The following is a 60,948-nucleotide window of genomic DNA, read 5'->3' as shown; positions in this document are numbered from 1 at the left end:
CAAAATCTTTATTCTGCAGCCATCAGGCTTGGTGAGTTAAAGACATAATGACATAATTTATGATGTGGTTCAAGTAAGGCAATATGTTATGTCTAATTCTTCTTATTTGTGTTTCTAAACAAATCATTTATTTCTTGCATCATGTGACAAATCAATGCACCTTTACTCATAATATATGATTTGAAAAAGTTCATTTCCTCTCTGTAAGGGCTTGATATTTACAGAAGATTCCTGCAAACCTTATTCCCAAGTGTCACTGACTTGCGTTTTATAATGACTCAGATTTAATTTACCAATCTTAAGAATGGATCTAATTACTGCTTAAAGCGACTAAGCAGCACTGAGCGCTATCATCCTTCATTTCATTTATTAACTCCTCTTATCTTCCTTCACCTCTCTCTCTAGCACTCTGTCCTCCATCAGCACCGTCCCTGATGCTGCTGCTGCTGCTGCTGCAAGGCGTGCCGCCGCGGCGCACCGGAGCCCCATGTGATACCGAAAGGGAGGAGGTGTTGGAGGTGGAGAAGGGGGAGGAAGAGGAGGAGGAGGGGGGTGTCCTACAAGAGTTTGCCGGTCCTCACACTTCATCACTCCAGATTCAGGCCACCCCGGGGCGGAGCTGCACTGTTATTTAGAGCTGGACCCTTTGGATAACTCGCTTTCTTTTTCTAAGTCGTGCCATCCTGGTCGTGAATGTGCCGCGCGTTTTGCGGAGGGAAGCTGGTCCCGTTTTGATTCTGATCGCATAATAAGCCAAAGTCGAGAAGAGTTCAGTTCACCCTTCGTGATTTCGTGTGCGCCATGGGAGCAGAGAGCTCAGTGCAGCGGGACGGGAAGAGCCAGGAGGATGCCCCAGCTTCAGCCTCAGCCTCAGACTCAGTCTCAGCCTCAGCTTCAGCCTCGGAGGTGGTGAAGGTGCTCCAGGAGGAAGGCAGCGTCCTCGACAGCAAGGTACCGCCCTTACTGACGCCTGCTCGGCCCAGACAGAGCTCTGTGCACAGTGTATACGACGCACTGGGCACGGAGACAAACAAACAAAACAAAAAAAAGAAAACCTGTAACCGCAATATTATGTCACGTCACACAACAACCTTGCTGCAACATCCGCTTGTTATTGCAGAGGCGATTTATTTTCAGTTTACCTGTGTGTGTTTACCTGTCGTCACCCCTCACACGCACACACACACCTCCTCCCCTCCCCCTTTCACCCCCAGTCTAAATCTTGTGCGCCTCCCTTGGTGCGCATCAAGTGCCGCAGCGCTCAATACTCTGCCTCCATGTGCGCCTTAACACCGTTTTGGTTTTTGGTTTTTTGCTGAGTAATGGGTCGAGTTGTCTGCAGTCAGTGAATCCCCCGCGGTGATAAAAAAACTACAGCAGCTCAGCTTTACAGCCTCACAGGCACCTGCTGGCTCTCACTGTTCCTCAGCAACTCTCTGGATTAAGCGCAACCACATATAAATCTGGTTTTATTTTTGGACTTGGGCCAAGAGAAGAGAGCAGTGCAGTCGTGACGTGTGATTGAATTAGACTGTAACACACTCACAATAACAACAGGCTCATATAGCCAGGTCACTCTTGATTGCACTGCTTTATCATGCACTTGTTCCTGGTGCTTCCCCCCTCCAAATAAGCACACATTTACCATACATTTAACATAATACATACATAATTAAATAAATATATATATTTTTAAATTACCACTGAACATGGTGACTAAACTGGATACTAGTTCTTTTTTGGGGGGGTCATTCTACTTGTGCACATATAAAATACAAAACAAGAACAAAAACATGCGCAGAAATGGGAAAAAAGAGGAAAAAATAGAGAAAGAAATGGAATAATATATAAAAACACAAATATCGTTGTTGTAGAAGTCACAAAAAACTCATTGTTTAAAACCAACAGCTGAATTTAACCATCATGACCATAGTTTTTGTCTCATTCTGTGCAGATGTGCTGGTGTCAGAGGCCCAAAGTACAATTTTCTTTCAAATACAGCAGGAACAAACAGTTGTTTTATCTCCCATTAATCTGCTTTTTGCTTCATTTCTTCATCAAAACCAACAGTTTTCTATATTTCACTGAAACGAACACAGGCTCTAAAACGAATGTGTGCATCAGTCATCGTGCTCTTTTCATTTCGTCCACCGTGCAGCTATGTTGGGAACCAGGTGCCATCATCTGAGGCATGTTGCCGACTCCGCACTGTTGCCTTTGTGTAAATTGCTCAGCTCGGTGTGAATGAATATTTGGAAAGTGCCCACTAATGACTGTGTATGTTTCGCCACCTGCTCTGTTCACGCCTCGTATACACTATTGGATTTATTGACTTTTTTTTATAGGTGGGAGGTCGAGGGGTCAGATTTTGTGGCCTGTCCTTCTTCCTGAAAGGTCACCAGGAAGGTCAAATGACACCGAGGGAGAGGCAGGAGGCACAAAGGGCTTAACATCTGGTCGAGATTTGGATCATAGCTACATTTGTTCATTCTTGTTCACTCCACCGAGACGTGTGTCATTGGCTCGCTCGTGTTTTTAACACACTGGCGTGTTTGTGCGGTTGTTTTCCAGTGAACTGACATCATGTGTGGCAGTTGGGTGTTTTGTTAAGCCTTGAGCTGTTATCTCAGGTATCATCGTCCCGGTGGCTGTGTTTTCCCTCGTATTTTGCCAGTGACATTGGAATGTGCGATATGAAGAGTTTCAAGGCTGCGAGTCGTTTGACTTCAGTGCCACTATTGTGTTTTGTGATTCCAGCTGTGACAGAGGGAGATGGTATCGGGAGATAGATACGAGGTTTGTAACCATTTTTGACAAAATGTCTCTGCGTGCCAGCCAGTCTGTTGTCTGTTGTTCTCTCTCCAAATCAGTATAGGTTATCAGCAGCCAAAGCACTTGGATATCAAAGAGATAACCGACCATTTTACTCCATTTGTATAGAAATCTAAGAAATTCTCCAAGCCACGGAATACATTTATCAATCCACAGCTTTTATTATTGGTGTTATTGAAGTTAATTATGGATCTGTTTGGGAGATTCTTGTTGTAAAGTTCACAACCAGACTGATGAGACTGACCAGTGGGCAGAAGTGAAGATGACAGATGTTAGCTCTTGATGATTCTCTGTTGTTGAAGTAACACTGAGTGTGTGTTTGTTTCACATTGTTTGTAACACATCCACACTGCTGCGTATGATTTATGCACGCTTGAGTACCTCGTACAGCTGCTGTTTGAGCTGGGTGTAACAATCCAGAAAACTGATGAAAGGCAGGCTGTGGATAATAATCAATACCATTATCCACCAGTATAGCTTACCTATCATTATTTTTTGATTAACTGATTAATCTTTTTGTTTTGAGAGTGTCAGAAAAGACTGAAAATGGCACAACTCACAACTTCCTGAAGCCCATGGAGATGTTGCTTGTTTTGTCCAGAGCCCCTCTGGCATTTCGAAAACCACTTGAGTTTTTATTGATTGTGACAATGGATTCCCATTAATTCAGGCATCGATTAATCAGCTGATTCATTTAGGAAGCTGGCTGAGAGACATTTCTAGTGAACGGTGGATGCTCTGGCCTGCACACTTTGTTTTCGAGCACCGAGGAGGATCTTGACCTTGGCTGTAAAGCACAGGACGTTTTATTCCTGAACCATCTCAGAGAAAAGATTGAACAGCATCACGTCTTCTCTCCAAATGACACAAACTTATCCATGATTAAAACTGTGACTTTTGAAGTAATTTATTTGGGACTGGTGCCGCTCATGCTTGGTTGAAACAGATGCAGACATCCTGCTTGATACACGGTCGATAAATATCCTCTTCACTCCACAGAGGAATTTTAGCAATGCCTCTTTCTCTCTCCTACCACCACCACCGCTGCCGACCCGCCTTCCTCATACCTCCGTGTCTCCAGCAGCCTCAAGTGTTATCAAAATAATGACATTAAGATCCCAACACAAGTGGATGTTTACATGGTTTGCGGAAACACGAGTTCCCTGTCTGTTGCTCGTAATGGTGCCACCTATAGTACAGAAACATTGTGTTAATTATGTTGTTTTTAACTCATTTAAATATATTAGACTACTTCTTTATGACATATTTTGCCTTTAGGGCCAAAAATTAACAAATATCAAGCACCCGGATATGATTCTGTTAAATTATGGATTCAAAACAAAGATATAAATCATGCTCTAAGGTTTGATTGTGATTTTTATGCTTATTTTATGGTCTTAATCTGGTTAAGAGGCTTAAATGAGTTACAATCATCTCCAGACTGTTAGACTGGATTTATTAGATCATATGTAAACATACTGTAAACACAAACTCATTCAGCCTGTGTGAGTGAGTGTGTGTGTGTGTGTGTGTTTCATTTATTTCCCAAGTCTCCTCTCTCCCCTAATTTTTTGGCAAATTCTGTTACATAACAGTCAATGTAAGAAGTTACTGTGCTTGTAATGTATGGAGCGACAAACTGTTCACCACAACGTGCTGCTTATCTCTCGCTTAATCTACTCTTCAGCAGCTATTCTATTACTGCTAAAGTCTTTAGCGAGTCTGGAGTTACAGGTCTGCAAAGACACACAAACACAATCATCTCCGTGCATGAGTTGTGTGTAAAGAAGAATAATCAATCCTCCATATCCAATCAGAGCAAAATCAGTGTTCCTGTTGGCAGACGGAGCGCACGCACGACACAGACACTTAAATTTGTCTGGGCTCCAGAGGTTCAGCTTGGCAAGCCGAAGTGAAATGTAAATGTACCCTTTAAATTAAATTAAATTGCCCGTCTCCTGTGATTTGCTTGTGCACAATACGCTGAATAAAATCTGTCACACTGGCTTTACGGGAAGCACAAGAACACCGCCCTCTTTAGTTTCACAACAAAATGATGTGACAGTGTACTCATATACCTGGTGACATCACCACAGCAAACAGGGAAGTAGTTAAACCCTTAAGTTTCCAGCAGGTGTCACGTTGCTCTCTTCAAGCACATGAGGAAAATCTCACACTGGTGTTACCGGAACGTCTTTCAGGAAACTGTTTCACTGTCATTTTTTAGAAGATCTCTATAATAATAATTTTATTTATATAGCACCTTTCATATATGAAATGCATCTCAAGGTGCTTTAAACAAATCATCAAACAATTAAAAACAGTATTAATCAACAATCAGGTGGTAATAATACACAGTGACAATAAAACAATAGCAGTGATAAAACAATTTTAGGAAGATAAAAAAATAAAAAAGATAAAAAGATGCCAAACTCAGATCCCTAATTATATGGTCTATTAAAAAGAAATGTTTTAAGTCGATTTTTGAAAATAGAGAGGCTCCATGTTTGATTAAAAAGAGAAGTTTCCTGTACTGTACTTGTGTGCACACTCTTCGAATCTGCTTCCCTCTCTTGCACATCAGCTTTCTGTACACACAACTGTTACTGTTAAGACTACAGGAAACCACACAAACACACACCCACACACACATAGACAATCAATAGCAAACGCATCACAAATAACCACCTGAGCATGAGACCTGCATCACATGTCAGGTTCACAATAGCAGCAGCGGGTGACTCCAATGATCCAGCATCACGTTATGTAAGGCACTGTTCGCTGATTAAGGCTCGTACGTTCCTGTATAATGAGCTGCGGCTGATCAGACGTTGCCGTGGCTCTGATTATCCTGTTTAGCAGAGGGAGACAGAGAGAGTGGGGGGAGAGGGAGGGAGGGGGCGGAAGAGGGCGGACAGAGGATCCATTGAGGATGGGCCGGGGGACAGGGGGGGACAAGCCATGATGGGGCCCCCTGTGTGCAGCGGCCCAAAACAAGAGGAAGGAACCAGCATAGGGAGGAGCACCATTTTGGGTGGGCAGGGGAAAAGGGGGACGCGGGGGGGGGAGTCTAGAAACAGAGAGGGAGAGAGGAAAGATGAAGGAGGAGTGAGGGGGGAGTATGACACGAAGGCAGATGAATCAACCGATTGAGCTCAGGAATCACATCACAAATCTGTGGAGAGGGAGAAAAAAAAAAAGAGAGATTAGTTTTTCCACTCCGGCTAACTGCTTTGTTTACTTTCAGTCACTCAGTCACTCAAAAAAAACCCAAAAAAACGTGCTTTTCATCCACTCGTTCTGCTGAGTCAGCACTTTTCGCATTTACAAAAACAACAACCTAAACAGATCCAAGCAGAAACTGGGGCTTTGCCCAAACTAAGCTCTGTTTTTTTTTGGAGAAGATAAATAAAGTTAGTTTAGTAGATTAGAGATGAAAGCTGGAGGTGAGGTGATGCATCATGTTTTCTGAAAACAAGTTAAAGCCCCTCCCTTAAAACCAAACCTATGAATCTTAAATGTTGGCATTGAAGCAAACGGCTGAAAATGAGAGACACCTGCATTTCTTTTCCACTTTCAGTAAATGCCGTTTGGGCAAACACATCCTCCTGTTGGTCTGCATATTTTACATTTTGCAGTCGCATCTTTGAGACAGGAGTGAATTACTGCGCCGTGGGTTGAGCTCCGCCATAGACAACAACAACAAGAAGGAAGAATCAAAGTAATTCAATTAGAGGAGAGAGTCCATATGACAAAGCTTATTCTGTATGAGAAAAATAAATGAAGTGTATGGTATGAAAACAGATGAATGCAATTTAAGCTGCAGGAAGTTTTCCATGGGCAAATTCACAGACAAGCTAATCCCCGTGACTGTAACTCAACCGTGCACAGTGTTAACTTAAAGCAGAGATTGTTTATCAAAAGTCATGATAACAAAATAACAACCGCTTGATAACTCTCCATCGTGATTTCTTTTACCCCAAAAAGGAAATCAAATTAAATGTATAATTCTTATTTATTCTCAGTCATGTTGAGGAGAAACAGGAAGTGTGTCTCTGCTAATTCCCAGCTGCCTATCTCCCATCTCTCAGCGTCAGTGCCAGCTCTATTATAGTAGGGAAATAAACAGACGTGCGTTTGAGGACGTGAAAACCCAGCGCTCCTTTGTGCCTCTCTCCTCTCCGCCCCCTTCAAATTAGACCCAATAGTAGATCTAATAATGAGTCAGAGGGACAATATCAAAAGCCCAAAATGGCATCAACATCAAAATGTTACGTAATATTAAACAGGACGGCACTTCTTTGTGTCTACACTGCCTGTTGTTGTTGCTCAGTTATGCATTAAATGACTCTGCATGACCGTACAGTCCTCGACAGTGGTGATGTGATGCTGGAGGTGTGAGAGGGGGTTTTCCTTCCTGAGAATCGCTGTCTTGTGGTGATCATGTGTTATCGAATATCCCCGATCTGGCCAAATGGAGGCTTGGCTTCCTCCACTCTCTCCCAATGGGACTGTTACAGCTACTCAGTCCCGATCAATCATTATGATTGGGGAAGCCTCGCCACGTAAGCGCCCTAATTTACACACAGAGATTCATCTCCTCCATGTTTTTTCAAGGTGTTTGTTTCCTCAAATTAAAAATCTGGTTTGATATTTTTCCTTAAGAGGCAAAAGATTATTTTCACATGAATAGACGAGGATGCTTGTTATTGCATAATTAGATCTTCCTGATAACACAATAACTCCTTTGTTCATCTCTCAAGGAGACTGCTCAGAATAGTTAAAGCTACAAGCCGCTTCTAACTGACCCATCGTCTGTGCATGAAACAGTGGATTGTTGGATGATTTTGCGGCTTTCAGATAAAGTTATTTATTTCCCTTTTTGATGTCTGTAAGTTAACAACTGACGAGCCATGAGTTTCTCATCAGAGAAGAGGACTCTCTCGGTTTTTAGCATGTTCAATATTTCAAAAACAGTCACTGCCGGAGTCTGTGCTGGCTCCTCCACTGTGCCCAAAATAACATCTTACCTCCATTACATCACGAGCCTCTGTGGACTCACTCACCCATTTTGCATCTGCTGTTGTTTCACTCTCTTCTGTTTTTTTCTGTTTTTGATCCATGATTCATCTTCTAATCTTTCCTCAATGTACCTGTTAGCTTCTACTCTGGAAAAACTAAAGTGGAGTTGCAAAGCATCCATTTTGTCTGCACCAAAATGGCTCTCTACACCATAGTGCTCACAATATGTATATCTGTAACATTTACACAGAGCAGAACAAAACTTATGAAGATGTGTCTTCCAATAGGAAAACAAAAATCTGTAGCTTTCGAACTATCCATGTGTTTATGTTAGTTAGTTGTTAGTGGATAGATACACATATAGTACGTGGCTAAGTGTAAATGTCAGTGTAATAGATTTTTTTCAGAAGTGATTGTTAGTGGCATTGCTGCCTAAGTGGTTATCCTGGAGCGACATGGTGGTACAGTGGCTCTGGGTTTGATCCCCAGCCCTTGGGCCTTTATGGGTGGGGTTTCCATGTTTTCCATGGGTTCTCTCTCTGGGTGCTTCAACTTCCTCTCACAGTCCAAAAACATGCACAATAGGTTGTTTGGTGACTCTGAATTACCTATAGATGTGAATGTAAATGTGTATTAGCCCCAGTGATAGACCAGGTTGTAGCCCCCCCCCCCCTCGCCCTGCATGGGTCAGCTGGGATTGGCTCCAGCGATGCGAACCTGCACAGACGAGCCAATGGGCGGATTTGTTGTCCTGAGTAAGAACATAATTTTGTCAGGAAAAAGCACGAGTCATTTCAAGTATAAGAACAAACAACTAAACAATCTTTGTTGTCAGGAAAAGAACCACTTGGCATCAGAAAAGCTCCAGCCCCATATACTTAAAAAGATGAAAAAGAAAAACCTTGTTATTCAGAGTGTTCCTCGTCTCTTCGCCCAGCCCTTCTCTCATGAACCTGTTCACCCCTCTCCTCTCGCTGCCTTCCCTCTCTTTTTTGCACATCATCCATTTTTCATCAGCCCTGGTCCTGATGCAGCACTAAACTGCATCACTGCATCACAGTGGAGGATGTGTGAGGTCATGTATGTGTGTGTGTGTGTGTGTGGGCATGTGGGGGTGGGGTGTGTGTGTGTGTGTTTTATAACGGTGTGTCTTTGGTGCTGGTTGGAGTCGGATCATTTGAAGGACAAACAGTGAATCATAGCCGACTCATGCGTTGCACTGTAGTGGCTCCAATCTCCACAGCTGAGGTGTCAGATTTAATGTGCGGACCAAATACATGTCTCGTAAATAACAGAGCTCATCCAGTCGCAGTGAGAAACCGGGTGCTGCTGAAAGGTGACTCAGCACTGCTGGAAGGTGACTCGGCATATGAACTCAAGCTCTGCACCTCAGTTCAACATTCAGGGGTTTTACTTGAATATTTCCTTTTCATGCTGTAACTCCAACACACACACACACACACACACACACACACACACACACACACACACACACACACACACACACACAGACACACACACACACACACAGGAAAGATATTTTACATTTCCTCCATCAGAGACCTACTGATGGTGGTTACAATGGAGATTAAGACATACAAAAACAATGTAATTTATGTGACATTATAATAGCCGACATGAAATAAAAAAAAATGATGCCATCCTCAAGACAGGCTGTCATGGAACACTTTCTCCTCTTGTGCAGGAGAATAACAAAATATCTGAAACTTAGGGAGAGAAACTAAGAAAACAAAGGACAGAAATAACAACGTTATACTTGATTTATTTGATAAATACTACATGATTCTCTCTGCACAACTGTCCTGTGAAATTTCCATCATACATGGCTAATTTCCATGGTTTTCATACAGAACGTTTCTGCTAAACATTCACCAATAATTCACTTTACTTTATCTACATGAAAATGAAGGTCTGCTTCATGATTTAATAGTTACGTTCGGACACTCTTGTGATTAAATGATAAGAAAGTCAACACTGACTTGAACCACAGGATGTATCTTGGTCTCTCTGTATAAACATATTTTTTATGAGGCAGCATTTCCATCAGGAACATTTATTATGGTGCTAAATCTTCTGATCAGAAATGTTACAGCTGTTCCAACTTTTTTACATAATTCAATGTCTCTGTGTTTCTGTTAATTAAAGTCTAGAACAAATAAACAACTGGAGATTCAAAAACTGAATCCAAACTCACTCACCACTCCCTGCGTAGTCCACTAGACAGGGACTTCACTGATTTGTAGTGTTGTCAGAATGAGTGAGGATGATTATTCCCTATAGAGGACTCAGGAAAAACAGTATACAAGCAGTGGTCATTAAGATTTCAGATACAACCATGATTCCTGACTCATCCAGCACAGTTGTGATGGTGTTTCTGCAAAAGAAATCAAATGTTGTTTGTTCCATTTAGCACTTCACATCAAATCACACCAATCTTTATTTATAAAGCACTTTTCATACAGATTTGCAGCACAAAATGCTTCAGATAGTTAAAAGCAATGCCCTCCCCCCACCACCACCACCACCCAACACACACATACCCACTCATGCCCACACACACACACACACAGTAGCACAAACATGTGGCTGAGCGCGGAGGAACCAAATGCTAAATGATGAATAATCGGTAATTCTTCATTATGCATTTAAGTTTGGCGTCAAGGCTCCGACCTCATCACTCCCTGAGAATAGGATTTCATTAAAGTATATGGGAGTGATGAGAAATAGGATAGAGCTGTGTAATGCTGCCATCTTAAATAGACCGCCAAATTGGTAGGGTGTGTATGATTGCATGAGATATGTCATGTGACATCGGCTGCCTGAACTATAGTTCGCAGGCTTTGCTTAATTTCTGGCACCTGGAAGGAGGTGTTTAACTTTTTGTTTCTTTTTTTTTTTTAACTTTGTTTACTTCCTTCAGGAAAACTGAAAAGCCTTGTTTCCTGTGGAATGTAAATCTTTTTTGAGTACTAACCCTTACCTTTTACAATTTAAGATAATTTACTGCAGACATTTCAACAAAAAACAAAACAAAAATGAGGGTGTTTTGAACATCTCATGTGGCAGTGTACTCCTTCTGTATCTTTGTGTATCTGCCTCCAAATGTTATGTCACATTATGATTGCGAAACACTTCACAACATGCCCCTGCCACGTTTGACATAATCGTGTCGCCGCAACGTGTAAGCGCTTTCGTCACAACCCATACAGTACACGTCCACGTGTTTGGACTCTTTAAGTAGTGTCTTATGATGCCCACCGCTGTCTCAGGATAATTAGAAACATACAGCAAAGTCAATAAGGTGGTCACTGCTCACTCATTTTCGCTGAATGGAAATGTTGTTTTAAATGGCAAACAACTGCTCACTGCTTATACAGTGTATACTCACTGTCTGTGAATTTCCCTAATATTTCTAAGTTAACAGGACACTATTTCTTAATAATAATGCACATTTATGATAATATCTAACTCATATTCCAAGCTGTAGCAGAGATTTGTGCATGATTGAGGCAAGAATCCACCATGACTTGACATGTGCTTGTTTGTGATGAGGCCATTCACGTTCTTTTAGACTAGATAATCACATTAGCAGGCTAAAACCCATACTGTTCCTGCTCTGTTAAGCAGACCAATGAAAGTAATGAGACTTTTTTTTTTTTAAAGCTGATTTCTTTCACATGTCCTATTTAACTTGGTTAAAATTAAATGGCTCCCAGCAACATGTGAGAAACCCCTCTTTAAAAAGACATGACTAGGAACAAGATGCTGGCACAACTCTAAAGATCTGCAGGAAACACAAAACTTCCCCTACGAACAGCAGATAGGGGCTTATATAATTTGAGGTTCCATCAAACTGAAGATGAATTGGCCGAGATTTACCTCAACTGTCCTAACGTGTGCAAACACGCTACAGCTGTACATGTTTTAAATGCACATTATGGCCAGAAATATTCTCCTTTAACTCCTGTGGCAACGGTTCCTGGGCAACTATTGATCCACATCCTTTTCCTGCTATATTTGGCAGAAGATGTGAAGGCTGGCCATTAAACATGTATTATGTCGTGACCATGGCTTCTTTACCCGCCCAGAGTCGAATGCTTTTGAAGTGGAAGAGCTTGAAACCTCCGTCCCATGTCACATGGTGAAAGACATCATGTTTTATCTTTACTTGCAGAGGATAAAAGTCACACTGAGGGCAAACAAGGACACTAATGAGTTTATGTCATATCCCATTTGCTTTGATATCCCTACTTGCACACTAAGAGCATTCATATGAGGTGACAAAGGATTTGCAAGTATTTTTATGTTGTGTCATCTGGCAACCATGTTGAATTAGTGATTTTTTTATAGACTTTACCAGGAGTGGGGTTCGAACCCACGTGGACACATGTCCATTGGATCTTAAGTCCAACGCCTTAACCACTCGGCCATCCTGGTGTGTGTTTCTGCCTCGTCAACCAGCAAAATATCAGCATGGTCACAAACATGACTCCACTTTGCAATCGACTGCTCACACTTTTCCCCCACATGGTGATAATGATGTCAATGTTGTGTTTTGATCTTGTTCCCATTGCTCCAATCAGACAAAACAAAACAAAACAATTTTTAGTTGAATAAAGCTAGAAGACACATTTCTTTATTAATATACCCACGTATGTAAAAAGTATCACACTATATTGCAATTATACAATAAGGGCAAGAGATAAAGTATGATTATATTTGAACAGTTGAAGACAATGTAAAAGACAGCTTCAAATAGTCACACTAAGGTAAGATTTCCAACTGGTACAACACTTTCAGGAATGTATGCAACATAACAAAGTCTTTGTCATATGTGCTGATAGAAAATAAATGTTGTTTTGGGAGAAAGGTGCAGACTTTGGCTATAAGGATCTGCTGCTCAGTGACGCACACTCTCCAAAACTATGCAATGCTGTGTTTGTATAGCTTCGAGTTTAAGTGACACATTTAACCTTGAATGTGCCAAAACTTAGATCAAATGTGCAGACATTAGTGGGGTAATAATCTATGAGTAATTTGAGGCCTAAAGCCATAAAAAACAAAGTCTGGTTTAAGAGTCTCACTAATTAAAACCATGTTTATAGTGTCTGAATGCGTTCCAGCCCCCTCTCCTCCCTCCCCATCCCCGCCAGTCATCTTCTTTTCTCACATATGACTCTGGAGCTCAGATGCTTATTGAGGCTCAGAGATATTTAGAGATTCATGACAGGCGGGGTCAGCAATGGGGGTGGATTTGTTATTTCAGCCCAGTTCGAGAGTCGGCCCCCTGGGGGTCAAACACTGGCCAGCGTGGCCTGATTATGATCGTGTCCTGTGGGGTCTTTCCTGCAACAAGGCTGTTGTTGTTGTTTGGCTCCGTTTGCTGTTCAAGTGTAGCAGCCGCACAGATGAAGGGATCGGGGGGTGATGAAAAACAGACAAATTGTGGGAGGTATAGAGACTCGGGGTGAAAGGGTCAGAGATGCACTGATGTAGGTAGAGGAGGACGAGACTGTTTCATCTGTTGTCCCAGAGTGACAGGTGTGAGGACGCCGCAGCTTCAGGGTCGTTAGGTCTTTGTAGTTTGCATTTCAACCTTTCATAAACCAGCCACTCCTCTGGCACACACACACATAGAAGCGCAAACACTCACACAAATTCAAGTCTTGGCTGCTTAGACTATTTCAACCTTTTGGTTTGGTTTTATCCAACTCAGTGTCCCTCAGGTTCTCTTCTCACATTGTGTATTTGAACACAGCTGAAATCAAATACTGACCAATGTGGTCTCCAGTGCTGAGAGGTTGTGGACCACACATCATGGACTACCACTGATTTTTTAGTTTGGTATGTTTGTTTGTTTTGTTGCCAAAAAAAATCTCATTATTTTACAAAGACATGATCTAGAGCCCACAAATTTGTGAAGAAAATAAGCAAGGAAGTCTTGAAAGAAATATAATGCTTCCTGGATTCATTTTCAAAGCAAAGTAGCAACACTCACTCTCTCCTCTCTTCAAATACATTTTTTTAAGCTTGATTATGACAATTTCAAGGTTTAAACAACTAAAGTCAAAGTCAAAGTCAAAGTCAGCCTCAGGTGACGGGAAAAAGATCTTGTTTACTGAAAAAGTCAACAGTGACACAAGAGACCTACTTTTCCAGAGTCCTAGGTGTGGCGTGAAACGTAGCACCAAACATAAACATGAAGTGATCATAATCCATAGGGGAATTATGGTATCCCAAAACATATTAGCCTAAACCATTATATGTGTATAAATGTAATTCACGTGGCTTCTCCAGGCAAAAGGTCAAATCTCAAGTCTCTGAGAGCCGCTGATTGACATGAAACAGCAACTTGAACGTTTGCTTTAAAAGCCGGGTCAGAGGAGCTCTTACATAACCGACACCGATTTCTCTCAGTGCATAAATATTCAAAGTCTGTGGTCATCCAGGAGCTGCTGACGCCGTTTCATTCATTTTTCATTGCTCGAGGATTTAAGGTCAAAGTTGAACATGAATGTCGGTGTTTACTTTGAGCTACGAGTCCAGTCCTTGAAAAGAGCAAAGTCTAGTGACGCACCATCCAACCTTTTCTCCATCAATCCACATAGCAGTAGTTAACGGCATGACCCCCGTTCTGTCTTTCCCCCAGATACAGTATATACATCACATTTATAATGCTACTTATTTATAATTTATACCCAGGCGTTGTGGCACTCTCCCCAATCATGCCTCTCTTCTACATGCTGATTAATGCTCTTCATGATATCCCCATAATTTGTCGATTTGTCTTAATTTGTCGATGTCTCCTTAATTTGTCTATAATTAGGTCCAAATCTGAAGTCTTGTCTCCACTGCTCTGATTCCATCCTGATATTATAAGGGCCTTTAAGATGGCCAAGCCTATTTTTAAATCATCATATTACTGAGTCTGAGCAATCGCAGTCTGAATAGTTCAGTTATTATAAGTTTTTATTTAACACAAGACTCAATGTGACTTTCATCCATTAGAGATAAACTAATAGAAAAGCTGGCAGCCACACCTTTGGACCGACACACAGACAGATTGTCAGTGGTCAGATTGTGTCTGAATGTTTGCCAGCGGGATTTATTGTAACCTACCTCTTCCTGAAAGCTGCCATAAATAAATGACACAGTTAGTCCTTCTCTGTGTGTAGAGCAGAGGCAGACAAGATGGCTGGAGTGAAACTGAGTGAATAATTGAATGCATTAACTATCTGGATATGACTTTATATTGACACACACACACATGCATTCACACACAATATGCACACAGGAGCACAGGTAGCCTCAGTCTGAGCACCTGAGCAGAGTTAATGACTTGTGGAAACAGTGAGAGTGTTCTTCGGGGGTCTTGTCCGACTTTGATCTGTGGTATGTACTGAATGTGGGGGTCAGGGATAATAGATTGGGGGCTGGCAGGGGTGAGGAGACATGAAGGGAGAGGGAGACAGATATGACGGTGATGGTCACACAGAGCCCTGAAACCTCCCGTCAGACCCAGGGGGAAATTTTTTTTATTGGCAAATACCTATCGCTGCAAGTTGAGTGTTTTTTTTTTTTTTTTTTTTTTCAGGGGGCTTATATATCAGAGATATTAATCACGCAGACTTGGAGAGACTGTGCAAATGTTCTCATCCAGCTGTCAGCAAGAAAACAAACATGTTTCCCAAAATGTCGAACTTTTCCCTAATCTGACAGCAATCTTTTTTCTTTGTTTTCTTTGCTTTTTCTCTACATTTTTTCCCTCCTGACCGACCTCTTGCTGCTGCTCCTTACAAAAAATCAGCATATTTTGTTGTAACGATACAGAAGAGCTATGTAAATGTAATGCTCAGTTTCTCTAAATGAATCAAAATTGCAATACATACATATACTGTATGTGCAATACCCAAATTGCAGGAACTGCAATACCAGCAAAACAAAAATCACATCAATTCAAATGATAATGTAAAGCAAAAAATGACCATTTACACTGAAATCGCAATGGCAACATCTGCCTTTATTATGACAATATGAGTTTTTGTTTTGCATATTGTGCAGCACTATGAAAATCCACCATCAGTTATAGTTGGAGGATCTTCTCCTCCTCTCCTCCTCATCTTCTCCCTCCTCCTCTGTTTCTCTTCTTCTCTTTGCTCCTCTCCTGTCGCCTCATCTCTGCTTTCAGCTCCTCTCACTCCACCTTTTTTATCTTCCCGTTCCCAATCCTCCCAGCCATTCCCCACCCCCACCCACCCACCTCTCCGACGGCGTCTTCTTCCTTTCGTCTTCTCTGAGACTGTCCACACCTCAGAGGTCAGAGGCTGTCGGGTTAACTGGCACAAGAGAGTGAGAGAAGGAAAAAAAACCCACGACCCCACAGACAGTCTTAAAGCCTGTTATCTCCTACTGCGAGTTTGCACAAGGTTAAATGGTTGGGATTTTTTTTTCTCTGGGGTGGGGGGACAGATAACTTTTTCTCCTTGTGCATATTTTCCAGCAGCACCTCACTGAGCGCTTGTCAACAAACTGGCGATAAACTGACCACGTTGGCCAGATGCAGTCAGTTTATGACGGCTGTTCTCGTTTCATCGCCGCTGTGTTATGATTGACGTTTATAGCCAGTGTTGCGTTGAGCTGGAAAATATTAGCATGTGCTGCCTGTCTCTCATATGTGCGTATTTCCACAGATTTATTCAATCAGCTCTTCAGCTGCATGAAGCGTGTATGTCAGAATGAGACCTTTTAATCAATCACAGCAATCAATAAATCAAAGCAAATTAAAGCTTCTTTAGAAGAAAGTGAAGTCAGATGAAGACCTTTTGTGCATGTGAGCTCCCAAATCAATTTCACCCCTTATTTTAGGCTCCTTTGAACTAGTCCTGCTCCCTTTTTGATACCATTATTAAGAGCAGGCCAGATTTAAATAAAGGTCACCAATCCTCTTTTTGACTTCTTAGTCTGGCTTCTTCTCTCAGGCCGCTGTGAGACGACAGGTCTGGGTCTGAGATGCGACTGGCCAGCTGTGTCACCCTCTTCTTTTCCATTAAAACCCCCCTCCTGCAGCATTCTGTGTTTGGTTTAAAGCATATAAATCCTCCTCCGCTGGCCTTTGTGGAGTGATTTAGGAGACAGCGGGTCGTCTCTCCTCGGGAGCCACTGAGTTAAAGAGGTGCAGCCAAGAAGTAAATGAGAGAGGCAGATAAGAGGAGAACAAGAATCAGAGATAAATTGGGGATGAAAGCGAAAGCAGAAATGTAAAGGGATGGAAAAGGGTCACAGGGAAATCTTTTACTGATCCTGAAATTGTTGGTCACTGTAATTATGAGTAATCTGATTGGAAATACTTTTATATTTATCATCTTAGAGCCTTTGTTTTTAGGTCATATAAGATGTGCCAAAGAAGATTTCACACAATGTTTGATCGCCTGAAGGTTTGAACACACCTACCAGAGTTTTCCGATCAATAAATATTGTTTCTGGCCAGAACATGTGGTGTGTTGATGAGCTGAAGGTTCAGCTCGGTGTCATGGACAACAGCTTAGTGTGGACCAGCGCTGCTGCAGCACAGCTCTTAACCTCTGTCTTTCTGCACAATTTAAAAAATAAAAAAAATCAAGTGAAATGCTCATGGGGCGATTCAACTGGGTAATGTGAGACCTGTGATGACATATTTACTTTAGGATGAAGAGGAGTTCATTGATTTTGCCTTTATTCAGATATTGGAGATGACAGGCAGCGAGGGGCCACGAATCGGATTTAAATCCATGGCTGCTGCAATTAGGACCAGGTCAACCACCAGGGTGCCCCTAGTCTGTCTTCCTCATATTGTCAGATAATCCTATGAAAAGATCAAAACCGTATAGTGCAGTGTAGGGAGACTTTCCATTGGCAGATGATAAAATTAATTATAAGATGCACTTGTGAATATTTTCTGCCAGTGTATGTGTGATATGTGATTCAAGTAGCAGGACAGATTTTGTCTCTCAAAACACTTCATGATCTACGTCAGGTTTTACCGACACAAACAATGCCTTCTCAGTAACTTCACACAAAGGATCTCACTTCTATTTTTGCAGGATTTGTGAAAAGAAGGAAAAAAATCTTTATATCACTTCCCTTGCACTTTAATGCAGACAGCAGCAGGGATTTATGATTTCACGGTGTTTTGGTCCAGCTTCACCTGTCTGCCTCTCACTGTTCCTGCCTGTTTAAACGATTTGTTTCGTAGTTGGATGAAACAAACTGTTGCAGTTCTTTCTCTTATCTGAAGTCTGTTCTTCTGCCTAATGGATGAGTATATGCACTTAAGTGAAAGAAGCTGCAGAGGAGGAGGAGTGTGGGGGATAAAAATCGTTATTTGTGAGTATTAAGCCTTTCGTGATAAATGGAGATCCGATGGAGAACAAATGAACAGAGCAGGAAGAGGCCGGAGGTGTTTACTGATACTTAATGTAGTCTGTAAAATTAGCAACATAAAGTGCTTCTCAGGTCCATGAGCATACACCAGGATACATCCATCCATTATCCAAACCGCTTCTCCTTATAGGGTCATGGGCGTGAGGAGTGAGGTGGGGGGTGGGTTGCATGTCACAGGGACAAACAACCAAGTCACGCTCCCATTCAGAACTATGGGCACTTATAGAATCGCCACTTTAATGAGCATGTTTTTGGCCTGTGGGACGAAGAACTCGGTTGAAACCCACATAAGCACAAGGAGAATATTACATTTCATTACTTCTATTCATAAATAGAAATAAATACGGCATCTTAAATGTTTTCCAACGAGCTCAAATCACATTATATTTTATTATGTTCATTCCAGAAGACAAAACGCTCTCCTGCCCTTTCTTTGCCCCAGCTGTTGTTTTGTTACAGCAGTTGTTTTGTTCTTTTGTGCACTTTTTTTTTTCTTTCTTTTTGCAACAGGTCTATGTCTGTCTTTGGGTCTTTGTGGCAGACCATGTTGACCAGGCAGACATCAAAAAATGCACAACTGGCAGTGTAACTTCGACATATTCCGTGAGAGGAATTCAAAGCAGCTCAGACGTCGCAGTACCAGCGTCAATTTTTAGGTCAGTTCAGTTTCAGTTCACCGAAATGATAAACTGAAACTGGAATTCTTATAATTCCTCCACCTCCTCCCTCACCTCATACTCTCAGTCATTTCTGTATGGGAGGGATATGAGATCCTTCCTCGCTTGATTATATGAGAGGTGCTTTACGCAAATATCGATGACTGTGTTGAAGTAAGGTCAAAAGTTTAAACTTCAAATTCTTCCGTAAGAGATAGATCCAATATAACCTTCAGTTTTATCCAAACCTTATCGAGCCAGGAAAGCGTAAGCATCTCTTTCAAGGGTGCCAAGAATGTTAACAACATAAAAAAGATGAAAATTATATTTCACATGGTAAGGATGTAACGCAAATGCAATAAAAGCACGGATAAAAATGCCAGCATGACAAACAATCTAAAGACAGTGGGAGAGCAGAGTGAAACTGACTGCAGTAAAGAATCGCCTCAAAATGTACATTCATTATTATTTTATCTGCAGTTGGAGACAAAATCATGGCGTCACTCTGTTGCACGCTTCCCTAAGAAATGTTATTTATTCAGCCCTGGAACAACAAAATGATATTCAATATTTATGTCCACATTTCGCAACCCTGTCACTGTATGACGATATTGATAGTGGATGAGCCTCCAAAACCCTAAAGCATTTAATGGCAGCTATTTTTCATGTCTCATTTTGTCTCAAAAGACTTCCTTCACAGAAATAAATGTATAGCACAGATGTAAAATATAGTTGCATAGCAAGTAAAACATGGGTTTGGTTTGGTTAGAGTGAATTCAACACAACAATACTGATATAAAATATCATATAGGCATAAATTAAGTGCAGGTTTGTGATGGGAAACAGTAATAGTAATACTTCCTGCATTGCTCTCAGGCGCAAGTCTTGGGGACCTCGGGCTGGACACACTGGCCCAACCCCGGGTCACTTCCTGTCAGTCCAAATTCTGCAGTGGGAATATAGCAGCAGCTTTTTTTGACACCCATGAGGAGGAGTGGCATTTTGACGGGGGTCAGAGGGGATGGCCTATGAAGTAACTTGGGGACAGAGGGTGAACATTTTTTTGGAGAGGGGAGTGGGATGGGCTGAGGGCAGAGTCAGGTGTTGGTGGGGGGTGGGGTAGGGGGTGGTATGAGGAATTTTGTTGAAGAGAGGGCAAGGAATGCTGGGAATGCCAGTCATGAGGTAGTCCGAGGGAAGGCGGGGTCACTGCAGGTCTGGAGGTCAGCGTTGGGCTCGGCTCGCACATCTGATCAGAGGTCCTAGTTGCTTTAAAAGGACAAAAGTGAAGTGTGAAGACCCCACATGTTCATGAAGAATCTGACCCCCGGGACATTTAAAAAAAAAAAAAAATTCATTATTTCAGGGTGTTCGGATGGAGGAGCTGCACAATCTGCACTGATTTAGATTTGCATGTTTCCACTCAACTATTGTGTTCCTGGGTGGATCGAGCCTTTTAGACAGAAGGGCACCACGAGCACTTAAGGAACCATAATGCACATGACCTCACTGTGAGCTTCTCCATGTCTCTATGAGCCTCACAGGGCGGGAGCACTTGGCTTCCAGTGAACAAGAATAAAAAGCATGGTTGTATTGTGTTTTTTCTTTTTTTTTTTTTTTGCTGTAAATGTGTTCTGAGACGTCTGATTACATCTACAGCCAATCACAGTCACTCGCAGCAGAAGCCGCCTCATCACTAAAAGAAGCCAACACAATCAAAATCTGATATTTTGTTCGGCCAACAAACAAGTGATTCAAGTTCATAGTCCTGCCTAATTACTGATCCAGGGGAGGACGGGGTTGCAGTATTGACAGAGAGCAACAGTGTGTTTTAGATCTGTGTGTGTGTGTGTGGACGTTCCACATAATGCAGCCAAATGGCCAAACATTGAATCACTTGTTGCTTTTTACAACTTGCTAACGACGTAAATGTAACTGACAGTACTACTTATAAATGACTATTGTTGACTATGAAACATTCGCTGACTTAAATAAATAAATTAAACAGCTGATAAAAAGTAGTCATCAATAGAAAACCAAATGATCATTAGTAACAACCCTAAATGTTGTACCTTTCAACTCAGGGATTGTTGGACACAGAGTCACAGGTGGACAGAGTCCAGTCAGATTAAACTCACATCTTCTGCTTCAGCTTGATTATTCTTACATTTCTAAGCATTTTAATTAAATCTTCTGTCTCTTTTGTTTGGATGCAATAACACACACTCCTCCCCTCTCTGCAGAGGTCTTTGTTGTATCTCTCCCAAACAGTTACAGCACCATGTAGGACAGCTCTGCTCCTCCCTCCATCCGCTCTCCCAACCTGCTCTCACTTTCTTTTTCGCATCTTTTACCAAATCTCTCTCCGATCTGTCCCCAGCAGAGTGCCCTCTCTGTGGTGTCATTTTACAGGTCTATCCTGAAGGATTTCAGGCTGCTGGGAATGGAGCCTGACTTGTCCATTAGTTAGATTAGCAGCTCTGTGGGGAGGCTCTGGTTCCCTCTCCCCTGGCCGGGACAGACAAAAGCTCTGGCCGGCCTTCTTTTGTAAGACTGTCAGTCGGAGATGGTTGCTGCCAAAAAAAAAAAGCTCTGTCAGGACTCAGATCCTCTGACAAGGTGCTGTGAGCCAGGTTGAATCTTTTAAACTTGTTAACACACTTGTAGTTTGCCTATAATGAAAAATGACAGTAATTGACCCCTTTCCCATTGCCACTCGACTCCAGTCGAGTTTGCCCCTCTGTATGGACCGAGGACACAATGAGGGATGTCATAAAACACACATACAGACACAGGGGAGGGAGACCGACTGTGTAAACTGATAAAACTGACCAGTCACATCTCATCCCCGGGTTGATGCTCCTGAAAAAGGGTTGGAGCAGTGAGAGTGAGAGAAGCTTTGATCAACGATTGCTTGTTTTTGAAACTTATTTGGAGGCTGTGCTCACTCTTTCATCCCAGAGTCCAGTGTAGCTGTAGTGTTTCTGGTTCAACAGCACCAGACATGTGGCAGTTCTGTCTTCACTGTCTGTGCTTTAAAGACATTAAAGCAGGAATAAGGGTGAATATTTGGGTGTTTACTCGGGTGTTGTGTTTATATCAATGCTGATTGGATCCAGAGCAGCTATTTGACCTGGGTATGAACGCCAGTTAAACCCTTTTCCACTGCCGACAAACGACAGATATCAGCGGGTCAGAGGGTTTATTGACCAAAGTCTGATTAATATGGTACATGTTGGTCATCCATTGTATAAAAAATCCCCTAATACTCTCTTTTCACTGTGATGTTGGCTCTTGTACAGACTTGATTGGCTGACCACCATTAGTAACTCGCGCATTGAACAAAATCAGCTGACTGAACAACGTTGTCATTTTAATGAGTTGTTGTGAATGTGACCTGAGGTGAATCTGCCCATTTTTGGTTCTTGTTTTGGTGTTTTTGTCTTGCCCTGGCTGATAATTAAACTATTTATGGCTTTAGAAAGCAGTGGCAGCATGAACGCCATTTAAGGCTCTAACAGCCTCTTGTAGGCCGATCATAAAACATGACGGGCTGGTTGTGTTTGCTGGTTGGCATTATTTTTAAAAGCATTAGACAGGGTATGAGTGGTGACAAAGACCTTCTTATCTGAGTTTCTTCTTGGAAAGAAAGTGAAAACTTTGTTTCCCAACATGTTGAGCTTCTCGTGGATTCAGATAATTTAAAAAAAGCTGTTGACTCACTTTCTTCTTTTTTCCTTTTTCTCTTTCAGTCTTTGCAGAAAAATGGCCAGATCTCCAGCATGACCAGCCTGAACGGACACTCGGAGGACAACACCCTGGCAGACGGTGTGTGTGAACATATGTGTGTGTGTGTATGTGTGTCTGTATTGTGTGTTTATTTACACAGCATGACTGTGGGTGCTGTTCCTGTGGTCTTTGTGGTTAAGTAGTGGCAATGTTTGTGTGTGTTTGTGTCTGGGATTTTGTACTGTTTCTCCATCGGTGGCAGAAGGTAAGCTTGTTTGTGTGGGGTCAGTTTTCAGTGTGTGTGTGTGTGTGTGTATTTCAGTGTGTGCAAATTCTTGTCTGCAGATGTCTTCATGGCTCTGCGAGATCTACTTGATCCTAAACTAATCCCTCTGTCAACAGACAGGGGACACCTACATGAGCTTTTCACATAGGAGCCACACACACACACACACACACACACACACACACACACACACACACACACACCCAACATACTCTTTCTCCCTGTTTCCCTCATTATTACTTAGCTCATCAGGTGAGAGCATGGAAATGTTAACTCACACAGTACAGCACGCGCAATTGAAGCTTTGAAGCTCACATCTTTGACATGTCACTTTGTCTCACTGTTTATTGGACGACTCAAAATCTTGCTTTTTAAAGTGGAAACATTTGAAAAGGGCCGAGGTGGAAGAAGTCCTCATGCAGGACACAAGGGCAGTTTATAAACCAGTAATCTTAGGTACTCATCACTTCCCAGTAATAAACTGGATAACATTTATGTGCACAGACCTGCTGTGTCCATCTCATATCTCCAAAGCGGCGTTTGTTTATTTTCATTGTCATTTCATCGTGTCTCCCTCAGTCTGGGAGGGCTGCAGGGGCGTGTACTCCCTCCCCAAATATTTAGCAGGCCGTGACCCAGGCCTCGCACAGAGCAACCTGCGCACATCATAATATGTTATAGCCCAGGGGAAGGAGTAACCCAATACTACTTAAAACACTGAAATATGTCACATAAATAACCTGTTTAATAAGATATTTAATGAAGTGATTCAGTCCGTTTGTGGAGTAAGCCGATACCCTCCTAAGAGTATATGAGTCGATGTAGCATGTAGAATATAAGGGGGTTATTTGGTTGTTGAAGCAGTTACATTTGTGGAAATGAACTGTAAGTTAATTAGTAACATAGAAAAATGGAAACAAACAGAAGCCGCATATTTTCACTGGCAGGAATGCTTAGATCTTATTCACTTAAGCAAACACGACCAGAAGCTGCAGACCACTCGCTTTCATGTACACAAAACCAACTCACTATGCTTCATTCTCTGTGTCAGAGACTGTGTGACAGTTTTCAGACCGAGAACGACATGTAACACTGTTTCTGTTGCATTTTCTGACTTGGATTTAAATTTCACAGAATAGTTTTTGAAAAGGGCAAGGAAAGAAGTGATGATACTCTTTTTATACTCAACCTAATAGAAGTATTTGACACTTAAGTTCACACTCTTCCCCTCAACTCAGAAACATGTGTTTTTCCTTCTGAGAGCATAATGAAATAGCATGTGATCAGAGCTAAAACTGACTCGACCCTACTTGATCTGCTCTGAATGCAAAATAAAGTGGATCCATGAAATGTGAACTGACTGATCAATCAACCGACCAGCTGACCGAACCTGGCACTCTCACTAGCTTGAATAAAAACAGGCGACAAATAAACCGAAAACAAGTGAAGTTGTGAAAGAGCTTCAAGGCTACAGATTGGAGGAGAGGAGGGGGAGTGAAAAGAAGAGAGATGCAGAGGGTCAAGAGAGAGGGGGAGAGAGAAGATAGAGGTTTCACATCCCAGCGCTGCTCGAGCTCTTGTGCAGCCTGATAAAGGCAGCAGAGCATTGTGGGAGACAGGAAGAGAAGAGGAGTCTCTGATAACAACATAAAACAACAAAAGACGAGCGGCAGATCAAAAGACTGACACACGTGCAAACACACAGTTATAATCTGCCGCGACCAGGTTTGCCAGAAGTGTTTTCAGTTAAAGGACCAGGCCCCAAACACACACACAAATACACAAACACACACACACACAGCAGCAACTCAGAACAATATCTCACCTCTGCTCCCATTCTTCATAACTGAATCCTAATTTTGGACTATCGGACTCTGTATGGCCCTTTAAGTGGGAACACCTCTGTTTTACGTAATGTATCTGATACAGACATATATGTATAGGCTATATTTCAGTAAAAATATTTGACTCTATCATCTGTCATTGGAAGTTTAATTTAATCACTGATAGTATTTGTCTAAAGTGGTACAAAAGCACGAGGAAGGTGTGGACTTACATTTTCCAGTGTGTCCGTCAGTAGTCGATCCCTATTGCGAACACAAACAGTGAGTCTGCTGGTTCACTCAAGGTGACTGTGCCCTGCTAAGGGGATGTGGAAACATTCGTAATTTGGTTATTGAGAAATCCTGAAAATGCAGAGCAGGAAACATGTGGTCGCTGCCTCTTTTTCTTCCTGTGCAGAGGCTTAGGGACCTCTTCTCAGTTTTTTAACAGAAAACATACCATAGATGTCAATTGATTGGCCGAAACTGCGATTGAACATCATTTTTTAAGTCTGTGTTAACCTTCGCTGGGTGCCAGATTGGTTGAGAAAGAACAGGCAGGAGGCCTGAGGCTCGGGGAGTTTACAGCAGGTTATTTGAGAGAAGGGGACGGGATAAATATTACATGGAAATAGAGTTTTGTGGGGACCACTCAGAAATGTTGCTTTGCTGCAGAGAAGAGAGAGGCAAGAAAAGAGCCAGAGCCTGGAGGAGTAAAAATAGATAAGGATGAGGAGGGAGAAAGACATTAAGACACAGTCAGCCGTGAATGATGCAGCCACCTATTTCCAACTTGGATTAGACTGTGATCTCTCTAGTTCTTTTTTATCAGACTAAAACCTGTCTCTCCGACTAGATTTCATTATCTGTACAGCCAGTGAATAATGTATCATTGATCTTTTCACTCGTTTATCTCATTATTAACAACAACATTTGATGTGTGCTTTCTTTGGCTTCCATGTTGACGATCACATCAGCCTGTGTGTGTGTGTGTGTGTGTGTGTTTGGGTTGCTGGTTTTTCAAGGGTGTGGGCGTATGGGGGTGCAGTGGCAGCCCAAAGAATGACATCATAGCTGATGTAATCCACTGGCCAGAGAGTTGCCGCTCCCTCCCAGATGGCTTGCAGGCTGCGAAAGAGGACAGATGAAGTTTTCTGGATGGCTTCAGAGGGAGATTGTGCTGACTGTGTGAGTGTGTTGCAGTATGTGCGTATTCGTAGGAACGTCGGACGTCAGTCAGCGGTCAAACACATGCACATCTGTTTGTTTCACCCTATATGCACAGGACCATATGGGCGTGGTTCACCACATTAAATCAATTAATTAAGTTCCAACATTAAAGTTTGTACACAAACTGGTTTCAGCTACAATGAGCTGGTGTCAATCCAAAAGAGGAACATGCGCTTAGTGTGAGTGTTTGTAACTTTCCTTTAGTTTATGTTATTATAAACGAAAGCACTTTGTTTTTTTGGATAATGGTGCTAAAAACTATGGCAACTTTCACAGGACAATCATTATTATTTTTGACATCTTATAGACTAAACAATAGATTGAATCAGCGAAAAATAATGGCTACAAAGTGTTAATCGATAGTGAAAACAAACTGTAGTTAAAACACCCAGTTTTGCTGCTACGCACATGCAGCAGTCCAACTCTGTCAAAGAGTTAGGCAAAGTTTTCAAAAGCTGTTTGTCCCAGGTGTGTCATGAATCGTCAGGAATTATTACCTAGAGTCTCTTTTGTGCTACATTTTAATTTCTTCCTCTGGTTGCAGGTGTAAACTTTTACAGGGTGGATATATTGGACTTTGTGTGTACTGTAAGTGTGCGTGTGTGTGTGTGTATGTGTGGCCATGATTTCATTCCAGGATGGACTTACTCAGACTCGGCTCTGGGGACGTTCGTAGTCTTGTAGCCAAAATGTTCATCATGCCTGTGGAAGGGACCTCTCCCTTCACTTAAGCTCCGTCTGATCTCTGCCAATATGGATTCACGCTGTACAGTGATCATAACGCAATCCAGCTGCCACATCGCTCCTACTGGACTTTTGCCCATTTTCCTTGTACATTCTTGCTGACAATACTTATTATCGTTGATGATTCCTATTAAATGGTTCTGCATCTTTTTCTACTTTTACTTGAACTACAGGAATTCTTCTGAGTTTTGGTTTGCACTTTGTGCAGACACTGATCCATCAACCAGACATCAGAATGATTTCTCTCCCCTCGCTGAGATGAAGAGATCCCAGAGGAAAGTGTTAGAGAGGCAGACTTTTAGATTGGAGTGCTTAAAAGCCTCTAGATCCCTTACGATCCATCACTGTCCAGTCATTTGTTCAATTATTTTTTATGCAGTCATTTGTTATTTATTGGGCGCTTTAAGGATACACTTCAGGGCAAGAGGGAGTAGGAGAATCTATTAAAAATCTACAATTTGTCACCAGTTGTCTCTGAGCCGGTCAGAGAGGTGATCTGTCTGTCCATCACCAGTGTTACAGCTATTGAAATGAAGTTTAAGTTACTTCTGACAGTCCACACGACCAGCAACCTCCCCTCCTCTCCCAATGAGCCGATGGCAAGCTGATCAGAAATCTAATCTTTTAGCTGGTTGCTCCTGCCAATTGCCATCAGATGGTCTATTCGAAAACTCTGCTTTTAACAAACATCACAACCCTTAGAGCACATGAGAGAACAAAAACAGAATTTAGTTGAATATGAAATTTTTACTCAGAAAATCATCAGCCGTTAAATTGCAACAATTTAGTTTTCCGTCCTCTTAACAAAAGCTATTATTCATTCCGCATCAGCAGACACTGAGTGAAGGCAGCTTTCAACTGCAGATATTTCTGATGATTGTAAGCCCTAGTATTCCCTCTCCATCAGCTCCTGAGGGAAACATCTGGCTCTTTTTCAGCTAAAAGTTCAGCCATGTTCTCCAGCCAGTCGTGAACTTTGTCGACCATTTGTTGCTCAGCAGGAAGTGCAGGCTACATTGGTCTTTTTCTTTTTTTAAAACTGGGGAAATGCAGTGTTGGCCACTAGTGCTCTGTGGTTTCAACACTGAGTTACTGATTTAACTGTACTATGGATATTTTTAACATTTACTGACTGTAAATTGAAATATTTAAATCAAAGCAGCTTTAAAGGGCAATTCATAACATTTTTTGTAATGCCAAACCTGGTTCCTGCCAGGAGTGGCTGGTGGTTATTGTCAAGAACTTTAACTACTACCTCAGGGCTGATTGGAGGCTACAGCAAGTCGCTATTGGAAACTAACGAGACGGACAAGGGCGAGCTGGTCAGCATGCTAACTTAAGTAGGTGAAAATTATGCCATGGAGACAAGAATACAAGTTAACAATGGTCTTGCTTTCCAAGTCTGGAGACAACTCTTAGTGAGAAAGCGAATGAAGTTTGATGCTGAATTCACAACATTTCTTCTTGACTGGTGAGTAAAATGCTGTTAATGCTAACAGTGGCTAAGCAGTAGCAATGGCATAACTTACAAATAGGGCGGCCTCCTCCAGCAGTTTGTTACCTGTTGAGTTTGACCACTTTTGGCTTAGCAAGGGTTGCATCAACACAAATCAAATCCAAGCCATTTATCATAACGAAACTAAACAGCTCAGCAGTATGTAAACAATAGTCCTACAAGGGCAAAGATTACAGTAATAAGGTCAAACTCATGGTTGGCTCCCACCAGGGCCCTCAGACCCTGAGGATCCGCTTGTCTCTGCAGGTGCTCCTCTCTCATCTTTCCCGGCATCAGGGAACCTAATCTCCCTCCTCAACCCCTAACCTCCCCCAGGCACATGGAGGATTGAGAGAATGGACCAGGAATGTGACGGACCCCTCCTCCTACTCCTCCTTTAATAGTGTTATGGCCCCTTTTTTGCAATGCAGCATGTATCCATATACTATAATAAGTCATTTTTTACCCTGCAATTAATGATACAATCTTCTTTAAATAAGTGCCAAGAATGTGTCAGTGAGGTGAAGTTTTTCCGCTTGTGTCGTACGCAAGAATTAAATGTAATCTTCTTGATACTGGATATTTGATACTGTAGCGATGGGCCTTGCTCCACTTTGACTGAAGTTGCCGACATTTGTTTCAAGAAAAAGTCTTAAAAACAACTGAAATTGTTGTGGAAACAACTGGAATTATCTCACTCCGCTGGTGCTTTCAGGAAAAATTAGATTTAAACACCCAGTTGAGATGAAATGACTTGTTAAGATGAACAACTTTTTGAGTGAAGATTTAAGCACAAGTTACTGGATCTCTGCCAAATCCTAATGTTAAACAGAGCAGTGCATGAGACTGAGGTAAGGGAGATGGATAAGCAGCCAAGAGGAGCAATTGTGAGGAACATTTCCAGTTAAGTTCTCATGAAATACAGCTGGGTAAGGAGTGGGAAGCCTTTCTGTTGCCACACAGGGAGTGGAGATTTGAGATGTGTATTCTTTCATCAGCAACATATTTGGTTTTTAAAGGCTTCTCTCCACTCTTTGCTACAAAGCTTCAACACAGACTCAGCCTGAGTACACACAAGTATTTGGAAAACACACATCAACGATTTCATCCTTGTCAGCTCAGCGTGACTAGTTGATAGTTGACGAGCAAACAAGTCCTTTTCTCTTGGACTTTGTTATTTTTAAATGCCCCAGGAGTAGGTTTTTTTGGATCTCTGCTTCCCCACTTTTAAAATCCAGTCTGTACTGGACGACAAGATGATGCTAAACAACAACTGGAATGCCAAATTGCCGGTGGAAATATTTCAGGAATGCAGAGAAAAGTGAAGACAAGTATAACAGATGGCAAAGCCTGGCTAAACATATTCCTCTGGAAACTTTTGTTATTGCTCTTCACCCAAATTTAAAAGCACCCTTTTTGTTGTTGTGAGACACAGGACTTTAAATGAATAGTTAGGAGGACTATAAATAACAGAAACTCACATAGAGTATTTGATCTCAAAATTAAATCTAGGCAGTTGCGTTCATTCAATGCTGAAAGCTGTAAACATGAGCCACCATTGTTTTTGTGCAAAAACAAACAGAAGACAGTAACAACATAATTGAATCTGAGACTTTGCAAACTGGTGTTCATATCATCACGCTACATCACGTCATGTACGGATGATGTGAATCAGAAAAGGCGGAAAGGTCTCCGGACAGACTGTGCGAAGTACAGAATGAAGTGTATCTCGAGGAAATGTGCAAAAGGGAAGAGGAAACTGTGATGTCAAGAAATTACTGTTTCCTGTCCGACATTCTTATCCATCCCTCCGGCCCACACGCAAACTGGAGGAGTGGTGGGACGGAGGGGAGGGGGCTCGTGAGGATAGAGGACTGAGAGGGGAAAGTGGTGGATGGGGAGACGGATTAAAGTGGACTGGAGAGTGGATTTAGGTAAAAAAAAAAAAAAAAGAACAAGTGAAAAGAAGAGAGAAGGATTGAAAAGTGGAGGAGAGAGGAGACGTGCTGAATGAAAAATAATCTGTGATCTTTCACACACTCACAAACCTTGTTTCCCTTTCCTTCGATTATTTCAACATCATCCTATCCCATTCTTGGAAGAGTAGGAGGCGTTTTCTTCTGCGCTGTCCGATGATGTCATGCACTTCTTTGCAGGCTACAAAAAGCTCTTCAGCCCACCCAACCCCCACCCGGCCGACCATTCAAGACCCCTCCTCAAACATTCCTCAACTGAGGCACGTTTTCTGATCTATCAAGATATCTGGGGCGTCACCCCCTCATACTTGCCTTGTGTTATGTAGACCAGTTTAAATGTGCAGTCTACTGTATTTACTGTTGTTGGTGAGAGTCTGTTTTAGTCAAATTACCATTTAAACAATATAAGGAAATGATCATATTGCACTTTGTCAAATGGTTTCATTTTTCTTTATCAGCTGGTTTCAGGTATTTCCCGCACATAATTAGGTCAATGGTAACTCTGGAATTTCCAAAAGTCGTTGGCAGCTGTTTTTATTATGTTAGTTGTGAATTGTTATAAGTTTTGCTGTCGCTACATAACCAACAGTAGCATTAACAGCTGTTTAATCACTCGTCCAGAAGAACCATTACAAGTTCAGCATCAAACTTAAGCCCTTTGCTCGCCAAGAGCTGTCTCCAGAGTTGGACAGCAACCCCGCTCCTAACTCAGTTTGTCTATCACCTCTTCTCTTCTATTAGCCAACCAACCCGAATGTGTATTTCAACTTTTTGTAAATGGAACAATGACTGAATGTCTTGTCACTGCAGGGCTAATGAAAAGTAGTGCCGAACCAGGAAAACCATTGTTGTAGAGTTAGAGGATTATACAGGGGGTCTTCTTTCCTTCATTACTTAGTTTTAATGATATAATATATCATCTAATGCAAAGATACGACCCTTTGACATGTCTTAATAGGGATGCCAATGCAGAAGACAGCAGGCTTAAGTGGTATCAAGCCAAAGTAATATATGGATACTCTTAATTAATTCAGAGCTAGCTGTTGTCTTTTCACAGGATTTATTGATTAAAAAATCCCACTGTCTTCTTACTGCAAGATGAATCAGGCGGATTCTTCACAGAGATATTTCCCATACAGCTCAGCGACGCCTGAAGCTACATGTGTGCCTAAATTAAATTCTAGCTGTATGTATGGAAGTCCAGGAATGTGACTGATGTGTAGGCTATGACTCATATGAAGGAAGTTGGGAGGGAAAAGGGAAATAGTGGGCTGACCCAACTCCTAAATTCCCTTCAGTCTGAATCACTGTCAACTCAGCTCAATATACAGTAAGAGAGTCACAATAAAAAATAGTGAAACACCTACCAGATGAGTCACTACGGTCACAGAGCGTTGGCATGTCAGAATGAAATTCTTTGTTAATGACTGTGTGAGTCTTGCGTGATTGAGCCATAGTATTTAACTTTTAACGTGCCAATGCTTAATGATGCATAGATGGAATACTATTATATACTTAGACCGAGTTACTACGACTAGAGAATAGATTAGAAATGCCTAACCAATTTGCTCTTCATAAAAGAATAGCCAGCATTTATCCATAATGTTATAAAAAGTTATCTCGTTACTCTCGGAAACTTTTGCCTGAATAAAATATGTCTCATTAGATTTGGGAATATCTTCATGTCCTTCCTCTCCCAACTCCTCTTTTCTCAGCTCTTGCCAACTCTGATAAAAAACCATGAAGTTGTCTATTCATGGGCAAAGACCTTGGTATTCACACTCCTCTCTATTGAGGAGTGAATCTGAAGAAACTCACAGGAAGTCGGGTCAAAGAAAAAGAAAATGAAGCGATGTGTTTCTGTTGTCGTCTCACTTTGAGCAGATTTGATTTTTAAATGCTGTTGTTTTGGTTGTGTATTGGAAATCTAAGAGACTCAAAAGACTAAAAATGACACTTGATTTTTGAGGTGAGGTTTGAGGTTGTTGAATGCATTTTAAAGCAAACACATACGCTCATCTGTGTTGGGGGGGTGGGGGGGGGGGGGGGGTTGGCTGCTTCCAGACGGTACTTGATTACTGCTGTTATCACCTATTTGGGAGCTCTCTACTTGGAATTCACACATTCCTGTGGGACTATGCCGAACTGTGACAGATCTGATTATGTTGGTATTTACCTGAGGATTTATCTGCATTCCTTCTCGTACCCCCCCCAAACACCAACACCACCACCACCCCCTCCCCAGACAAAAGCTGAATTAAATGTGTCTGCAATGGTGTAATTGAGAAGGGCCCATTAACATTCAGAGGGAGCAGGCGACAACTCGATCACACACACACACACACACACACACACACACACACACACACACACAAACACACACACACCCATCCATGGTTTGAGTTGAGGCCCTGGGTATGAACTTTGCCTCAAACAAGGAGATGTTTGAGGTGTTCTATGAAAAGTTTCTTTTTTTAATTCATTTTTGTCCTAAAGAAAAAAAGTCACACGTCTTCAATTAGGGACCAAACCAAATAGAGAAAGTTTTGTGTCCAAACTACATCCTGAAATTCCCTCTGGTTTGTCTCCGTCAACATTCATCTACATGTGCAGCCCTAAAAGAGATAAGAGGTGTGTGTGTGTATGTGTGTGTGTGTGTGTGTGTGTGTGTGTGTGTGTGTGGGGGGGGGGGGGTACTGGTTTGCCTCCTGAAAAGAGGAGCAGAGGGGAGAAAGGTGGGGCGGGGGTGTATTAGACTGATTTCCAGTTGCTTTCCAAACAAAACAAAAAAAAGCAGATGAGAAAATGTCTCTTCAGGAAACTTGGAGATTTGAAGGCCACTGAAAGTTATCTAATCCCCCACCCCCAAGAAACAATGTAGCTATATGAGTCTGTGTGTGACTAACAGGGTGGGTGTGGGGGGGTTGTATGGAGTTTTAACTATGTCCAATAGTGGACAACAAATGCTTCCTTGAGAGATCACATGATGAGCTGCAGTCGTCGTACCGGGGTGGACGCTGAGGTCTGAGGTATAGGGCGAGTGGATGAGGGAAGAAGGAGGAGGAAGAGGAGGGGGGAGAAGAGTGGGGGGTGGGGGAAGGAGTGGATTGGATTGGGGGAGGAGGGGAGGGAGGGGATGGGGGCTCATTCAGAACAGCTGAAGAAAGGAGAGGGAGGTGGGAGGAAGAGGGAGGCAGGGGTGGTCCTAACATGACATGTGTGTCAGTCTGTTGAAATGTGTGTGGAGCCCACTCTTGTGTTCACACTGACTGAGAAGCACCGGATAGACGGAGACGGAGAGCGAGAGAAGAAGGACGGACACACAGCTTCTGCCCTCACAACAAGTTTAGGAGTTAAGACAACTTTACAAAGCAGATCTCAGATTTTCAGTCTGTGTGTGCAGACAAGAGAAGGGAAACAAGAAAAAGACTAAACAGAATACATTCTAAAATATTTTTTATACATTTTTTTTGTGTCTTATTTTTATTTTTGTATTTTTTTTGAGTAAAGGATTTTTGGACTTTTACCAATGCTTGGAACAATTACTTTAACAGGTAAGCAAAAGGCCACATTTATACCTCTTGATTCATGATGATTTGAGTTATATGTTAAAGCATATTAACAACTCTGTGGGCTTGTAGTAAAGTTTATTTAAAATGTAAACTTTTCAACAACTTTGTGACTTTTAAAGTGGTTTATTTAGAATATCTTGAGACCCAGAGCAAGTGGTTTCTCCCTGCATGAGTGAATGCAGCCGAAGGCATTGTTGTCCTGAGGGTGTGGTTAGTTAGCATTGTGGTTTGCAGATGTCCCGGCACGAGCGACTGATTTCAGTTAGAGATGACTTTGTTTTGATGGCGGCTGAATCTTGTTGTGTAGAAACTCAAAAAATCATGCTCCACTGTTGCATTTTTCAGATTTCGCAAAGATTAAAGAGTGAGATTTAATCCTGTTTCTGAGCTGTACTCATCAAGTGTTCATTCATCGTTCCTGTGCATCACCAGTGGTTTTAGTAGGATGTGCCAGAGCAAGTCCTGCTATTTACAAAACACCCCCTCTCTTTTTTTTTTTTCTTTTTTTTTTTTTTTTTTACAGTTACTCTGTAGTAAAAACATGTTTATCCACTGTACTAACAAAGACCATTCACAGTGTAACCACAGTCTCTTCCCCAAAAAACCAACTGCTGAGTTGCTCCCAGCTCTGGGGTATACATCCCAAACAAGCAACAAACTTTTTGGTGGGAAAAGAATTTCACACAGTGACAGCTGCCAAATTGAGCTATATGAAGATGCATTCACAGACATGTTTTTCAAGAGCCTGCTTTTAGCTCCTGTCACAATTCAAGTCAGCTCAAGTCAGCATTCTGTCATGTGAAGTATTTCATTAGGTTAGAGTGGGATCCTAATTCCCAGTGGGGTTATACAGCTTAGCCACAGAGGATAGGGAGGGAGGAGAGCGGGGCGTATGGAATTAATTACATGCCAAGACTGATTCTTCTTCTGGCCTTATAACTGGGAGTGATGGTTGAAACAGAGTTGGGCTTCAATATTTTGCCTCACGGTGACCTGAGGTACATGACTGGAATGTCAAAGTACTGATATTAATGGATAATATTTGTGTTTTTTCCCCCGTATTTTTGCAGTAACATAAAACAGCATGCACTTACTTTAGACTTTGTCTTGATGTTAATTAGATAACAGGGAGGTATTTGGTGCTGAGGTGGGTGTTATTCATGCCTTTTATTTGACTGTTAATGTGTAGGTTCCCCCTGCTCCCCCCCTCGGAGCCACGGAGACACTGACCACACCTTTGATACAGAGAGGGGGTGCGAGAATGGGGTCCTGACTGTTGGGGGGTGGGTGGCGTGTCTCCTTGCTCTCTTTTTTTGTTTTTTAACTGACTTCTTTTGTTTAAATGGCCTCCGCTCCAGACTACAGTGATTATGACAAGGATTTGCATAGATTTGGCAAAGTTTGGAAATCATCAAGCACAGGAAGAATAGCTGCCATTGAGCACACAGCTACCCCCCCCCCCCCCTCCTCCTCCTCCTCCTCCTCCTCCTCCTCCTCCTCCTCCCCTCCCATTCTTAACAAGACCCAAATCCATAGTAGTGGTGAAACAGCCACAACAGAACCGTTATCTGATCCCACTGGAGACTGGGGTAGATTCGCAACAATTGTTTTTCTGGCTGCGGCAAAGATATTTAATATGAGAGCATCGCCTTACCACATGCTCACACATAAACAAAGCCTGTCTCCAGCAGAGAGAAGCAATTTCAGCTATGAATGTGTGTGTCTGAGATATGTAACACCCTCTAAAGTGAGTTAGGGCTTCAGCCCCAGGGCAGCGACCCCCCCCCCCCCCCTTCAAGCCTGTCCCTTCATCTCTTAAGTGTCCCTGATACTCACCCCCTGTAGCCTCACCCCTCACACTTGCATTCTTTCTGTTACAGTCGTTATTCAAAACACCCAAAAACTCACCCACCCACCCATCCACCCCTCCCCCTCCTCACATTAGGACCCCCACCAAACCAAATCAGTCTAAGGATGTTAACAGTTGTGTGCCTGTTAAAAAGAAAAAGAGTTGGGCCGGAAGAGAAAGATCAAAAAGACGACAGAGATGCCAGTAGTCTGTTAAATCAACATGGTTCCTGTTTTATTATCCATGTAAGATACACATGGCCTCTTCTGGCTAACAGTCTGACCCACTCCTACACACACACACACACACACACACACAAAGTCTTCAATGCACCGGAACTATAGGAACTGGTGTGATTTGTAGACTGATGCGTGTTTAGAAAGAGTTGAGCTGAAGTTGTGTCGACCAATTAGAAGCTTAGGTTGCATATCAGATGGATATTTTGCTTGCTGACTTGTGTTGATATGATGTTTGTAGTCTTTCTGGTCCTGACTTGCTTTCTCAACAGTGTTATTGGACAAGCTTCCTGAAAATAACACATATGTGAGGCAGATGCCACTGCCATGTGACATCTTATAAACCCTGTCTTTATATGCATGTTTACATCACTTTAGTAAACTTTGCAAACTCCAAACTGCACCGTGTCTTGATAATGAGAAAGTTGACCACACCCCTTCTTTTATTTTCAGAGGCCAGAGAGGGTTAGAAGGCTATTGTGTTTGCATGAGAGTGTGCCCTGGGAAGGGGGGGTGGGTCCCCATCCATCCTGCTGTGGTGGAATTTGGGTCAAGGGGATTGGGACGTATTTTAAGGAGGGGTAGTAGCGGCCTGTATTGTTTGGTTTGAATCCTATATGGGCTCAGACGAGACGCAGCCGAAAAACAAATAAACATTCCCCCTGGCATTTAAATTCAGATTATGTTTAGCGCTCCCCAAAATAATTCCCCCAAACATAGATAGAACAGCATAGTTTACATTCCTCACAAGGCCCATCCATACATAAGGTGTGGGCGTGCCTACTAACAACATTAGTATGTGAAAACACTTCTTTATTTTGTACCACAAATGTAGCATGAAGTGCTGCGGTATTTTAAAAGGTTTTACCTAATTACAGGTGAGCTTTAAAATATCTGTTTTTACATTTTAGAGTTCAAATATTCCAGGAATGCAGTGGTATGAAGTAAAGCGTCATGTCTATAATTTAGGAAAAGGATGTGGACAGATGTGGGCGCACAGTTTTACATATTTGTGTGTGAGACAAGAACCAGTCTATGTCAGATATGGAGAGATTTTACAATCTTCATAGAAAAAAACCAAAGAGATCAAAAAGATGAATTGGCCTTTTTTTCCTATACTATTTATATATTTCTATTTGTGTTGAATTAAAGTCAGTGGAACTAGTTGTGCACTGGTGTGAGTTTTGCTGATGATTGACAGACACAAATAGTAGAGGACAGCTCTCAGTGTAGTTCCCACAGTGTGCCTGGTTTCTGGAAGTGCTTATGTATCTTTGTATTTCCCAGTGTGTGTAATCAGGTAAGCTGATATGTAAGCATTTAAAGTCCTGGGAATTTGTTTTGAGGGTCCAGTGGTATCAGATGTGAGGTTTCCCAGACTGCACTGAGATTGGAGTAGAAAGCAAAGGAAAAAAAGGACGAAAGCTTCAGACACTCGCGGGTCGTCATCCCCCTACGCCTTCCTCTGTCAAAACACAGATAATGGATATGGATGTGTGTTTCATACATGTGGTTTCTGTCTCTTATCTTAACTGTTGTTTATCTTGCATTGGTATAACTACCAATGAATTATTCATGATAATAGAATAAGTGTTTCAGTTTGGCTAGTTTGAAACTAGAAGTGGGTCAAATGAGGCGTCATTGTGAAGCTGTGCTGCATGCCTGCAAACACATTGTGTTTTGGGACAATAATCCACAACTTGCCAGTAGCATTACTCTCAATGTGCAACTTTTTCTATGATTCTCCCTTTGGGGGATTTCCACTGTATTTATGTCAAAGCCCAAACTTTAATTCCCTTTGGCATGTTTACATAGCACAGGTTTTGAGGGACCGATTTACAATCTGATTACAATTAAGTGGTCATGTGCTTTATAAAACCATCTCACAGCATCAGAATCTCAGCAAATACTTTCTGTACAACATCTCTAATTATCTGCAGATGGCAAAGCGAGTCAATGATGACGTAAGAATCGTATTTGTTTTTAATGTAGTTTCTCCTTGGAGAAATGACATTTGATTAAACACAGACTGGCTGCTATAGTTTGGACCCGTGAGCTGATTTCCTCATCGTTACCTGAATTTGTTGAATTTAATGTTACAGAAAGATGTACCTCTGGTCACAGCGTTTTACATGAATATCACGGGAATATTATTAGTGAGTGGAGTATGAGCATTTGAACGAAGTAGTAAAACTTAAGTGAGAAATGAAATCAGTATCACGCTGACAGCTCTTTTCTTTTTTCTTGTCATTTCAGTTGGCCAGCCTGATGGTGTGTCTGTAGCCCAGAAGGAGGAGGCTCCTGAGACCATGGGCACCATCCAGGATGAAGTGGCCCCTCAAGTGAACGGCGAGAAAGTGGAGAAAGAGTCTCCTGATGCCAATGACATCTCTGCTGTTGAGGAGAAGGCAGCGGAGGAGAAACCCGATGATGCCAGTGAAGTGGGTTTTAAGAAGATCTTTCGCTTTGTGGGCTTTAAGTTCACTCTGAAGAAGGACAAGAGTGAGGAGAAAGACCCCGTGAAGCTGCTGACGGTCAAAGATAAAGAAGGAGAGGAGGTTTCTGGGACTGAGGAACCCACAAAAGAGGAGGAGGCTGCTGAGGAGAAGAGCACGGCTGAAGAAAAGGAGGCTGAGACAGAGGCAGCCACTGTTGAGGCAGAAGTCACTAAAGAGAATGATGAGAAAGCTGAAGCCACTGATGCCCCAGCTGAAGGCACCACCGCCGAAGCTACTGATGAAGCCGTAAAAGAGGACGAAGCAGAGAAGGATGGAGAGGCCGCTCCACCATCTCAGGAGACCACCCTGTCCCCCTTCAGGAAGCTGTTCAGTGGAGGACTCTTCTCTAACCTGAGAAAGAAGGCCAGCATCAAGAAGACAAAAGAGGAGGAGGACAAGGAGGCAGCTGCTGAGGAGGAGGCAGCTAAGACAGAGGAAACTGCTGCTGTGGATGAAAAGGAGGAGAAGGCTGAAGCAGAGCAAGAAACCAAGGAGGAGGAGGCAGCGGCAACTCCTGAGGAGGATAAGTCAGAGCCCAAGGAGGAGGCAGCAGCAACTCCCGAGGAAGCAAAACCAGAGGCAACCCCAGAGGCAGAGGTCACCGTTGAAACCGCTGTTCCTGCAGCAGCTGCTACTGAAGAGACCAAAAAAGAGGAGGAAAAGGCAGAAGGTGGTGCAGAAGAGGAGAAGGCTCCCGTGGAGGTGACCTCTGAGGCTGAGCTGCTTTCATCACAGGAGAAGGTGAAGCCCCAGGGAAGCCCTCTGAAGAAGCTCTTCACTGGAGCTGGACTAAAGAAGCTCTCCACTAAGAAACAGAAGACCAAGAAAGATGCTGAGAGCAAACTGACCGAGTCTGGGGAGCAGGCAGCTGAGCAACTTCAGTCCTCCACTGAGTCCACAGAGGCTCCCAAAGCTGACAGTGGACCCTCATCTCCCGAGGAATCAGGAGAGCACGTTATTGCTGTGGAGGTGACCCAGAATGGATCTAACCAAGAGGCTGAGGGAGAAGTTACCTCTGATGGGGAGAAGAAAAAAGAGGGAATCATTGCCTGGTCCTCCTTCAAGAAACTAGTGACACCCAAGAAGCTCGTCAAAAGGTCCTCTGAGAGTGAAGATGAAGCAACAGGTGAGAAACCAGCCAAGCCACTGCCCTCTTCTGAGAGCGCTGCATTAGCTGATAAGAGCGTTGAAGAGGACGCTGAGGTGGAAAAGCCAGCGGAGGAAGAGCCAAAGACCGAGAACACAGAGAAACTGGTCAGCAGCACCGAGGAGCCCAAAAGGAAAATGGACACCTCTGTCTCCTGGGAGGCCCTAATGTGTATGGGTGGACCTAAAAAGAGGACAAGGAAGACCTCCGACTCTGATGACGATGAGACCAAGATTGATGAGGAAGCTGCAGCAGCAGAGGGGGAACAGGAGGGCAAAACTGAAGCTGCCATCGTCTCCTCCCAAAACACAGAGAGTGATGGAGAAGTTGCTTCTTCCCCTGAACCTTTAAGCAGCCCACCTGAGAGAGAGTCCACCTGGGACACACTGAAACGCATGGTTATGTCAAAGAACAAGGCCAAATCTGAGGAAAAGCCAGAGGAGGGTGGAGAACAGGTCCAGTCAGACAGTGAAGCACCAAAGGATGAGTCCTCTTTCTCTCTGAGGAAGTTTTTCCCTGGACGCAGGAAGAAGAAGGCTGAAAAACAAGCTTCCACAGAGGTTGGCTCAGGCGAAGAGGACTCCGACACCCCAGCTGTGGTTCCTATGTCCGAGTATGACGAGCAAGTCGAGGCTGAGCAGGAAGTGGTGGCAGAACCAGCTGCAGTCCAGGTTAAAGCGTCCACTGAAGATCGATCCCCCTCATGGATTCCAGCATCCGTTGAAGATGCCGAGGAAAAGCACGATCAGCTGAGTGACATCCCAGAGGAGGCAGATGCTGCCACGCCTAAGTCTGTTGACACTGACGTTGCAGAAGATGAAGCTGAGGAACAAACATCGATACCCCCTAAAGTTTCAGGTCGCATGGGGCGCAGGCTGTCCACAGCTGAAGAGAAACCTGTCGCTGTGGCCACACCGGCAGTAACTACCCCAGTTCCTCAAGGGCCTCAGTCTGGAACTGCAGAGGAGGTTGTGGCGGCTGTTGAGGCTCAGATCAGTGAAATCCCAATCCAGACATCTGTGACTGTTGAAGATGTACCATTAGAGGTCGCTACTGAGAACACTGAGTATGAACCACCAACTGAGACAGCAGAGATCAAGGAAAATGCCATTCTGCAGCCACATGCTCAAGATGAAGCCATGGCTATCTGCACTGGACTCGGCACCAAGGAGATTGCTAAAGTAGCTCTGGAGAAGCCTGTGGTCCCCGTTGTAGAGTGCTTGGCTGTGGTCCGTGATGCTCTGAGCTCTGAAGTGTCAATTGAAGAGAAGCCAGCAAGTACAGAGGAAGCCACTCCTGGAGAAGATGAAGTGACCATGGCCCAAGCAGAGCAAGTAGAAACAGTTGATCTTGAGCCCATGGTTGAAACTTCACAGAGTGAAGTGATGGATGTTCAAACTGCCACGGAGAGCGACGAACCTGAGATAGAGAAGGCTGGAGTCATCAACACTGTCCCACAGGAGGCTGAGGTCATCCAGGCTACCTCTGTGAGCGAGAACTCCCCTAAGGCTGTTGTGGTCAATCCCATTACACCAACATCTGAATCAGCCATCTGCACTCAGAGCGTGGAAGTCTCTGAACCAACTGTGGAGACCAAGGAGGTGAAATTGGACACAGAGACACTTGCTGCCACAGAGGAAAATACACCCATAAAAGAAGTTGTCCAGGTTGTGACTGAAGAGCTATCTTCTACCATCTGTGAAACGGCAAAGATCACCATCACAAAAGAGATTGAGCCAGCCATCCCTGTAGCCATGCCAAGTGAGGAGGCTCCTGTTATCACAGAAACAGTGGTCCTTGTCGCCTCCCTCAGTCCAGAATCTGACCAGGTGGCTATCTCAGATGAGGTGAAAGACGCAGTCTGTGACACTCCAGTTGTAGAGATGGTGGAGGCCGCCATTGTTCAAACAGCAGAGTCGGAGATCAGCGCAGTCGCCGAGCAGGCCAACGAGGAGATGGAAGAAACCAAGGAGGATGTGCATGAGGCCGGTGAGATCGAGGCTCAGAGCATGGTCATTGCCCAGGCTGTTATTCAGGACGCCATGGACAAAGTTTCCGAGGAAAAGCCTGAACCCCCGAAGCCTGACACTCCAACAGCCACCACCCCAACACCAGTCCAGGCAACTGCAACAACAGAGAAAGAAATTGAGATGACAACAGAGGCCCCTGTTATCACCGAAACCCCTGTCGCTGTCATCTGTGAAAAACCAGCACCAAAGTCTCCTCGACCACTTCATGTTGCCATGGAGGTTACCGACAATGTCCCAATAGAGGTCATAGAGACCACCGATGCCCCTGCAGTGGAAGAGGAGAAGAAACCAGAGGAGGAGTTGAAGAAAGCTGTGGAGGTAAAAGTAAGTGAAGAAAGCATTGTAGTGGAAGAAGTCGTAGAAATAAAGGTGGAGAGTCAGACTGGTGAAGAGCCCGAAGAGGTCAAAGAGGAACAGAGCAAAGAAGAAGAAGAAACAGTTCAGGAACCAGATGTAAAAGAAGCAGCCGAGGAAGTGAAACCACAATCAGAGGAGAACAAAGAGAAAGTGCTGGAGATCCACATGCCAGTCCAGGTGGTCCTCCAGACAGCGGAGGTGGTTGAGGAATCGGTGGAAGAGGAGGCTGCGGTAGAGTTCGACAGCAATGGCCCCGTGGCCGAAGACACCAGCGCGAAAGCCGAGAGCCCCGCAAGTGCGAGCAAACTCTCAACGGTGTCAGAAGAAACTCCAGCAGCAGAAGAGGAGGCAGCAGCCAGCCAGCCAGAGACAGAGTCAGAGACAGAGAAACCATCTTCAGGAAAGTGCGCGGAGGTGATGGCGCAGGTGATCGAAGTGATCGAGGAAGCGGTGAAGGAGATCGAGCCTGTGTCCACAGAGATCACAGCAGCATCATGAGCAGGTGAGACTGAACTTTCGACGCTAATATACTGTATGTTTGAATGTTCTTCACAATTGTTCTATACAGTAATAGATTAAAATGCAGGTTTCTCAGTACTCCATCAGGTATTACATTATTACATTTCCATAGTGATTTAAAAAAAAGCTAGTTATTTTCAAAATTCCTTTGTTGGCCTATCGTACAATCTTCTCATAGTGGCTTTTTTTTAAAACATCAATGGGCCCTACTTTTATTAGGGAGAAGGGGAGGGGATTTGCCCACTGACCAGATGAAAAAGCTTTTGTTCAGGCTATGAGTAACCAGGGGACCTTTGATATCAAAGCAGGAATGCCGCCATTGACCCCCTCTTTGTAGGCTGGGGTCTTAAAGGGATGCGGTGTGTGAGGGGCAGATGAACTTGTGCTGAAAGACTGATTATGATTCCTCCACTCCCTCCTCCTGTTTTCCTTCTATCACGGGCTCAGTATGGAGTCAAGAAACCATGTCGGACTACGCATTTGTTAGGTTCAGTTACAAAGCTTCAAAGAGCTCAAGTTGGGTTTTTTTTCCCTTTTCGGTTGCTTTGAATGAATTATGTTTTCAATATGTGCAGAGGGACAGAGCAATTTGTTACGTGCAACAATGTTGCAGTGATAGTGACTTCTGGTATAAGAATTGAAGAGGAGGAAGAAACTATTTGTTTTAGCAAACATGCAGCTCTTAGAGAGAGTAGAGTCCAAACTGGAGTCTTGACTGGAGACGAACAGAAATTGGAGAGAGGCTTAGTGAGTTACAGCAGCTAATTAGCAGCATTAGGTGCGTCCTGAAACATCTAATAAACATGGAGAGGTATAAACAAGAAGAGTTGGTAAACATACAAAAAGAAAAAAAAGAAAAGTAAATAAATATGTTTTCATGTTATATGCTATTCATCTTTCTTGATTTACAGACATGGTTATAATCTAATCTAATCTTTTTCTTATAAAAGTTAATCAGTAACCCATGTCTCAGTATCCATGGCATTAATTCAATCAGTACAGTTCATCTTCTCCACAACAGTGAAGGAAGAGACAATACACACTAGCCAAAACATTAAGCTTAAAATGGGGGGGTCAACCTTAAAAAGAATAAAAATACAAGTTTTAGTAAGAACCAAAGAAATGTAAATTTATATATTCCTGTATTACATTGATGTGCAGATTTATAATAATTTTCTAATCACTGAGCAAAAAGATAAAATTGGTGTAATGACAATCTGTGTTGGTAGACAAAGTGTCTTTTCTTGTTTCTAATATGTCTTTTTGTGCATCTCCACCACAGCTGAAGATACAAGACTAATGCCTGGGAGACACACTGTCTGGACCAGGAAGAGAGAGAGAGAGAGAGAAAGAGAGAGAGAGAGGAAGAGAGAGATAGAGAAAGAAGGGGGCTGCTCTGTGGTAACACGCCAAGACTGGGCCCCGCCCAGAGAGTCCGAGTGACGGAGCAACCGCTCTGCCATTCTCTCCACCTCCCCCTCCCTCCACCTGTACTCCGACCCCGTCCTGCAGCCCTCCCCACGGTCACAACAACGTGACGTCCCCCCACCCCCCCGCCCCCGCAGACACAATCCTCACCCACTCACTGACTCTCTCACGCACACTCACGCATGTCCTGTGCCTCAGAAGCATCCCATCTGGCTTCTAATCGGTGTGATGTATGTCCAATGTCTCAGTGACTTTCCATTGCCCTTGCTGCATAAGGCGAGAGTCTGCAAAACCTGGTCGAGTGTGTATCTGTGCATGTGTGTTCGCGTGTGCTTGTATGTGTATAGTAGCGAGAGTGAGATGGCGTCAGAAGGTGAAGAGATGGAGGATTATTATCTTGTATATTGTATTTATATCTTGAGTATCCTTTCATTCACCCCTAAGTCTTTATTTTTTCATTTTTGTTATTGTATGAACATTGTTGCCTGTTTTTTTTGTCTTGTTTTCTGTTTTTAAATTCCCATATTAAGCTGTGAGTCATAAGGTATTCTTCTGAGCAACATGACAGTGAGTTTAATGGGTGAATACAGAGAAACGTTAAAAATGTTTCTAATAAAATTTAACAAAACAAATGTGAAAGTGTTGCCCTGAAAGTGCCTTGTGTGTCACAGCTTAAACTGTCATATCCACGAGAATATTTCAAGCATCTGTAGCAATTATAAACTAAACCATGGTACAAGTGTGATTCCGCTGACAGTAAGTGATGATGCTGACTGCAGAAATGAAAACAGGAGAGCAGAGAGCGTGATGATACCTACCAGAAATGCACCACGTGTTTGACTTTTGGTCACTGTGTTCCTCACTTTGCACCCCGGCAAAATTACACAATAAGCTTCATGTAGATAAGAAACAAAACAATCACTGCCTGATTTACTGTGAAAAAGAAAACATTGTTACGCATTGTTTCATGTAATAATACAATAAAATATTATAATAACACCCTTACTTGATCATGTGGCAGAGGTAGTGGGTAAACAGTAATTTGCGATTTGTGACACTGGAGGAGTCATGTTGGGTAGACACGTGCATTTAAGAGACACTTCTGGTGTTCACAGTGTTTAATGGCCATGTTACTATGTGACATATGTATCACTGGTGTGTGGTAGTTTCACTGAGGTTGAACACCTTCCTTATTACACAATATTTATATTTCTTGATGAAAAGACTGTATGTTGACACCCTCTGCTGCCCACAAAAAGTAGTACACTCTCTCATCTTCAGTCATTTTTGACTTAAACTGTGTGTGTTGTTAACAAGGGGGATAAAAGTATGAAAATGGTCTGTTTGGTCTCATGCTAGGCCTGCACTATGTCCTGTTCCTCACCAAGCATGATAGCTCAGGTTCATTAAACTGGCACAAGTTAAGAGCGTAGGCTCACTTGCTTGTGGATTTAGAGAGGCACAGACTGCATGGTACCAGAAATAACAACAATAGCTCATTTTATTCTTAATTTAAAGCCAAATCGAGTTAGGATGAATCAGGGAGTCACGGACTTTCCATTGCTAACAGGATAAGTTGCATTGTATAAGTCACACTCAATTAGATTTCCAAAGCATCTACTCAGCTACTTTGAGTCATTCATCAAACCTAAGTCATAAGGTCAGGGGCTTATTTTTGAAGTTTACTGGCAAAGTGGGAGTTGATTTAGGCTGGGGGAATATCTGAAACATTCCTTGGCTCCAGTTTTACCACCAAAACAAACATGTGACTGTTGTTTATGCTGGTATGTTTTTTTCTCCTACCAAATGTGACAAAGTTGCACCATGTCAATCACTTGGATATCTTGAGGTATTAGTGGCGAGTGCTTCTGTAAACCATTTACTTTAATTTGGTGGCTCACATTTCACTAAGCTTTATGACCAAACGAGAGATGGATCAGGAAGTTAGGTCACCACTTCCTTTACTTTGACTCTAGGGGGCGTAACACATCCACAACATTTGCTTTATGTAAAAATAATAAAATAGAAATGAGAGTGAACTAAAGACTTTTGATTTTGTTGCAAAATGTAAAGCATTCAGTTGGGCCACGTACCCACCTTCAGTCCTCCCTGCTTTTTGTAACACACGTAACTGTGAACCTGTTAACATTTGTATAGATTGTATACCTACTGTATGTACTTAAGAATCATAATGTTGTAATATTAACTAATAACCTGCAGCCATTTAGCATAATATTCATGTAGCATGGTCTTAATTGTCTTTTATATTTCCCATGCTGTTAATAGTAAGGATACAGAAACTTGTCTATATTTCATTCAATAAAGTTAGAAAACAAATAGTGTGTGCTTTGTATTCATTCCTGGATCTTTTGACTTGTACGTTATAATCTCTCATTATTTACCACTGGGGAAAAGAAAACACCCTGGCCTTCCACCACCACCATCAGCAATAATAATGAGTGTGTAAACCTTTAATAAACAGCTATACAGTATGATGTAGCAGTAAGCACATAAAGGTTTATTAATGTATTGATGTTGGCATCCAGAATTAGATGCATAAACAGTTAAGTAACTATGTAACTGTAACAATACTATGTGTCTCACTCTATATAGCAACATTATCACATTATATACAATTTGGTTAAGTGTTACCAACCTGAGATACATAATGAAGAACATCTTCTGATGTTGTGGTGTTGAGGATAAAGACAGAAGTCAAAAACGTCCAAAGTTATTTAAAAAAAACATGTTTTTATTGTTCATTATTCACTGAAAAATAAAACAACCAAACAAAAAAAAAGTATGTTTGTACAGAAAATTACTCACATTCCTGAGAACACAGACTGATCACAGTAGATGTCAGATGGACACTGGAGAGTAGGGTCATTTTGTGTGCGCTCAAGTATAATTCGGTTTTGGGGTCCTCATTAGTCCGGAAATTGTGACTTTGATGAATAACAGTGGACAGAACAGACAATGTCAAACTTCTCATCTTCCTGAGATACTGAGATGTTTTAAACACACCCACGTACACGACACGAGACTGGCGTTGCAGAAGAACAGCCACAACTTGAACTGAGTGCGGATTTGAAATTTTCATAAAGCACATATTTCTGTGTATCACTTGAGCTCTGAGAAATGAATGTCAGTAGTAGAGCATTTAAATTGCCAAGACAAAGACACAAACAAAAATCCTTCCCTGTTAGTCAACATGAAAAATGACAGTCAATATGTGAACTAAGATGTGATGGAATATTGATTTATATATTTTTTAAAGTCAACCAAAGATTACATCGTTCAAATTTGATAAGATTTCCCCTTCACTTCAGACCTGAGTAGACAATAAAGAAAAACAGCTCCACCTAGTCAAACAATGGGCTCACTGCATTAAAGCAAAATCTGCTTATTGATTCTTATCATGGTAGGATTTTAACTTGAATAAAAAAAATAAAATAATAATAATAAAAAAAATACTCATGCCTAAATCCTCTCTGTTACCTGTAGTCGAGGATGAAAAAACTGCCTGGGTGAAAATGTCTCAAAACAAAACCAGAAAAAAAAAGACACTGCATATTAAAACATACTAGGGATGGGCATTTTTTTCCTCCAGAAAAATATTAAAACAATTAAAAGAAGGAGATAAGTAAATTACGAACAAAACACACATTGATAAGCTCTGGTAAGCTGTGTTTTCAAATGATGACATTACACCTTGTGAAACTAGTCTCGAGGATGATCACTGCTGTGTCAGGCAGCAGGATATCAGGATACTAACATGATTAGATATGATGCCTTAAAGGAAGATATACTGTATATTTTTTTGTAACCATATAAATTGGATACATTGGGAAGCTCCCAATTTTGTAGTATTAACAATGGTATAGAATCAATGTCCTACTGAAACAAACAATAATCATACTGAGACAGTTTTACAGGCTTCCCTCCAGTGAACCTATGAATCATGAAATATGTATGAAGGAAAAAAAATCCTAAATGTCAGTTTATCTTGGCAGGTTTTAATCTGTTCAGTCACAGGTTTGCAACAGAGAAATCAAAGCAGGTGCTCAATGCTGTTGTTAATGTCATACTACTGGAGCTGAAATATCACACTTGACATGTTTTGACATTAGACATTATATAACTGCCTGTCACTTTGCTTGCTTCATTGCTTCACATTTATCGGACATGTACGTAAATATTTTTTTCTTCACAATTTGCAGTCATCAGTAGTACACAGAAAATGTTCTTGTTATCCCAAAGAATTGACGTTGCTGTTAAGTTAGAATAAATAGCACCTTAGCTGTTATATTTCCATACGACACGTGTCCACACAGTCTGGCATACAGAGATATCACCCTGTTATTATGTTTCTTGCGAACGTCTTCTTATTAAAGGCAGCTCCCTGTGTCACAATATCACCCTTGTGTGAGTGAAACAGTCAAACTCCACCACTCTTAACCCCTACATCATACACATTGCATCATTTTCATCTGCTTATGTTCACCCACTCGTTTTTTTTTAATTTTGTTTTTTAAATAAATGACTACTTTTGTTTTTGTAACCACTACTTATATTTTCTGATTTGGATAAAGTTAAAGAACAAATATAAATGTCAGAGGGTCTAACAATATTATTCATCTACAGATACAGAGAAAATGTTTCCCTTTGTAAAAAAATGAGTTAGCAATTAGTATAAATTTGGCAATGGCAAAGGGGATGTAAAATAGTGAGTAATCATTTCAATCATAACATATTTTTAAAAGCTCATACAATGAATTATGCTCAAATTTTACTTAACATCTGGAAGAAATTAAAAATAAATTCTTCATGCCCATCCCTAATACATAAACTTTTAGTTAAACCAAACATATTTCTATTTTGAAAGCTATTTGTCTACTAATATACATACACCTTTGCAATATAATGTTTTCTTTGTAAATATAGCACTGTATATAAAATTAGAAAAGCATGTTGAACAAAATTTAAGGGCTTTTCGGAGTAGATTCAAGCAACTTATAACATAGACAAGATGTACAATATTGTACAGGACAGTCTCCTATGAAGGTATGTGTGTCTGGATGGAACATATTGCTTCTTCAGTCAGTAACCAAAGAGTTATACAACATGGCATGTAACAATGAGAAATAAAAAAATAAAATAAAAGTGGCACAATTGTAAACACAATGACGGGTCTTTGCTTGTGATGTGACCAGTTTCTGGTCTCCACTAACTCCTATTATGACGAGTGATTGTGCTTTTTCTATGCTGCAGTCAGACAGACCAAAACCACACTAAGCTCAACGAAAACACAGAATCAACAGCTATATGGTCACAGAGAAGGGAGAAATTAATGGTCATTATATTACACTTAAAGATTCTGCTGAGCCGAAACATAAATGGAAGACAAATGTACTTTACTGCATAATGGGCATCACCTTTAGAGAAAACAAAAGAGGAGCACAGATTGTTACAGGTCTGAATATTCTCTGTGCTTTTAGCTGGAATTATAATCTATACCCCTAATTTTTGACCATGTTGACGAGGATGGTTTGTTCCTCCCCAGACGTAGCACAGCAAACTCACCACACAACAAGCAGTGCCCTCCGGAACTGCCTCAGCAGCCTCTTCCTTTTTATACCGAAGCTTTGCCTGTGCAGCTTCACCACAACGGTGGCTCCACAGAAAAAAAACAAAAAACTATGTGGTACAGACTGACATGCGAGAGTCTAAAACAGATGTTCACCAATAATAAAACAATGAGACGAAACTTAACAATAGTCACTTCCTCTCTCCCTCATTGGTATTTAAATTATCCATGAGCCAAATGTTAATTTTATTTGCTTATCTACGGATGTTGATTTGAACTCCTGAGAGCTATAGGCGATTTAGTTTGAACATTTTTGTCATAGACTGGGTCAAAAAAAAAGAAAGAAAAAAAAATCCAGAATACTGTACTCAAAAACAAAAAACAATGTAAGTAGATCAAGAACCTCCAACATACATACCCTGACTAACTTTAGCTTACGTATTAACCATAATTTAGAAAATAAACACACATGTTAAAAAGGACAGGAACACAGTTTTGGCATCACTCTACGAGGATCTCCTCAGTCTTTATGGGTTCTAGTGGGGTGCCAGAGTTGGACAAATCAGAGCCTTCATCTTTGGAAAACTCCTCACGTTGGAGCAGCATCCCTGCTCCTGCTCCCGTGTTTCCCTGCAGTCCCACTAACCCCCCTTGGGTGAAGCAGAGGTGTTTGATCACCTCGTTGGGACTGGAGAAGGTGGTCGCGCAAATGTTACACTTGTAGGGCTTCGACGAGCCCAAGAACATGGCCTCCATCTGGCTGCTGTCGTCGCCCGCGGTGCACAGCTCCATGCTCTGCCGGTCCACCATGGTGTAGCTGTCGGCCCCCTGGTTCAGGCACACGTGTCGGGCCGCCTGGTTGGCCCGGCAGAAGCTCTTGCCGCAAGCGCTGCATTTGAAGGGCTTCCCCGTGTGGATGTACATGTGCTCGCGCCAGTGGCTCTTCTGGATGAACTTGCGCCCGCAGGTGGAGCACTCGTACTTCCGCCGCTTCACTTCCCGGTCCAGGTCGGCGCTCTCCAGGTTGTCGATGTCCGCGATGTCCGACGGAGGCGGCGTGTCTGCCTGAGAATTCAAGCCCCCCAACCCCCAGCTGGATGTGGACACCTCTGCCCGGGGAGAGTCCGAGTTGGTACCCGAGACAGGCGTTTGCTCGCTGTCACTGATTATCTCAACTGCTGCGGTGGCAGCCGAGGCACTTGCCGCTTGCTTGATTCCCTTAAGGACGGCCTCCATGTCTACCATGTTCTGGTCTCCAGACATGACGGGTGAGAGCGCGTCGCTGGGCTCAGTCGGGTTCTGATGAAAGCCCTGGGTGTGCTGTAAGAGGTGCTCTCTCAGCAAGCATCTCTGGTTAAATCGGCTCCTGCACAGATGACACGAGTAGTGCTTCCTAAAGGAGGAAGTTCTCTTCATGATGCTGGGCTTTACATGGAGGATGGCGCTGGACGAGGAACCGGCTGCGTTCAGCAAGTCGGTTGCTACGTCCTCGAGTGTGGGCTTCGTGCCGCTTGTAGAAGCCTCTGGATCCGTGGGTGAGGACGCCAGCTTGGACGGTAAGGAGGAGTTTGGGAACGAAGCCAAGGCGGCGGACGGCGTGGATGGGAGCTTCCCCTCGGAGACCAGCTGGTCCCCCTCAAAGGGCGATGAGAGCTGCCGCCGGGTGGGCAGTCGGGCCGACAGCGCCACCTGCTGGTCAGAGATCTGGATGCCGTAGAGGGAGGTGGAGAGGTTGATGCTGTGCTCCGGGTGTGAATAGACGGACTGGCTGGCCTCCTGCAAGAGTGGATAGGCGTGCAGGAATCTGACCCCCTGCTCCAGGCGTGCAGGGTCTATCAGCTGGGGTGCGAGCTTGCCTGTGTACATCAGGTTGAGGAGGTAGCTGAAGATATCTGGCTGTATGTCAGCGGCCTTCAGGCGCACACAGTCACTGAAAAACAAACACAAAACAGTTCACTACATACAAATGATATGGTTAGAAAATGTTCTAAATTATCTATGACAGGCTAGCACTGGTTGATACAGGTTTCAGCTACTACTACATTTTCTTAACTATATCCACCTTTTTCTGAACGTCAAAAACGTGAGCCGGTTTTGCTCTTCCGGTGGAATTGAATGTTTATATTTCCCTGGTTTCAGTAGTCGCTACAAATGCATGGATCTTTATTTTTTTTCATTGAAAATCTGTAAAACGCATGGATCATCACGTCAGCTTTTAACAATGGATATCACACAAATAGACATCCATTGTTAAAAGCCAGCGTTAATAGATCAATGCGTTTACCGCAACTATGACAACTAATGAAACCATTGAAATGTAAACATACAATTCCACCGGAAGAGCAAAACCGGCTTACGTTTTTGACGTTCTGCAACTTGTGGATAAGAAAATTTAAGGACGTTACTGTTCATGGATTGTAGAAAACTGTGCATATGATTAATCTGTTTGGATGAAGTGAGCTTAGTGGAGAAATCATTACACACTCTTGGGGTTACACATATATGTTCTGCACTTAATCTCCTTACAGAGCTCTGATTTGTCACCTCAATCACATCCACTGATCTGAACAATGATGTTAGTTGTGGGTCATCACACTAAACAGATTTAGATACACTTCAGAGCCCATGGAAAAAGTGGAGGCTGTTTTTGATGTGACAACATTGTAATGTTTCTTTTTCATTTCATACTTTGCCTGAGTCTGGTATGAGTGTTACTACATTACTCTCGTACCTGTCCTGGTGAATGAAGAGCATTCGGAAGTAGTTGGAGAAAGCAGCGAGGACGGCTTTGTGAGCTTTGAAGAAGACATCTCCTATAGCCACAGTGCAGTCGCACAGGAAGCCAAACTCCCTCTGAGCGTTAAGCTGCTGCAGCAGGATAAGACCATGGTTGGCCAACTCCATTCTTCAACCTGCACAAAGACGAACACATACACACACACACACACACACACACAAACACACACATGCAGCAGTGAGTTTCCTGTCTGGAAGGAGACCAGAGTTTATTGTGACCACAGACAGTCAGGCTGACAGGGGTGATCTAACGACCTTGTAAAGGCCGACTCTACACAACAGTGAGGAATTATTTTGTGACACCAGACAATTTTCCTAACGTGTTGGTCTGTTTTGTTCATTGCAAAAGGCGAGGTGAGTATTTGGACCGTTTTGCAATTGCAATTCGTTATTTGCAAGCCAAAATCTTCTGCCAGGACATTAGACATGTAGGAAAAAAAATCAATAGTTTTACAAAAATGTTAGTTCTCAAATGACCGATTATGACAATTTGCAGACAATATCACTGGAATGGTACAAGACATAGCATTATAAATGTAATGTAACTGCAGTTGACTGCAATATCGACTCTTAAGTTGAGCTACAGAGGATGCACAGCAATTTAGTTTATCATCTCTGCAGTTCTTGTCTATGTACTGAAAACTGAGGAAACAAATCAGTGCAGGACTTAGTTCTGATGGGGCCCACATCCTCCTAACTCTATCTCAATGTTTCAGAGCTCCATGATTTCTGGTGACCAATAACATGGGTGCCGTTGACCTCAAAGGTCACTGGGGGAATATGAGGGCTCCGGGCCATCACATGATTAGGGTTATGGGTGTCGGCACACATTCCTAAGGCAGAACTGGTTCTACCCCCCTTCCAGTGGAGAAAGGAAACCGCCCGTGGGCACGTTGAATCTCCTGTCTCCAACACCTTCACTACCCCACACAGGCAAAGACATGAGAAATGTACAAAGACAGAAGATGATAGATATTTCATGAGCAAAATTACCCCAGAGGTCAAAATTCTGCAGTTTTGTGAACCTTCGCTGTTTATAAAAACACTCAAAAAGCCTGCTGCACATATGTATTTCATCAAGAGAGGTCAGAGTGCAAAGATGCTGGCACTGCAGCACTCCAGGAAAAGGCTAGGTTTCCGCATCTTGTGCAAGGGGGGTACAGCAACAGTAGGCCCAATACCAACTGTGCTCTAGCCCCCCACAACTTCAATATACATCCAGCTGCCAATTCCTTCAATACATTTATCGACAATTAATGTACTCTAATGGATCAGATATATTTGATTCATTTTTTTGTCATTTTCGGGGTTATAGTTTGTGACACACAGTCCTGACAGATGAGTATAATATTCTGTCCACTCCATTGATGTCACCGAGTATAAACAAACTAGCTGTACGACGTATGTATATTATCGATGAAATTATCACTTGATTGCAACCACTACTTTTTTTCTGTAACTTTTCTTTTCAATGATTGGAATAAACAGTTTGATTGAAAAAACAAATGGCAAATGATACCTAAAAAACAGCCAGGCTATAATAAGATCTTCACACTGTTCAGAGATGGGTGTAACGATTCTGAAGCCGAGGCCGAAACCTCTCATGATGCAATGCTGGAAGACAGAACCACAACACCAACATGCTGCCATTGCACAGGTGCAGCCTACTGAGCTCTCATTCTGACACGAACGTGATGAAACTCGCTTTTCATTTCATGCAGACGCCCCTGCACACATTCAAATCAGCAGTATGGGAAATTTTAGATACCCTCAATTTAAAATAAAGTAATTAAAAGATTGCACCAAACTGTGGTTCAGAAAATTGAGCTGAAGCGTGAATCATTATGCCCCTGAAAAAGACCCTTCAATACAAGACAATACAATTGACCAATACCAATATAGGTTAAACCAACAATAGTTAAACAAAAATTGTATAACTTTCATGGCAGTAAGATGTTTTGGCAGGGCTTTTACTTTTATCCACAGTATGTGAACCTAATAAACGGGCAACTCCATCATCCTAGTATATATGGCAGACACATATTTTTAACTAAATACTGCACAGACTCATGTGTTCTGGTGCTATGCCATCACAACTCACTGCAGCTGGAGCAGCTCTTGAAGATAAGTCATGCTATTTGAATTATTGTAAACTCGACATTATGTAATGTACTTTAATTTTTTACTTTTGAACAAGTTTGTATATTATTTCTAATGTATTATAGTGATTATAAATAGCCTCCTTCTCGTTCCTTAAATTGATCAGAATGCTGCTGTTTGAATAGTATAGTAGTCCATAATGACTTTTATTGCTGGAATTACATTGTCCAAGAAAGGCTAGTTTGCTATCCCAGAAACCATGGTTTGCCTCCAGGTCACCCACAGAGCATCTATACAGAATGTTTTCAGTGGTATGAATCTATTTTTTTTTTTTACAGTCTATGGTATGAATATGTGCCTAAATGCAACAATTTAGCAAAACTACTGTAATGATAAGTTGAATATTTGGTTACATCTGCAGGGGATCTGTGTCAGGAAGATAACAAACTAGGACTCACACACTATAATTTATCTGAAAAGTAAACATCTGTACTCTGTGCTCCCCTGAGATCAGACAGTTTACCCCTTGGGAAAACAGGATGGTGTGGTGGTCAGTATGGAAGAAGAAAATGGATTTGTACAATGTCCTGAGTGAATGATACATTGAATTACTTTACTCCTAAATCAAACATGGAGGTTGCCATGTTAGACCGTTGCATATATGTATTTCTGTCACATTTATGTTGTCTCAAAGTGTGTGCCACAACTGAAGATGCGCAAAATATATCTGCTCAGTTGTTTTGTCCATTTCCGGAAGCTACATGTTTTGTAGTTTTGTAGTCCCATGCGGCATGGGCCAGATGTCTGGCGTGACAGAGATGAAAATAGGACTTTAAAAAAACTAAACAATTAATTAACCACCGGCTTGAATTCATATGATCCGGTAAGTTAGCCACAGTACCATGTGTTAATCAATACTAACTTGTTTGCAACAATAAAAGCACCGCCCCTGATGTGATGTAGACACGTGGACCAGTTACTTCCGTAGTGAGATTTTCTGTTATTCACCCATAAAAAACCGCCTGTGGGGGAAAACATGTGTGCGAGGTAAACACACTAACGTTACGGCAATAAAACTGTTCAATAACGCGAAGAGGAAAAATAGCGGCTAAGTGCGTGAAGCCTTCAATGAGAGCCTCACAATAAAAACGAGCGCGCCTGTATTGCATAGACTCTCATAGCTCTCTCTCTCTCTCGGTTGCTACTGCTGCTAGCGCGAGAAAACGGACATGCACGCACGCGAACGCGCCCACGCAACACACACACACACACACACACAACACGCGCGCGCGAGGAAAGAGCGAGAGACGCAAGCAAGGGGGATGGGGCTGGTCACGAACGCGTCGCTTTTAACTTCCCCCGTGACAATTACAGTTCGCCAAAAAACGTACACAAGTAAGCCAAATAACGTTACACGGCAAGTGAACGAGTGGGTGAGTACTGTAGCTTTTACACGGACGTACCTGCGCTCCGGTTAATTCCGTGGAGTTTGCCGTGACGACGTTGTTTGTTTGTTACCGGGGAGTCGTCCGTCCTCCGTCCTCTCTCTCTGGGCTCCGCTGCAGCTTGTACTGTTCCTCGCAAACGCTGAATCCGTTGGCGGCGGAGAGAGGGGTCGTCCGTCGGTGTTTTCCGGTTAGGGGTTTTACGTTACAATCACATGACTGCGGGTTAAAAAAAAAAAAAAAACACACACACACACGCACACAGCCAAAAAACAGCCGTTGTAAAGGGAAAAAAAATCCGTTGAGCAAAAAAAAAAAAGGGGGCGGTTGAGTTAACGTTAATTTCCCGCACTGTGTAACCGCCGTGAGATCAACCGCCCGGCTTGCTAGCTGCTTCTTTCTTTCTTTCTTTTTTTTGACAACCGGCGAGGTCGAACCAACACTAACGGCTGCTAACTGCTGTGTTGACTCATCGTGTGGTAGTTAATCATTGGGTCTCTGCCGTTAACGACACGTTTAACAAAAAACAAAGTGTTGTTGTTGTCCCTCACCGACTCTCACTGAAATAATAACACTGCTGTCGTGTCGTCTCACATTTAGGATTTTCTTTCTTCTTCTAAAAGCTTCAAAGTTTTGTTGTTGTTTAAGATCATTAAAAGTTTAAAGGAACACGTTTTTAGTGTTAGCAACAGTAAAAATGTATCCATTATCCCTTTATAAAAAAACAAGGTACTCCAGCTTTACCAAATTGAATATTAAAGCACTTTTGAATCTTTTATAACTTATATAAGGGACACTTATTACGTGTTATTAGGGGATAAAACAAAATATAGGGCCAGATTTAGTTGATCATCTTTGAAATACTACACATTAAAGGAAAAATTCAATGTTTTTTCATATATCTTAACTATTTAATTGAAATGATATGAAAGTTAATCTGGCTTTGTGATATAAAACCACATCAAGTGATAAAACAAGGCTTATTTATGTATAAAAAAGTATAGTGAGTAAGAAGTTGAACATAGCTACATGGTTTTTATTTTGTTACTGTGGACACAGGATTAGAGTTATCTGTTTGGAAAGTTGCTGATGTTGAAATAAACACCCTTTTTGTTTCACAGGTGTGTTAATAATCCCGACAAAGCTCTTATGAACTATATAATGAATACAGCTTTAACAGGTTTAAATGTTTGACCTTGCATAGTATGGACTACACTGGTTCCTGGTAAATACTGGTTTGTAGCATGTGTGGCTGTTATTAATAATAATAATAAAGATTATGTTTTGTTGTCAGATTATCTGCTGTATGGGCGTTTTTATTTATTTATTATTATTCAATTGTACAAGCAAGTGTAGATACTGATTGAGCTAACTGTTGCCAATGCCAATGTATGAAACAAATATAAGTAGCCACTGTTGTTCTTATGTACGTCACCACTGCCATACAGCAATGTCAGATCTGCATAAACCCCAAATTGTAAACAGTACCATGAGCCTCCTGTAGGTTGAATAACCTTTAATAACCCTGTCACACCAACAGCAAATACAATATTTTCTGACTCATTGCTTCTGTGTTAAAGAAGTAATTACCCCCACCCTAAATGAGCTTTTTAGGTTACAGCTGTTACTTTGTGAAACAAAGAGTTGCCTGTCAAAATATTTGGGATCTGATTCACTCAAATGTCTCTGGGATTTATTTATTTTTTAACAGAAAGCGGCACCAGTAAAGACACAAAGTGGAGATCCTTGAAATTGATTTTAACCACTGATGTTTGTACACACACTGCCCGTGACATGTTGAAGGACCTGCACTTTGGATTCACATCAATATTTTGTCATCAGTGAGTTGGTGGACGTTATCCCACTGTAAACATCACTTTTTTTCCCCCCCAGACAAGTCGTTACAGAGTTGTGTTTCTGCCTTAGGACAGGGAGTCCACAGAGAGGGACCAGACAAGCTGCAGCTATCTGAAAATGCTTGTTGGGCAGGCAGAGAATGGGAGGAGAGTGTAAAAGGAGACGGAAGACATGGGAGGGGACAGAAATGTCTATGAAACAGAGCCCGGGGGACTTAAAAGTCTCTGTCCAGTCAACAAACAACAGAGCTAGATCTGATCCTGTCCCCAGCATTGCAGAAACTAATTAGCTAATAAAAACCTAGGCCAGTGGGAGAACAAACTGTTTCACAAACAATACATTGATTGAGGCCAGTGGTAGAGCAATAGCAGAGGGTAATGACAGCAAAACAAAAGCATGTTTACTTTGCTGAAAGGGCCACAGCAAGGGTTTATTGAAAGAAGCAGATAACCACAGCAGCAGCTCACTGTTATTCATCATTAAAATCAATACATTGTAGTCACTAGATTTGTATGATAATGCTCCACTATCAATAAAAATAAGGTACTCCTGCCTCCTATTATTTATAAGGCTTTAATCCCCTATGTTAATCCCTGATAATTTTCTTTTATCTTTTTTTTCCTTTTTAACATCTTTGAGCAGCATATTCAAAAGGAGGAATAGAGACTGGACTTTCACATGACTGCTCTGTCACTGATTTCCACTAAATTGATTTTTCCTGCAACGATGCATTTTCAAAACCAGCGCAGCACAGTCTGCGTGAAATCGCTTAAGACGTAAAAAAGAAAAGAAAAAAAAAAGATTTGCGCCTGATTCGGTCGATCTGACGTCAGTGCATATTTCCAAACGACTTATACGATACAGTCTATCTATGCTTTATACCCGCAACAACAAGCGAAATGCTCCGTGAGCCAGCTGTTGCAGGCAGCCGGCGACTATGTGGCGAGCTCAAACACCTGTTTAAACAGGACCTTTAACGTTAACTGTGCGCCGCGCCGCCCTCCCCCCACCACCAACCCACCCACCCACCCATCCCGTTCATGGGCCTGTTTTGAAACCGGAGTGGTGAGTCAGTCCTCTTCTCTCGGTTTGGAAAAACAGCAGATCCGGCCAGGCTGCAGGCTGCAGGGGCCCGGCGGGGGGATGGGAGGCCGGCGGTGGATGAACACCGGAGGTGGACGCAGCTGGACTCCCACTCCCAAGGACCCCACATCCTGACAACGGCCGGCCGTGTTCCCATAGTGACCGGGGTTGATCTGGGAGGGGGGGAGAGAGAGAGGGGGGGAAGCGGGGGAAACACCGCCAGAATTAACAGTTGTGCGTATTTTTCCAGCCTAGTAATCGTGGGTGCAGCCAATCAATTGGTCATGTTCTTCAAAAGGAGAATCAAGAGCCGTGGTGAGGCCGTCCCGGTCCCAACCCCAGCGTTTACTCTCTGTGCTCTCATTTTATCATCGTGGGGTTGTGGAAGCACCAGTGTTTTATCCTTTTGTTTGATGCCTATAATATACTGTATATAACTGATAAGATAAAATAAAAATAAAGGGTTAAAGCAGATAGTCTTTTAGGTCGGCCATGCAAAGAAAATGTACAAGCAGCCAGTAGAATAGAATAGAATAGAAAATACTTTATTAACCCCCAGGAGGGAAATATGCAATTTGATACAGGGGTATTATAAAATAGGTTTATAAATTATACACACAACAGGCTACTGCTAAATGTCAGTATTCGTGTGTAAAGCAGGGAGCCACTAGAGACTTCATTTCCATTCCCTAAATGTAACTTACCCCCCTCCTTTTCCCGCCAAAAGGCCTTGTGGGCGTGGGGGTGTGGGTTTGGAGAGGGGGGGGGGGTCCAAGGGTTGATAGGGCAAATCAATGTCTCCATGACAACCGTTGCCCTGGACAACGAGGGATGCTCGGGGTGCTGCGGCAAAAAGCCATGCGCAATGCAGCAGTGTGTGGCCCACATTGATCCACTACTTCAGAGGACTCATTCTGAAATCTCTAAGACTGAAATTGCGCAAAGTTAGTCACAGGGGAATTAAACACGGCACGGTTCAGTATCCATGATGTAATATAAAGGCAGTAAAGTAACAACAGGCTCTTTACACAGAAACGCGCCACACGCCGGCCCGGCACTGCAATTTACACGTCGACCGCTAGATAGCAGCATCGTGTCCTCAATAAATTCGTCTACAAGGAACCAGGAAAGAAATATTAAAATGTAAAATATTTGTTTTAAAAAACCCAAAACAAAACAAGAAGTTGAACTTATTGTAGTCAGCCTTGCCTTGTGTCACGTCCCCAGAAAAAAAACCTGTCTCACCGCCTTCAGCAGATGAGCAGACCCCTACACTTTGTTCGTGTCCTGGACATTTTGTCGATAAAGTTTGAATTCAAACCGTCTCCCTCAGCTACAATGATGGCGGCCGATCAAACTGTGCTCGGAGTTCCCCCCTCACTGTCTGGGAAAGTGGTTGGGTATGTTGACAGCTCATTTTATCACATTGTCCCTACTTTAAATGATGTGTTTAACTACGCTGCTGTAACAACCTGGGTTGATAGCGTTACGACTGTCGTGTTCAAACCGGCAGTAGCATTAGCTCGTTGCTAACATGCTCAGTAAACTTAACGGATATATAGCCTGTACATAAGCTAAGTAAGCTGCATCGTTGTACACGTAAAAAACATTTTTGTAAAACATTTTTGCTGCCGAAATGGTTGCAAAGTAACGAGCAACACCTTGAATGAGATGGTTAGCTTACTGGTGCATGCACCTGCTCCAGTATCCTGTGACGTTTAAGGATATATCGTTTCTCTACAGGTCTTTTGCATATTTGACAATAAGGGACAGGTTGCCGACCATATTGACTAAAGTTATAGACACGATTCATCGCAACAAAAACAAGTTCTTTGAAGAATATGGAGAGGTAAGAATTGATTTACACCAGTTTCATTTGAGCAACATCCTTGCTCCATTCCAACATTTGACATATTCAGACTTGATCTTACATGTGTTTAATCTTCAATTTTATGCAGGAGGGCATCCAGGCAGAGAAGCAAACAATATCCCTGCTGTCTAAGATGAGGAATGAGTTGCAGACTGATAAGCCAATACTGCCACTGACAGATGCCCTGCAAGACACAGAGTCCTGGAACCAGTACCTGCAGAGACACCGGGGATCGCATGGAGACGAGGAGTCTGTCAGCTGGTTTAAGTCTCCATGGCTTTACGTGGAGTGCTACATGTACCGCAGAGTACATGAGGCCCTCTGGCTCAAGTGAGAAGCAT

At 42.5% G+C, this 60,948-nt stretch overlaps 3 protein-coding genes and 1 non-coding gene across 6 annotated transcripts in view; 2 read left to right on the top strand and 2 right to left on the bottom strand.

The window, feature by feature from the left end:
* Positions 1 to 476: 476 nt before the first annotated feature.
* Positions 477 to 44,872, top strand: akap12b (A kinase (PRKA) anchor protein 12b). 2 transcript variants are annotated; one of them, XM_085771508.1, is made up of 4 exons: positions 477 to 951; positions 22,703 to 22,778; positions 38,147 to 42,424; positions 43,724 to 44,872. In XM_085771508.1, exons 1-3 carry the CDS (start codon positions 802 to 804, stop codon positions 42,418 to 42,420), a joined length of 4,500 nt encoding a protein of 1,499 aa, XP_085627634.1. In that variant the 5' UTR covers positions 477 to 801; the 3' UTR covers positions 42,421 to 42,424; positions 43,724 to 44,872. The 2 variants fall into 2 exon arrangements, with proteins under 2 accessions (XP_085627634.1, XP_085627635.1); XM_085771509.1 differs by lacking the exons at positions 477 to 951; positions 22,703 to 22,778 and adding an exon at positions 33,406 to 33,787.
* On the bottom strand, positions 12,230 to 12,312 carry trnal-uaa (transfer RNA leucine (anticodon UAA)). Its single transcript has one exon. It is a non-coding gene; the product is annotated as a tRNA-Leu (tRNA).
* A 5,077-nt stretch (positions 44,873 to 49,949) lies between the features above and the next one.
* On the bottom strand, positions 49,950 to 56,033 carry zbtb2b (zinc finger and BTB domain containing 2b). The gene is made up of 3 exons (XM_085771468.1): positions 55,816 to 56,033; positions 52,188 to 52,368; positions 49,950 to 51,386 (listed from the first exon to the last, which is right to left on the bottom strand). Exons 2-3 carry the CDS (start codon positions 52,358 to 52,360, stop codon positions 49,958 to 49,960), a joined length of 1,602 nt encoding a protein of 533 aa, XP_085627594.1. The 5' UTR covers positions 52,361 to 52,368; positions 55,816 to 56,033; the 3' UTR covers positions 49,950 to 49,957.
* The window catches only part of dcph1 (damage control phosphatase 1), a 7,678-nt gene continuing 2,395 nt past the window's right edge, over positions 55,666 to 60,948 (top strand). Inside the window, exons 1-3 of one of the 2 annotated variants that reach the window (XM_085771470.1) lie at positions 55,666 to 55,785; positions 60,481 to 60,586; positions 60,696 to 60,937. In XM_085771470.1, coding sequence (XP_085627596.1) covers positions 60,741 to 60,937 — 197 coding nt within the window. In that variant the 5' untranslated portion in view covers positions 55,666 to 55,785; positions 60,481 to 60,586; positions 60,696 to 60,740. Of the gene's footprint in view, positions 55,786 to 60,059; positions 60,138 to 60,480; positions 60,587 to 60,695; positions 60,938 to 60,948 lie in introns of those variants that run through there. The other variant, XM_085771469.1, reaches the window with a different exon arrangement.

Source organism: Trachurus japonicus, chromosome 24 (genome assembly GCF_045865225.1).
Source record: "Trachurus japonicus isolate A0001 chromosome 24, Traja_1.0".
NCBI lineage: Eukaryota > Metazoa > Chordata > Actinopteri > Carangiformes > Carangidae > Trachurus > Trachurus japonicus.
This window is presented reverse-complemented; position numbering and strand designations above follow the sequence as displayed.

Excerpts from the sequence above, each read along its gene's own strand:
- akap12b (XM_085771508.1), top strand. The coding sequence starts at position 802 with ATGGGAGCAGAGAGCTCAGTGCAGCGGGACGGGAAGAGCCAGGAGGAT. Across the intron at positions 952-22,702 it reads GCAGCGTCCTCGACAGCAAG|TCTTTGCAGAAAAATGGCCA; the intron begins GTACCGCCCTTA and ends TTTCTCTTTCAG. Across the intron at positions 22,779-38,146 it reads GGACAACACCCTGGCAGACG|TTGGCCAGCCTGATGGTGTG; the intron begins GTGTGTGTGAAC and ends TTGTCATTTCAG.
- zbtb2b (XM_085771468.1), bottom strand. The coding sequence starts at position 52,360 with ATGGAGTTGGCCAACCATGGTCTTATCCTGCTGCAGCAGCTTAACGCT. Across the intron at positions 51,387-52,187 it reads CTCTTCATTCACCAGGACAG|TGACTGTGTGCGCCTGAAGG; the intron begins GTACGAGAGTAA and ends TTTGTTTTTCAG.